We start from the raw sequence: 72,089 nt of genomic DNA, 5'->3' as shown, positions 1-72,089 counted from the left end.
GTATGACATAATTACATCAGCCACGTGGATGCCACGTGCCCGGAGCTACTGTCGCCAGCTCCAACCTCTTTAGCTCGAGGTAACCAAAGGCTTGCTAAGGTTACTAAGGAGTAGGGTCAGGAGTATGGACACCGCAGGCTAAGAAGACATCCAGCTCGAGGTACGAGCTGGAGTTGACAGCTGTGACCCTTTATAAAGTCAACCATGCAATGTAAACGTGCATATATCAGACATCACATGTCTGATATATCCTTGAATTCTCGGACACGCAGCATAAACGTGCGTGTTCAGGCACCCACGACTGGGTTGGGCTGTGCGACCCATTATCTCCCTTACCTATTGATTAGACCACACTTCATTTGTCAGGTTTTAGGAATTAATCATGAATGTCACAGAGGTGACATGATGGGTAAGAAGGGCATGGGATGACCCCGCTTGCCAACCCCCAGGTGCCCTCTCCTATAAATATGGAGACCCTGGGAGTTGCAAATGGTTGGATTCTATTGTGTAAAGAAATACCCTGTAGAGAATACCAGAAATATAGCAATAATATTGCTGGTGGAGTAGAAGGATTTTAACCTTTGAACCACCTAAAAAAGTATTCGTATCACCATTTTATTTTAAGATCATTCATCTGTTATGGTTCGTTACTTAGCACTAATCCCATCCTCCCATTCTATTAATTACCTGTTGGCGAAGAACCACGTCAACAGTTTGGTGCTTTCATTGAGAGCTTGTTAGATTGGTGCTATTGCAAATACCCAACCATGGTGGTCACTCGGTCAAGATGCGGTAACGAGGCGGACCAACGTGATGGGCAGGAGGCCCATCATGCCGCCATCTCCGATGATCAGAACCATGAGGTTCAACAGCGGCCGGGCAAGCAGCCAACAGGCCAAGATGACATTGGAAGTTCGGCTCCCTGGCCACCTAATCCGATCCTAGATTTTTACACGGCGGTAAAAATGGAGAATGCACAGCTGAGGAGTCAGCTGGCGAAAGCTAACCAGCAGATTCGAGAGGTGTTGGCCCGATTACCCCCTCTTACAACCGATGCTAACATTGGAAAGAGGCAAGGCGAGACTCATAAGTCCCACCGGGTTAATCGGTCCAGGCCTAGCCGGTCGGTCAGATCCCCGACATCAAACTCTACTCCCACATCGCACCACTGGGAGTCAATTTTGAGGAACCACCTAGGGCCGAGCAACAGTATAGCCGATCAGTCCGGACCTCAACTCCTAGCTCACTTCCACCCTCGAGTGCGCCCAGGAGGGCTCGAGGGAATTCTCGAAGGAGATCCGGGGAGGGCTCACAGCGACAGCCCGCCCCGGCCAACCGTCCGGCGCCTCGCTCAGACCGTCGAGCACAGGACCCGACGAAGGGTAGAGCGGAGCGGCCCCTACCTAACCTAATCCGCTCTGACGGGACCAGGATTGCATCCTCGATCAGGCATCCTCCTTCACCGATAAGATATCCGTCTCCTCCTCGGCCAGTCCGAGATATTCCAGCTTATGGGAGCAATAGGAGAAATCCACCTTCCGCAGGGCCTTCCCATCGTAGCAGGGCGCCCAGAGAAGTCCCGAATCCTCCTCCCCAGAGGCGGGCTCCGAGCTTCTCAAACGGGAGCTATTGGACCGGAAGCCGCCGAAGTGACCTTTCTATCGGAGACCTGCGCCAACGCTTGAGCTCAGCGCAAAGTCCTCAAGCCACCCCAAGGAACGACCTCCAAGATCGTCTAAACTCTCAAAGAGGAAACCCGGTGGGAAACGGCAGCCGTGCTCGCCCAAGGGAAGACCTGTCCGAGGTACGCGACAGCAGGAATGTCCCATATAACCTTTCTCAAGATAGGAGGGACAATAACCCGCCAAACGGGTACAATGGGTCCGGAGCTGTCGAACAGCCCTGGGACAACCAAGGAAATCAGGACAAAACCCTTGAGTGCCTGGCTCAGATGGAGGAGCTGATGAGCAAGCTCCTATCAGAAAAAGAAAAGGACGAATATGATTCTGGGGATGAACTCGAGCTCTTCGCCCCCAGCATAGCAGCAACAACATATCCGCCCGGTTTCTGTATGCCGCACTTGTCCAAATTCAACGGAGACGGAGATCCGTTAGACCACCTGGACATGTTCAATACCCTAATGATGGCCCACAACATTGGCCCCGGGCTAAGGTGTTTAATATTTCCCTCCACCTTGACTGGGCCGGCCAGGTAGTGGCTCAAACAAAGTAAGAAACAGTCAATCAGCTCTTGGAATTCTTTCTCTATGGACTTCAAGAGAGCATTCCGAGCTTCCCAGGCTGCCCGTGTCAAGGCCGACACCCTGGCCAACGTAAGGCAACAACCCGACGAGCCTCAGAAGGCTTACCTGAGCAGATTCGCGAACATCGCTGCTTGGGCCAGAGACGCAGATGACAGCTCTAAGCTCATGGCTTTGAGGACAGGAATCCTCGTCGGAGGGGGACTTTGGAATGAGATACAAAGGAAGGGAGTCAGATCCGTAAACGAATTCCTAAAGAGGGCCCAGGGGTGGATCAACCTGTAGGAGGTGCAAGCCTCAGCTGCAGGAACCAGCCAAGTCCCTGAGCAGCCCATTGGAGTGGGAACGGAGGTCGTGACAGCGACCCAGACCGTTACACAGAATAACCAGTTTGGTGGAGGCAAGAGAAAGGGGAGCAGCGAGGGCAACCAGCACGGCCCAAAGAAGAATAAGTCCGTAGAAAAATTTAAGCCAGTCTACGCGAATTATACGGAGCTCACCCACTCTAGGGAGAACATCTTCCTAGCAAACTCTGCTCGCCTCCCCTGGAAGAAGCCGAAGCCGTTAAAGCACCAGAAGGGAAAGCGAGACCCTTCCAAGTTTTGTCGGTTCCACAACGACATTGGCCACAATACCGATGACTGTAGACACCTGAAGGATGAGATCGAGATTCTCATCTGAGTCAGCCCCTTGGCTCAGTATGCGCGGAACAGGGCTCTCGCAAGCCGACCAGCTCTGGAAGTCCCGGTCAGTCAGCCCGGGTCTCGGATAGATCAGGACGTCCTTCCTCCAGTGATAGGAGGAGAGATCTCCACAATCTCTGGGGGTCCTCATTTGGCTTGCACGATCAGAGGTGCCGAAAAGAGGTACGTCAATGAACTTAAGGCTCATAATGGAGTGGAGTTCGTCCCCGAGCGGCATCTGCCAAAGCAGCAACGATTGGAAAGGCAACCAATCATTTTTACTGAAGAAGATGCCAGCCACGTTCAGTTCCCTCATAACAACCTTCTGGTCGTAGCAGTGCAGCTCGCTAATCGGAGGGTTAGGAGAGTGATGGTCGATAATGGGAGCTCGGTAAACCTTCTATTCTGGTCCACGCTGGAGAAGATGGGTTTGTCTGTCGCCGAGCTGAAGGCAACCTCCATGATGCTTTATGGATTCTCTGGAGAAGGATCGGCGACAATGGGAACGATCAAGCTGGTGATCACCTTGGGAGAGGGACCTTGGACAGTCTCAAAACTCCTCGAGTTCGTGGTCATCGACTATCCCGCCGCATATAATGCCATTTTAGGTCGACCTACACTTATAGCTTTTGAAGCCGTTACCTCCATCCGCCACCTTGGGCTGAAATTCCCCTCTTCCACGGGGATATGCGCGGTCCGTGGTGATCAACTTGCTGCCAGGGAATGCTACAACATTTCCATGAAGGGAAAATTAAAACCCGGGCAGTTAACAATGACCGTCCAAGATTGAAATGAGGAATCTCAAGAACCTTTGCCTAATCCTGAGATTGAAAAGCCTCAAAGCACTGAAGAGGAAAGTATCATCCTAAGTGATGATATAGACCCAAGAGTAGGCGAGGATAAGTCTGAGCTCCAAGCTATCGAAGAGCTCGAGGAGGTAAAAATTGATCCACAGAATCCCTCATGGATGGTTAAGCTCGGGAAAAACCTCTGTGGCAAGAGGAAGGCGGAGCTGATCAAGTTCCTGCAGGAGAACCTGGATGTGTTCGCATGGTCACATGAGGACATGGTGTGAATCAGTCCAATCGTCATCATGCACACCCTCCATTTAGATAAGAGTGTGCCTGCGAAGTCCCAGAAACAGAGGCGCCTGGGAACGACTCGAGCTGAAGCCCTAGAAGAAGAAGTAGCCCGGCTCAAAAAGTGCGACTTTATCCGCGAAGCTAGGTTCCCGGTCTGGGTCGCCAATCCTGTATTGGTCCTGAAGCCCAACGGGAAATGGCGGACCTGCATCGACTTCTCCGATCTGAACAAAGCTTGCCCTAAAGACTGTTTTCCCTTGCCAAGGATCGACCAGTTGGTAGACGCCACGGCGGGGCATGAGCTCATGTCCTTTATGGATGCGTACTCGGGCTATAATCAGATCGCCATGAATCCAGCGGACCAGGAGCACACTAGCTTCATGACCCCAACTAACGTCTATTGTTACAAGGTCATGCCGTTCAGATTGAAGAATGCCGATGCTACATACCAGAGATTTGTGAACAGGATGTTTGCCAACCAGATCGGGAAGAACATGGAAGTGTACGTTGACGACATGCTGGTCAAGTAAAAAACTGCCGATAACCATGTTTCCGACCTGAAGGAATGCTTCAAGATACTAAGAGAATATGGCATGAGGCTTAACCCGCAGAAGTGCACTTTCGGGGTCGCGTTTGGAAAAGTCCTGGGTTTCATTGTCAACACTAGAGGAATCGAGGCGAACCCCGATAAGATCAGGTCGTTGCTCGAGCTTCCTCACCTTGGTTGCGAAAGGATGTTCAAGGCCTGACAGGAAGGGTTGCAGCCTTTAATTGGTTTATTTCTAAATCCACCAACAAGTGTCTGCCATTCTACAACCTGCTCCGGGGAAATAAGAAGTTCGAATGGACAGAGGAGTGCGAATGTGCCTTCCTCGACCTGAAAGCACATCTGGCCGAGCCACCCGTATTGTCCAAATCAACAGCAGGAGAGCCTCTTTTCCTTTACCTAGCTGTCACAGAAGATGCAGCTAGTGCCGTATTGGTCCGAGAAGAAGACCGGGTTCAAAAACTAGTCTATTACATCAGCAAGAGGCTTCTCGGGGCTGAGTCCTGATACCCGTTGATGGAGAAGATGGCATTCTGTCTTATCACAGCCTCCTGAAAGCTCAGGCCGTATTTCCAGTCCCACTCAATACATGTCATAACCGATCAACCTTTAAGGCAGGTTTTGCAAAAACCTGAAGCATCGGGACATTTGTTGAAGTGGGCTATTGAGCTCAGCCAGTTCGAGATTTTGTATACTCCGCGAACTGCAATAAAAAGCCAGGCCTTGGCTGATTTTGTGGCAGAATGCACAGGATTCCGAGAAGATCCTGTGGAGGATTCGCCCCAGGCCACCTCAGTCCAGGCATCATGGAAGGTCTTCGTAGATGGCTCATCTAACGAGAACGGCTCCGGGGCTGGAATCATTTTGATATCCCCGGAAGTCCATAGATTCCACTCGGTGTTGAGATTCAGATTCAAGGCTTCCAACAATGAGGCTGAATACGAAGCTTTACTGGCCAGGCTAAGGGTGACCCAGGAGCTGAAGGCCAGCTCTGTTCAATGTTTCAGCGATTCCTAGCTTGTGGTAAACCAAGTACTAGGTGAATACCAAGCACGGGGAACCAAAATGGCTGCTTACCTGGCCAAGGTAAAATTCGAGTTGTCTTCATTTGAACGGGGCTCAGTCGAACAAATATCTCGGGAGCAGAACGCCAACGCAGACGCCCTCGCCGAGCTCGCTACCTCCGGCGAGATGAAGACTTTGGGGTTAGTACTGGTAGAATTCCTGAAGAAACCAAGCATAGAAGAAGTCGGGGCGGAGATTGAGATGATCGATGCCAGACCGACCTGGATGACCCCCATCCTCGAATATCTCACCGAAGGAAAGTTACCTGAAGAGCGTAATGACGCAAGGCAGGTACTTTACCAGGCTCCAAGGTAGACGGTGGTAGATGGTCTATTGTACCGGCGTGGGCACTCCCTGCCTCTCCTGCGATGTGTTCTGCCAGGCGAAGCCAAGACCATTTTGCAAGAGGTGCATGAGGGTTTTTGCGGAGATCACACTAGGGGGCAAAGTTTGGCCTTGAAAATCTAAGGCAAGGATATTACTGGCCCACTCTGTCAAAGGACTCGATCTCGTACGTCAAGAAATGTGACAAGTGCCAGTGATTTTCCACAGCTGCCTGAGCTCCACCAGTCGAGCTGAAGATGATATCGTCCCTGTGGCCATTCGCGGTCTGGGGAATCGACTTGGTTGGCGCCCTCCCTACTGGAAAGGGAGGGGTCCGTTACGCGGTGGTGGTTATTGACTACTTCACCAAGTGGGCTGAGGCAGAACCCTTGGCAACGATCACTTCCAAGAGAGTACTCGACTTCATGGTCAAAAGCATTATCTGCCAGTTCGGGCTGCCAAAGAAAATTGTAGCAGACAATGGGACACAGTTCGACAGCGCCCTCGTCACTGAATTCTGTGAAAGGTACAGCATTGTGAAAAGCTTCTCCTCTATGGCCTACCCCCAGGCAAATGGGCAGGTCGAGGCCGTTAATAAGACACTAAAGGCGAGCCTTAAGAAGAGACTAGACGAAGCCAAGGGATTCTGGCCAGAACAGCTCCCCCAGGTACTGTGGGCATACCGGACCTCGCATCGAACTCCTATGGGTCATACTCCTTTCTCCCTAGCTTTTGGGAGTGAGGCAGTCCTTCCTGTCGAGATAAAGGTATCTTCGAATAGAGTCCAGGCATATGACCAGGACCGCAATCACGAACTGCTTTGTGTGTCCCTCGACCTGATTGATGAAAGACGAGAAGATTCGCAGCTCCAGCTTGCGCATTATCAACAAAAAATCACTCGTTATTTCAACTCAAAGGTCAAAAAGCGTGCCTTTAGCATTGGCGATCTGGTCCTCAGGAGAGTCTTTTTAGCCAGTAAAGATCCTAAAGATGGAGTATTGGGACCGAACTGGGAAGGGCCGTACCAAGTAATCGAGGTCATAAAGGAAGGAACCTACAAGTTAGCTCGGCTTAATGGAGAAGCAGTCCCACGAACTTGGAATGCCATCCATTTGAAGAAATATTATCAATAATACCCTTGTAAGGCTTACTCAGAAAGGCCATTTTTTGTTTATTAAGCAATGAGAATTAAATCTTTTTTCATTATTGTGTATATTTGCGAATGTAATCTCAAGTAACCAAGAAAGACCCTTTCCTAATTACTTGGGGGGCATATGGTACCTGGATACAACCAGGTCGCCCTAAAGACTTAGAAGTTGATTCAAATCGATTGATCGATGTTTTTCTTAAAAAGCACGAGATATTGATAAAGGATTAACGCGAACTAAGTCGTATCCTGGATATGACCAAGCCATCCTAAAAATCTTAGAAGTTAATTCAAATTGATTGATCGATGTTTTTCTTAAAAAGCACAAGATATTAATCAAGAATTAACACAGACTAAGTTTTCAAAATAACGTCCTAGATGTAACCAGGTCCAAAAACTTAGAAGTTAATTCAAATTGATTGATCAGTGTTTTTCTTAAAAAGCACAAGATATTAATCAAGAATTAACACGAACTAAGTTTTTCAAAATAACGTCCTGGATATAACCAGGTCCTAAAACTTAGAAGTTAATTCAAATTGATTGATCGTTGTTTTTCTTAAAAAGCACAAGATATTAATAAAAAATTAACGCGAACTAAGTTTTTAATTTAATGTCCAGGATACAACCATGACTTATCTTAGAAGTTGGTTCAAAATTGATTAGCATGTTTTTCCTAGAAAAGCATAAAGTGTTAATCACAGCACCAACAAAAAACTAAGACTATTACCAAAATTCATAGAGGCAAAAAATTGATAAAGCCAATTGTCTCGAGGTTAGAAAAACCTCATACAAAGTTACAAAAAAAAATGTTCGAATGGTAAAAAGAAAAGAAGTCCTAGGCCCTGCCAGGCTGCTCCGATGAGGTCACCACCTCGCCCTCCTGCTCGGCAGCTGCGGAAATCTCCCCTGTCTCGGAGGGCGCCTCTTGCTGAAGGCGAGCTTTAAACTTCTCCAGGAAGCTGTCCCATGCGTCCGCCCCCAGAAAGGAGAAGTCACCATCTGGGTTGAAGACCCAACAGTGGTACAGCATAGCCTCCATGGAGGAGCTGGAAGCTGCCCTCTCCGTCGCCAGGGCGGCCTTGGCCTCCTCGGCCTCGGCTTTCGCGGCGTCCAGTGTAGCCCAAGCGGCCCTGGCCTCCTCGAGCTCAATCCTTGCAGCGGCTAGGGCGGCCTTGGTAGCCTTGGCCTCCTGCAGCTTAGGACGAGATGCATCCAGCTCAGCCTACACAGTCGCCAGGGCATCCTTGGCATCCTGCTCCTGCTTTTGGGCAGTCTTAAGGGCACCCAGGGCAGTCTGGTGCTCGCCCCTCATATCCTCGAGCCGAGCCCTAGAGCGGGATATGCTCCAGTGGAGAGCCAAGGCACCCTGAAAGACCAAAAGATAGTAAGGCAACTGCCTTAGAGAGAAAAAAAAACACAAACATGTGATGCATACGAGCAAGGAATACAAATGGCAAGGCCAACTTACCGTGAGAGCCATCCCCAGTGAAGACTCCATCACGTTCTCCGGGCTCCTCGTCTCGATCGCCCGCAGGTCCTTCTCGGTGGCATTGTAGTAATGGTCCACGGTGTAGCTTGCCGTCTCGTAGACTGTCCCTCGAAAGATGTCGGGGATCTTCTCCAGAGCCCGGGGGTTCACCGGGACGCGCACCTCGGGGGTTGTGGTTGACAAGGTCCCGGGGGGCACCTCCGTTTCCCGAACAGGGGCGGGAGCTCGCGGGGGAGGCGGAGGCATCTTCATTGCTGGAGGGGGTGGAGGCACTTTCTCCTGAGCTGCCGGAGCCTGGTTTTTCCCCTTCGCCGAGGACTTGGAGGTACTCCCAATGGCCTTCTTCGCCAGCTGGAGCTTTTTCACCATGGGCCCGGAGGCCCTAGAGGAAGGGTTCCCTCCAAGGAACATAGCTCGCAGATCGTTGCTCTCGGGCTGAGACATCTCCTCCGATAAAGCAAAGGCAAAGTATTAATATACAAGTAAAAATATTTATGCAAGACAACAAAAGTAAAAGGGAAAACATATCTCAAGTATATATCGAAAGGGATCCTACCCTCCGAGCTAGAGGAGGAATCTATGGTCACGACCACCGGCCCCGGAGCTGCAGCAGGGGAATCTAGGATAACGAATTCGCGGGCTGGAAGAGGCTCTGGGTCCGAATCTGGCTCGGGACTAGACTCTTCTACGTACTGCGTAAGACTCAGAGCTACTATACCCTCCTGAAGGGAGGGCCACGACCGAAGGTTGGTCCCGTACTCCTAAAAAAAGACCGACCTAAAGGCTAGGGTATTATCTACGACTACAGTACCCCTAGGGCGGCTCATGTCATGTCCTAGCACGAGCTGGTCAACGCATTGGAGCAAGGTTGCGTCGCGATCTGGGTCACTTCGATGGCGATGAACGGGCTGGTTGGGATTGAACCTAGCTAACTGAAGGTCTGTAGTGGCCCTATCTAAGTCCCTAAACATATAAGGATTACCTTGCCCAGAGGGACCAGCTGCTGCTCCGGACCGGACCCTCTCTAGGTCAGTTTCTTGGGCGACCTCCAGCGCCCGCTTCCGCCGCACGAGGGGCACCTCGTCCTCCTCATCCTCCTCGTCCTTTTCTTCTCTCGCGGCCTCCTCCTCGAGGATGGGCGCCATCTCGCGAGCTGGAGGGAGGCCCCGTGGTCTCCTTAAGGCCAAAGTCTGGCCTAGGGAGATTAGCTTGCACGCCAGCATCGTCTCGTCGGACACGAGCTGGCGATAGTCCTTTTCGCTGGGGGGCATCCCCGCCAATGTCTCGTATTGACCCCCGAGGGTCACAGACTTGGTCGTCCTCGTGAAAATGGCTGCATGATTGTTTCTAAGTCAAGAACTAATAAAGGAACCTAATCAATAATCAACTTACGAGCTAAGAGCAAAGGGTACTTACGAGGGCGGTTGAAATAGTGATATTCGCAATTGCGAAACCCCTTGGACATGAAGAACTGGTCTTTAAAGTCGTTAGGGTGGCTGGAAAGCTCGATGGCCGCAGCCGTGTTTATAAAACTGGTCAGATAGTAGAACCCGTCGCCTCGCCCCCTCTGCTCCGGGCTGGCCTTGAGGCAGAAAAAGTAAAGGATGTCCGCCGGCGTGGGGACCTCCCATTCCTGCTTCAGGAACAAGTATCTCAACCCCGCTAACAAACGATATGAGTTAGGGGGGAGCTGGAAAGGAGCCAACTTCACGTAATTAAGAAAATCTGCGAAGTACTGGTCTAGCAGGAGGAAGGCCCCAGCCTTGAAGTGCTCGTCACTCCAGGCCGCATATTCCTCATCGAGCGGCGCACAGCTGCGCTCGCCTTCTAGGGGAGGTCGGGCGTTTAGGGCGCCCCTCCTAATCTCAATATTGTGGGAAAGGAATATCTTATTCACTTTCCCGTGGTTGGTGATCTTCGAGACGATCCTCTCGGCCTTGAAGAAAGCGTCGGGCCCCACCTCGAGCTCCTGCTCCACGGCTGGATCGAAAACGGGGATTGGAGAGTCCGTGACCACCTCCTTTCCTTTGGCTTGCTGAGAAGACGAGCTGCCAACAGTCTTCTTAGGGGCGTTCTTCTTTGGTCCCATCTGGTCGCCTAACGAACAAAAGAATAAAATTTAGAAAAGGTGACCTAAGTATAGGAAAGAATCTGACGCGAAGTGTTTCCTTTGCACGGGCTGAGGTAATCTCAGCTCGTGGAGAGTGAGACCATGCGGTTCTATGAACACGTGCCTGTGCTCCCAACGGATCCCCGATTACTCGGAATCCGTGTGTCAGGAAGGTCAGAATAAAAAACTTTGCCTTGGAAGGAAAGTTTCAGTAGGCAAACAGTGCAAAACCGCCGGCGAAGCGTGCCCCCTAAGCTACCCGATTTCTGCACCCTAAAAGCTGTTATTTCAAACAGGCATACAAAATTTCTACCCAGAAAATTTCCCCAGAAAGTGTACCCTTTGAGTCGTACTCCTAAATGGTTTTTTCTACGGTCGATGCCCTGGAATAAAAACCTACGCCTATCATACCCACAAAAACCAGCAGGATACTGCATGCGACTACAGAAACAATTTACCTAAGCAAGAGTGAAAAGGAAATTTAAAGCATGCATAAGCGGAGAACTTACAGATTGTTTTACTGTGAGGAGGCTGAAAGGGTCGTCTGGGTTGGGGTCCTGTAGAAACTGCTGGTGCCAAATCCTCAAAGGAGCTTTCGCGCCTTTTCTTCTGGAACGCTGGGAACAGTAACCGGAAGAAAGGGAGGGTTTTTTGAGACTGAAATGAAAGGAGAAAATAACAAAATTTCCAAATGAACGGGTGGCCCATGCGTAAGGTGGCCACCCCTTTTATGTACGTAAGAGGCCAAGTGAGGAGGGCCGTTGGATTGCCTTGATGTAGGATACGAGGATCTCTACTCGAAAGGCGAAACGACGGCCGAGTATAGGCTAGGCCATTTAATGCGGTTCTCGGAAGACGTACCGTCACCAACAACGATGCTCCACGTACTCGACGCCTGCGTAATGAGCGGAATGTGAAGAGTCCACAAGGAAGCCTAAAAGCCCCCACTGTGGCCCTGGGTGACGTCGTGTGCCACGAGCAGGGGCTTGGGGGGCAAATGTATGCCCTAATTCTCCACGGGCTATTAGCGAGCTGAGGTATGACATAATTACATCAGCCACGTGGATGCCACGTGCCCGGAGCTACTGTCGCCAGCTCCAACCTCTTTAGCTCGAGGTAACCAAAGGCTTGCTAAGGTTACTAAGGAGTCGGGTCAGGAGTATGGACACCGCAGGCTAAGAAGACATCCAGCTCGAAGTACGAGATGGAGTTGACAGCTGTGACCCTTTATAAAGTCAACCACGCAATGTAAACGTGCATATATCAGACATCACGTGTCTGATATATCCTTGAATTCTCAGACACGCAGCATAAACGTGCGTGTTCAGGCACCCACGACTGGGTTGGGCTGTGCGGCCCATTATCCCCCTTACCTATTGTTTAGACCACACTTCATTTGTCAGGGTTTAGGAATTAATCATAAATGTGACAGAGGTGACATGATAGGTAAGAAGGTCACGGGATGACCCCCCTTGCCAACCCCCAGGTGCCCTCTCCTATAAATATGGAGACTCTGGAAGTTGCAAAGGGTTGGATTCTATTTCGTAAAGAAATACCCTGTAGAGAGTACCAGAAATATAGCAATAATATTGGCTGGTGGAGTAGAATGATTTTAACCTTTGAACCACCTAAAAAAGTATTCGTATCACCATTTTATTTTAAGATCATTCATCTGTTACGGTTCGTTACTTAGCACTAATCCCATCCTCCCATTCTATTAATTACCTGTTGGTGAAGAACCGCGTCAACAAAAAGATTGTTCAATACCTAGTGCAACCAAATTTTCAACAAATTTTGTGATAATTACACTATAGTAAAGTTTAAGTTGAAGAACACTTTACTTTATGAACCAATGCAATTGCTTCTATAAGAGAGAGTTATTATTTAATCAAGTGGGCGATATGTTATATTTTTAAATATAATGTTGATTGATTAAATAAGTGTTACAATAGAGAACTATTTAATCTAGTGGAAGATTGTTATATTATTTTATAATATAATGTTTAGATTAAATAAATGTAACAAAGAGTGTCACATGTTGTAACATATTTGAGACTTACAATTTCAGTAACAAATTTGTAACTCCCAAATATTGCCCATTATTGTGTAGATTTGTTTTTACAAAATTTTGATTTTAATTTCTCAAAGTCATAGATGAAATGACTATTGGAGACTTGATTTTAACCCCAATAATGTGTTTGGGGGTTACAAAATCAACTGGAGTTGTTGGGAACTGTTTGGAAAATTGCACAAAAAATATGTGCTGAAAATGGGTTGTGGCCGCGACCATTAGTGTTCATGGTCACGACCAGTAATGGCTCTAGCCGCGGCCAGTGAGGCTGACAGCCAAGGCCATTTTTCCATTTCCTTTTTGAATGGTTCGAACAGCTCATGTAACTCCTAAAACTCATTTTTTAATTACATAAACATCAAATTAAACATTGATAATTGCCATGGGGTTGGTGGAATTTGAAATTCAAAGGGTGTCTAAAAACTCTATAAATAAGAGCCTATTGGTCTTGTAAGACACAATATTTGTCTATCTATTAGAGCACTTGGCTAGAAAACATATAGAGACTTGATTATTCCAGAAAGCTATTTCCAAATTGTGAGAGTTCCCTTAGTGCTTGAGATATGAGAAATAAGCTTTTGGACAAAGGTTGTAAACCTTGTTCAAGTTGGTGATCCCCAATGCTTTTCACTTTGGTGGTGTGAGTGAAAGTGTTCTTTCTTTATTGTTCTTGTTATTTCTTTTCCTACAATTGCTATTTATCTTATTCTTCTTTTTCTATTTACTTGTATTTCTTGTTTAGAGTTGTAATCCTTTATTTCTTTTGTTTCAACACTATCACTTTATTTGTATATTTTATTTAGAGTTGTATTTCTCTATTCTCTTATTCTACTTCTTATCTTATTTTATTTGTAATTTTCTGTTATAGAGTTGTAGTCTTATTGAATCAATCTTTGCTTTATTTGTACTATTTTGTCTAGAGTTATAATAGTTCACATTTTTTCCATTGAGGCAACATATTATTTTTTATCAATTAAAGTCCGGAGTGAGGGTGTTACACAAAACGATTATGTTAAAAAATCATGGATACAAGAGGCCAAGCAGGGATAATAAGTTTTGTGTTAACAATTGGATGAATTGTACACAACAACATCAAGTATGAGTCTATTATCATAACATGTGTTTTTTTAAATATGTTTTCTGCTATGGGTCTATCATAATGTACTCTTTGTAATTGCAGAGATTTTTGAGCTAGATTCTAAATCAAGGAAAGCGATTCTATAGAAGGAGGCCAAATATTGGAGCAACTTCAAATCGATGAGGATGAAGAAGAAGAAGCTAACTGAAACTCCTTCGCCTAAAACATATATGAGGCAAGAAATTATTAATTTATAAATATAATATTATTCTTTAGAATGTAACTAATAAATTTGGGATTAAGTACTAAATATTAATTTTCATTTTGCAGTTAAACAATCCACTTCCATATAGTACTCAATAAACTAACGAGGTGCGAGAAGAACGGGCTAGAGCATTATTACCTTACTCATCGCAACTATTAGTGTAAGTATTTATTATAGTTGTTATACATGAAGTTAGCACGGACAGGATTTAAAGGAGGTTCTCGAATGTAGGTCGGAAATCAGGGAAAGTAATAATTAGCACAGTGTTGAGAGTCACACGAAGTTGCCTTGTTCTTAAGCAGCTTGTGATTAAGATATGGAGTCAGGTCGTTGGTACAAGCTCAGGGGCTATATTTGTTATTTTGTGACAACTTGAAAAGTGAGTATTGTCTATATATTTTATAAACGAGAGTTTCAAGAGAAAAAAAAGAAAGAAAGTATGTTACACTCTAAAATTATTCTAAAACATTTTATATATTTTATTTATTTTATAAATTATAATAATGTAGTAATTTAAAAAAATGTAAGCAGTTACATATTTTTTAAATTTAAATAAGTATTTATAAAATATTATTATTTACTTTATCTATTTACACGTTTAAAACTAACTAAAATTCCTCCAAAATACTTTATCTATTTTCTCTTTTAATCTAATTTTTATTCATTTTATAGATTATAATAATGTAATAATTTTGAAAAAAAATATAAGTAGATACATGTTTTTTAAATTTAAATAAGATATGTACAAGATATTATTATTCACTCTATTATTTTACAAGTTTAAAAGACTAAAATTGCTCAAAATCACTCTATTTATTTTCTTATTTAATCTAATTTTTTATTCATTTTATACATTATAATAATGTAGTAATTTTAAAAAAAGAACCATACACATTTTAAAAATTATGTAGTTACATGTTTTTTAAATTTAAATAAAATATTTACAAGATATTATTATTTACTCTATCTATTTTACACGTTTAAAAAAATGTAGTAATAATAAAAAATAAAAAAATATAACTACTAACTACTCCTATATATAAATTAATACATTTAAAAAACATAATTTATAAATTAATATAGTAATGCATTTTACCTAAATGTTGTTTTATTTTAGATATATGTGTTTTAAAAATTGTAGTTTAAAAGTAGCATCTATTGGTAGATAAAAAAAACATAATAGCTATTAATTAATACTTAAATATTTAACTTTTTTTTTTTAAAAGAAAAGGTAAAAAATTTCAAATTCCAAACCAAAATATCTTAATAATTAGAAATATCAACATATGTACACATCAATATGTATACACATAATATTAATTTGATTAAAAATTTATTTAAAGAGCTATTAAAACGTAAAAAATTTCAAATTCAAAACCAAAATATCTTAACAATTAAAAATATCAATATATATACACATAATATTAATTTGATGAAGAATTTATTTAACTTCATGTCTTGGCTCTCAATTACTCAAGTGAGTAATAATCAATAATTCAAGTTTCAAGTTATTCAACCTCTCTCTCAATATATGAATATATATGTATATATACTAATTGTATATCTAAAATTGTTAGTTTGTGTGTATCCTATTAGTATCATTTTCAAGTGTACCAGCATTTCCTTAAGATTTTGTATATCGTTCATAATTAATTTAGCTTCATGGCTTGACTCTCAAAAGAGTAGTAATCAATAATTCCACTTTCAAGGTAAAAAAATATCTCTATCTATATCTTATCCCTAAAAAATTCAGGGATGATGTGGCGAATGAGAAAGCGGCACGTGGCATCATAGATCATAGAAAAATGATGAAGTATTGAAAAAAGATTGATGAGCAAAAAAGATAGGTCCATGACCTATAGGGAAGTCGATCAGGCCTAAACCCCTTAGGGGTGGTCGGCCTGGCCCTAGCCCCCTAGGGGTGGTCGGCCTGACCCCAACCCTTAGGGGTGGTCGGCTTGACATGTTCAAAAGCCACATGGGTGGTCAGCCCACCTTATTCTTCATAGGGTGGTCGGCCTAAAATCCCTAATACACTTCGCTGGATAAAGTTCACACTCGTTCAAGCTGAAATCAATAGGCCTAGCACCCAAAAGGTCATCAGGCCTAACACCCAGAAGATCAACACGCCTAGCACCTAGAGGGTTCAATAGGCCTAGCACCCAAAAGGATCGTCAGGCCTAACACCTAAGTCTCATAGACCAACTGAGACTTAAGCATTTTCCCGAAGGTTTCAATCATGAATTGTCAACCATGATCCAGAAAACAACAAGAAGACCCACAAGCTCATAATCATGGGGAGGTGGACACGTATCTCCACTACCTAATAATCATGTACCAAACCACGATCTCCAGTATTATTGATCATGTAACAGCCCTTGGGTACTATAAATAAAGGACCCGGGGTTTCATAAAGAGGACTTTTGGATCTTTTTTGGGAACGATTTTGAGAGAGATATTTTCTGGGGAAAGATTCTGGGCAAATTAATAACGAGTGAATACTTCAGCTCATCCGTGTAGTTGTCTATCGAGTGATTCAACACTAAATACTAAGTGGATTAGGTTATTACTGTTCATCAGAGCAGGGCTAAACTTGTAACGACCCGGATTTTCAAGACTCGATAATGCAGAAATATAAATGTTTTTATTTGACAAAATGTCTCAAAAACCCGTATAAAAAAACATTTTAAAAAGTCGTATGGCCATACTTAACAATTAATTACAACATATTTTATAAAGAGTAGAGTGAGCCTAGTTTAGGAAAATTACACAACATTTCCAAAAATAAAATGGCTTCCCAAAAGGTCGGTCCACATGTACATTCGCAAGGTAGACTCCAGCGCTCACTGCTCTGCCTTGCCCTTGCTCTTACCTACAACAGGAAACAACTAGATAAGCGAAAACGCTTAGGAAGTTCAACTTTAAAACAAAAGCATGCAGAGAATTAGGATTTCGTATCCATCCGGACCCTACACAATCAATTTCAAGAATGCAAAAGCATCCTTGCAAACTTATGGTCATGCCTTATAACCAATGACAAATTATTTCATATAAACAGATAAATTCCTGCACTCAGAAAATCCCAGAACAAGCAGATATATTATATCACAACTATTTCTTATCAACGAATAAATACCTGCACTCAGAAAAAATCCTAGAGCAAGCAGATACAATATATCACAACTATTATTCGAGACCAACGCTCGACAATTTCCAACAATTTGGGCATATCATGCCCTCCAACAATTTTGCTAATCACTAGGGGAGAATCGAGTCTCAACACTAAGATCTAGCCAATAAATATCCCCATCAAGGGTAACTATCGTGTTACCTAGGGCAATCGCTACTTATCCAAGAGTAAATCCCTCACAAGGGTAACCATCAAGTTACCTAGGGCATCACTACATATCCAAGAGCGTAATCGAATCTACACGGTTTTACAGAGACTTCTATGTTAATCAGTGGTGCTGGTGAGCAGTTTCCCCTAAGGTGTTCAGCCTCACTAAAACTTGGCAACCCCTAGTATCTCTAGGCACTCTCACTGAATGGCCAATATTCACAGCTGCTAACCGAGAATAACTTATTAGAGCACTTGCTCGGATTCTAACCGTTCACTGATTAAGTAAGCATGAGGGCCCCTAGGTCCCATATATTTTGGTGCCCCTAGATTTAACCAGCAATCCTCAACTCTTGGCCACTCGTTGCAGTAATGAACTAGACATAATAAAATCAAGCAGTGTGACGGGGATTAGCCATCTAAGATATGACAGATATCTACCGTTCATATTTTCTAAATCAGCACTCATTAGACTAACGTCTCTAAGCAACTTTATACGACAGTGTATATATGTGCATGTGTCCCTATACTAACATACAATACAATAGTCATTTCATGTTGCAGCCACACAATATAAGTTGACTTACTTTGAGTCCTTAGCACTCAGCAGGATTTCACCCTCCAACATTCAGTTCAGTTACGCTTAGCCAATGCTGTAGTTATCCATACAGTATACTCGGATTAATTATGGCACTTCATAATTCATTATTAATATTTTGGGCAGTTTGGTCACTTTCAAAATCATTAGTAAGGATTAAAGATCCTTATTTAGTTTTAAACTCATTAAGAAAATTCATACAAAAATATTTGAGACTAAACCCTAAGTCTCGAGGAGACCTATCCTATGGTCTCGATACCTAGGCTCGGGTATCACAATAGTATTTTCCTACAATCCGCTAAGAATCTCACTCTTTAAAAGTATCGCTATTAACCCGTACTTTCAATAAGTCGGTTAAATATATAAATATTTTAGCTGGTATTATATCTCGGAAATACTAATTAAATTGTTTAATTATTTTTACAGAAAATAAACTCTTGATTTTCCTTTTATTTTTCTTAAGGTTTTAATCTCTAAAAATCGTTTTAAGAAAATAGCCTAATTTATCTTAATTAGGAAAACCGTTAAAAATTTCCCATCTTGATCAGTTAATTTTTCCAAAGTCAATTAATCAAGTTTACTTACTAGAAAAATAATTCACGTAATTATTTTATCAAAAGATAGGGTTTTAAATCCTCTTTTAATTTATTAACTTATTAATAAATTAATTCATTTATTTTTAGAAAGAATAAAAATTCTTTAATAAAAATTATTCTTATTAAACTCAAAGTGGCATTTTAGGTCAAATATGTTTTCAAGACTTACCAAGTTTTATCTTGAAATAAACAAAATTTTACTTTTTACCTTTAAGTTCCAAAATCTTATTTTTACACTAATGTGAAAACCCTATTTTTTTCTTCACATTTTTAACTACATACTTTGTTAGGTCATAACTTGAAATTTACTTACCCAATTGTTACCAAAATTTTCCAATTCCATTTTTGGTATGCCTTTTAGGTCTTTGTAAAATCTTAGGTCAAAATGAGCATTTTTTATTGGTGAAATTATTTTCCAACAATGAGGTAAAAATGACCTTATTTTCAAGTCCCTATTTTTTTCCAACTTTGACACTTAATAACTTTCAAACCGTTCAGTATTTTCTTACCAAATTTTACAGTGGAATACTAGGTTATGCCAATAATATTTCCACCAAATTTTAGGAAAAACTGGGTTCATTTTCCTTATACAATGGCTGTCCAAACTTGATCCCGAAATTAAGAATATGAAAAAACAGTTTTTTTACCTAAACTTTGAAATAGCATAACTCAATCATTTTTAAACCTTTTTGAGTGTTTAAAAAGCTCAATTTTATGTACTCAATATCAAAAAAATCACAGTTCAATTAAATTTTACAAAATCAATATATAGTGGATGATTGACCCCTTTGAAGTCACAACTCAAAACATGTATTTTGTTTTAGGGTTTCCTACAAAACCCTTGGAGATTTTGGTTCCTATTTTCAAAAATCAACACACAAGCATCATAAATATTATAAAGCAACTACCATAACCTTATTACATCACCAATAAGAAACTTTAAGCATTAACTATACAAAATAATGCTTAAAAATAAAAACTATACAATAACAACCATAGAAAGTAAACTTTTTACCTCTTGTTAGTCTTGCTTAAGGTTTGGATCTTCCTATTAGCTTTGGCTCCTTCAAAACCCTTTCAAAACCTTAACCAACTGCCCCCAACAACATAGATAAAATCTATGGTTAAAATGTAACGACCCGAATTTACTAATAAGGCTTAAGGGCCTTGATTAGTGTGTAGGGAGGGCATAACAGGATTATATGTGATTTAATGATTAAAATCATGTTATATGATTATTTGAATATTTGTGATGCATGACTATGTGTATTAGTATGCATGTAGGCCCTGATTAGGTTAGAAGGGCATAACTGTAACTCTGGCCCGTTGAGGGCATAACTGTAGATATTTGTGATAAATTATCGAGACCACATTATTATGTGGATGCATTTGTAATCTGTGACTCGAGATGATCCTAGTGAGCGGTTCAGCGAAAAAGCCACAGCAGGGATTTATACCTGGTTCGGGACGAGCTTGAGGGTATTTCTAGGTATATTGGGGTCTATTTTGATATTTGGGAATATAATTGGTGATTGGTTAGGTATCGAGAAGTAAGCGGTAAATATTAGAGACACTTGAGGAATTAGCGGGAATTGGGCGTAATGACCAAAATGCCCCTAGGCTGATTAAAGGCTTAGGAATAAAGGGAGGGAAAATTGGTCATTTGGCACATAAAGGATAAGTGATATTATCAAGCTTTATGCCTTAGTGAAATATGTAGAAGGTTTTAGAAGTCTGAAGGAAAGGAAGGAAAGAAAAGAAAGAAAAGAAGGAAAAGGAAAGAAAGGAAAAACAGGGCAATTTCTAAGAACGGTTTGGGGACTTCTTCATCATTTTCTTCTAGAGATTTGAGGCTAGAATCCAAAGGAGCTTAAAGCTGAGAATGTACACTTGGGGTCTTGATCAGGTTGGGGAAATTAGTTGAGGTTGCTCAACATTTGAGGTAAGATTTGAGGTTAATATTCAGTTCCTGGTGTCGGTGTTGAGCTGGTTATTTTTAAGCAAAGTTCTGTGGGAATTCTAGGGAGTTGAGGCTGAAGATTTGAGGAGGAGAAGGCTAAGCAAGAGTGGGAGACAACCTAGGCTAAGCTCATCCATCAAAGGTAAGAAACTCTAGTTTCAAACTTTGTGATTTCTGTGGTTTTGTTGAGATTTTGAGCTTTAGGTTCAGCCATGGTGAATTTTGTGATTTGGAGTGCATGTGATCGAGTTATGTGTGGTTGGGATGTTTAGGATGAGTGGAGGGGGTTGGTAGGCTTGTTTTTATGTTTGGTTGAAGTTTGGAAGAGTTTTGGTAAGGTTTGGCTTGGGGAAAATCGAGGAGGAAAATGCAGGGTTTGCTTTGCTATGACTAGCGCTACAGCGCTAGTCACTGGGCGTTGTAGTGCTAGGCTAAGTGGTCTGGGGCATTTTAGGTTCTGTTTGTAGTGCTGTAGCGCTCTCCTTAGAGCGTTGTAGTGCTACCCTGTTTCCAGAAAGGGGTTTTTGGGTTATTTTCAAGGGTTTTTGTCCGGGGGCTCGGGGTTTGATTCCACCACCCCGTTTGGTGGAATTAGAGCTTCCCAAGGGCTTGGGATTGGTCCCGAGGCTAGGTTTTGGATTTGAGGTTTTGTGATGATTTTGATCTATGGCTGTGACTAGGTGAACGCTAAGGCTCGGACAGGATTGTGCTTGAGGATCAAATTGAACAAAGCTAGCAAATCTAAAGGTAAGAAAACTGCACCTGGTTATGAGATTGTGATGGGACTAAGAGCTCCCTATAACTGAATGATGTCATAGATGGTATTATGCCATGGGACATGTGATAAACGACCTAAGGGTTCCGTAAATAATACTTGCGCACAGGGCGCGGCTCGACCATTGGTAGCTGAGGACAACTTAATATTCACTGAGCTCGGTTTAAGTGGGCCGAAGTCAGTGGGATAAAAAGAGGATGCGACCTAAGGGTGTTAACCCTAGTTATCATATGTGGATTGATTATTGATATGAAATGATATACTTGGTATGCTAATTACTTGATTAACGTGAATGCTTAGACTGTTGAGTGCATGTTTATACAGTATGAGTTATCTGATTGTCTGTTGAGTGATTATGCTCTGTAATTGTGTTTCTTGCTGGACCTTGGCTCACGGGTGCTTCGTGGTGCAGGTAAAGGCAAAGGCAAGTTGGACCCACCCTGAGATGGAGAGCTGCGGAGCTGAATGTGTTGGTTTTTATTGATCAAATCATAGATTATGTGCAGCGGAACAACAATCAAATTGTTAGTTTAATCCCATAAGATTTCTAGATCTACTTCTTTCACATGCATATATATATATATTGAATCAAAGACATGAATAGAAAAATTACCTCAGGTCCTTCCTTGCTGCTATCTTTTTGTATGGCTAAATCCTTGAGATCTCACACCAAGATCTTCCAAAATGTTCTCAGCACACAAAGAACGAGTGTGGGCTCGCTATACAAATAATAGGCAAAAAACTATTTATCAGACGTTCTCAACACATGAGATCTGATAAAGTTTGGACCTAGGTTTTGAGAAGAATAGTGACTTTTGTTTGTGTCACTGTTCTCTTTCTCTAAGAGAGATTTCTAGATATTTTTCTATCCCTAAAAAGTTACGTTCTGAAAAACTGATATCTTATATTTAATATATCCAATATATTAAAATAAAATCTTAGTTATTTTAAACAATTTGAAAATAATTAATCAGTTATCAGATTTTTGTTTAAATAATAATATTTTAATCAAATTACAACATCTCATTATTTATTTAATATTTAAATAACTAAAATTGTGGAACCTAGAAACTGATCACAGTCTCTTATGTGTGTAGCACAGTGACTGTGCATTGTGCTACACGTGTACCACATGCTAGTGATGACATGTGATTTTTCCCAATTTTTATTATTATTTAAATACCAAAAATCCCAAAAATAAATTAATTCAAAATTAATTATATATATATATTTTGGTAAGAAAGTCAGTGCATTTCAGAAAAAACCAAGAATACAACAACTCCTCAGAGCAATGTTACATTTTCAAACAAACTAAGAAACCAATCTAAGTCAACAGCTTTAACCCCTGCTAAACAAGAATAAAAAAATCCTATTATAAACAGTCTTTTTAGTCAAGTATATGGTGTGCTGAATAGTCAAAACTAAACCCTCCCAATAAGCTAAATTTCTAACTTTCCAAATATGATACACAAAGCTAGCTAGAATAGACTAGTAGACTAATTTCCTGAACCTGCTAAGCTTGCTTCTTTTGATCCACTTGAATATGCCTTCTACTAAACAATTCCGAGTCTTAATAGACAACCAAAACAGAATGGTTTGAATGCAATGGGAGCTAAACCAACAATCAAAGAACAGATGATTATGAGATTCTTCCTTCAAACCAAAAATGGAGCACAGAGAATCAATACCCAAACCAAACTTTTGAAGACGATCTTTGGTTTTCAATCTCCTTAACAGATAGATCCACATGAAAAATCTATGTTTAGGAATAATACCCCTGAGCCAAATTGCATCATAGCAAAATCTGGTTTGCTGCTTATGATTTAGAACATTATAAAGATCAGCAATAGAGAAATGAGCTTGCTCGAAACTGTTCTTGGACAAAAAGCTTTTTATGAGGTCTCTTACTCTCACCACCTGCCTCCAATACCAGCTACTATCAGCTGTAGCCGAGTAATCCCACCACTCAAGGCCCTTGAGATAAACAACATGGATCCATTTCACCCAAAGGCTCTCTCTATTCATGGAAATGTGCCAAACATGCTTCCCCATAGCTTCTAAGTTCCATAAAAAAATATCCTTCACACCCAGACCTCCATCTATCCTCCTCTTACAAACTGTATCCCAAGCTACAGATCCAGGACCAAGGAATTCAGCAGACCCATGCCACAGAAAATTTTGGCAGATTTGAACAATTTCCTCGAGAAGAGCCCTTGGGAGGATCATAACTTGAGCCCAGTAAGTTTGAATAGACAACAAAACAACATTCACAAGGGTCAGTCTACCTGCAAGAGATAAGTGCCGAGAACTCCAAATTCAAATTTTATGCACCATCTTCTCAGCCAAAACAGAGCAATCAGCCTTACTGAGATGTTTAGAGTAGATAGGAATACCAAGATAACGAAATGGGAGCTGGCTTTTACTGAACCCCGACGCAAGATGAATACGCATCACATCCTCTTCAGTCATACCATGACAATAAAAGGCCGATTTGGCCTCATTCGCTTGCAAACCAGAAGAGATGGAAAAACGCTTAAAACCTTGCAGCAGGCGCAAGATTGAAATGATATCACCTCTACAGAACAGAATGACATCGTCCGTGAAACACAAGTGAGTAAGCTTGAGATCTGTACATCTGTGGTGGAAATGAAAGTCATCCTTACAAGAAACTTTAGCTAAAATACGGGATAAATATTCCATACAAATGACAAAAAGAAGAGGAGAAAGAGGGTCTCCTTGTCTTAACCCGCGCTTAGCCTCAAAAAAACCATGGATGGAACCACCTAATAACAGAGAGTACTGAGGCGTGCGCACACACGTCATAATCAGGCTAACAAATTTAGCAGGGAAATTCAGGGCCAGCAACATTTCTTGTAAAAAATCCCAATCTACTGTATCATACGCCTTCCGCAAATCCACTTTAACACATACAGCAAGGATGCTTAGTCTTCCTGCCATAATGACGAACTAAGTCCTGGCAAATCATGATATTATGAGCAATTAGCCTCCCATGAACAAACCCTCCCTGGTTCTGAGTAATTAAGTCAGGCAGAATACACCTCAGACGTTCACCAATCAACTTAGCAGCTGCCTTATACAAAACGTTACAACAAGAGATAGGCCGAAAATCATTAACAGATGTAGGACATTGAGTTTTAGGAATAAGCGTGATAGTAGTGTTGTTGATCTCCTTGAGAAAATGACCCAAGTGAAGGAAAGAAATGACTGACCTACTAACTTCCTCCCCAACAATTTCCCAATTAGTCTTGTAGAAACCACTCCCATAACCATCCGGACCCGGAGCTTTATGATTCAGAATAGAAAATATAGCTCTTTTAACATCTTCATATGTAAAATCAAGAAGAAGTTGATGCTGCTGTTCTGAAGAAACTAAAGGGCCCATATTAACTACAAATTGAGAAACCTTCCTCCTGTTATGCAAACTAGAGCCCAACAACTTCTGATAAAAGGAAAGGAAAGCTTCTGAGACTCCATCTTTAGTATCCACCCATTGGCCATGCATATCTTGCACAGCAAAAACAGTATTGGTTGATCTCCTTTGCTTTAGGCTTTGATGAAACAAACTAGTATTATCATCTCCTTCCTTAAGCCAATTAATTTTTGCTTTTTGCTTCAAAAAGGCCAAATAACTATCCTGACACTTTTTAAAACTAGTCCGAGCAGCAACCTCTTCATTAATTAACCTTATGTTCAAAGGATCCAATTGAAGAGCTCCTTGAAGGTCAAGCATATGAAGTTTGGAACGTAAAACTTGCGCTGGGAGGTCTCCAAAATGCTCACGATTCATTTCCTTAAAAATAGATTTTAAGCACTTCAGTTTTTGAACAACTGAAAACATAGGGGTGCCATAAACCATCTGACTCCAGCTATTAATAACTCTTTCTCGATAACTAGGGGCAGTACTCCACATATCAAAATAACGAAAAGGTTTTTTTCCGCCCGCCACCTCCTGAAAAACAGATAACAGAATCGGACTATGATCAAAATCTCCTTCAGGCAAAAAAATAGCTTCAGCTGTTGGGTAAGAGGACACCCAGTCAGAATTTGCCAGCACTCTATCCAACTTAGCATAGATTCTCTCATCCTCGTTTTGCTTATTATTCCAAGTGAAAAAATTGCCAGAACATTTGATATCTCTAACCTCACAAAACTCCAAGCAAGATTTGAAATCATAACAACCTAATTTATGACCTCTCACAGAAATTCTTTCGTCACCATTTAAAGTAGCATTAAAATCTCCCATCATCACCCAAGCTCCAGATATATTTCCTTTATAAATCTTCAAGCAGTCCCATAACTGTCTTCTCTCAATAGAGCTATTGAAAGCACAAATGTGATATGAATTCCAGTACTCCTCTTCGGCTGAAGAAAACAATGAATACTTTGAGCTGTGCAATCCAAAACAGATAAGACAAAGGACTCATGTCTCCAAGCTAAAACAATTCTGCCCCCAGAATGAGCAGCAAGATTAGAAGTTATGCACCACCCCTGAAATAAAGACATATACATGTGCCCAAGACGAGGACCCTTCAGTTTAGTCTCCAGTAAACAAACCAGGCCAACTTGTTTATTAATAAAAAAAGACTTAACTTCCTGTTGTTTCTCCAACTTATTCAAACCCCTCACATTCCAACAAAGAATTCTATCCATGAACAACCGGAGGAACTCCCCCTCCCACTATATTAGTACTCATATCACACAGAATTTGACCAAACTTGAGAGCCTCAACATTATCTTTCAGCATATCAAACGAATTACCAAGCTTAACAGACAGATCTGGCAAAGAATAGACCTGGCTAATTTTAGACGCTGGCTGAAAACCTTCAGTTACTGTATTAGACTTCACCTGAGCAACAACAGAGTTCTCTATAGCATTTGACTTCTGACCATCTAAATCCCCATGCTCAGGAGATACATCCAGGGACTTAACCTGCCACACATGTGCACTTTTCTCCAGAAGTTTAGATTGCTTATGCTTACGGCACTCCGAATCTTCATGACCCAAACTTTTACATAAGGAACACACTGATGGTTTCCATTCATAATGAATTTCCAGTCTAACCTCTTCATCCTTTTCATTAACAAACTGAATGAATGATGGGAAAGCTTGAGAAACCTTAACTTCCACCAACACATGAGCAAATTGTAGACGGTCCCTGTTTTTTGTGGCCATATCTTCTCTGATAGGTTGGCCCAATTGACTGATGATCTTAAACAAGGAACGAGTGCCCCAATACTTCAAATCCAGATTATGAACTTGAAGCCAAACTGGCACAGAACGAATATCTTCTTTTAGAAAACAGACATTTGAGTCCCAAGCTTTTATCATCAAAGGCTTTTTATCAAAGAATTGATAACCCCTGGCGAGAACATTATCTCTACTTTCCATAGTTGTAAATCGAACAATATATAGGCCATGTTTCAGTAAGCCAACCTTATCAACTCCTAAGTTCTTCCAAACACGTCTGAAGAAACCCTCCATAACTTGAACAGGCGGATTAGCACCTAAAACCCAACAAACCACCGACGAGTTCCAGAAATTTACCTCATCTTCAATGTCTGCTTCATCTATACGGACAGTTCTTGTACCTTGATCAGCTTCCGGATCAACCTTCTGAACAGGGACCTCATCACCAAACTCCGACTGATTTGAAGGAGAAATAGAGGGAGCAGAAATACCTTTGTTCTTCACAGACTTGGATAACAATGCAGAAAAAGTCTGCCGAATCTCCGACTGCTGTTGTAACACCTTTTCAGTCTCCTGAGAATCGAGAATAAGTTCCTCTGGATCATCGGAAAACTCAGTCGCCTCGATGCCCAGTAATTCATCCATGGACTTCGTTTTTTTTCCAACATCAGAGGATGTCGGACCTTTCTTTCGAGTCGCCGCTCCTTTCGCTGGCATTGCCGTGCTTTTTTTGGTCACCGGATTGCGTTTTCTACCTCTCCCTGCCATGGCTGCAGCTCTGCTGCAAGAGCGAAGAAACCCCCTTCCACAATTAATTATATTTTTGTTAAATCAAATAAATAATTAATTAATTACACATAATTAAACAATAATTATGTTTGATACATAGAAAAATATTTTACTTATCACATAAGTCCTTTTTGCCCATTTTTGTATTTACCTTTGTCAGTGATTGTTTGAGCCATTTCGGAGACCATGGACCTATAACATTAAGCTCCAATAAATAAACTAAATAATTAAACTCTTTAATTATAATAGTTAATTTATTAATTCTGATATTACTAAACTATAAATTCAGAATTGCACTCTTTATGTTATAGATATGCTTTTACATAAATCTTTTCTTAAGTCGTCCATTGATATAACCATCTTACAATAGTTCAACCCTCTAATTAATTAGTTCATAAATTAGAATGGAAGAATTACCATTTTACCTTTCTAATTTACTTCTTATTCCTTAAGTACCATTAATTCACTAGTGAATAATTAATCTATAATCTAATTATAGATTTGAGCTCAAAATCATTAAGTTCCAGAATTAACCCTTAAGGGAACTAATATACGATTCGTTAGGAAAGATTAGATTCCGTATTGTTGATACATGTTCCCAGCCATCCATGAGATTAAATCTCCAAAACAAAAGTCATTAGCCTCATTCTTTGAAGAGACCTTAACGAATGAATCAAAAGATTTAATAAACATGAACAGGAGTTCATGAACACTCAGGGTTTAGGTTGATCTATAAATGATCATCAGTTATGATATGAATTACAAGTATTTATTGTTAAATGGTTTTTGGATAAAGACTTTAATTCATATCGGTCCATATCATATATAATCATATTATATAAAACACATTTACCGAGATGTCTTTCCACATCAATAATCTGAATCTAGATTATTTGTATCATTATGATACTCAGTAAACCGTACTTACAACTCCAATTAAAGAATTCCATAACTTTAATTTTTTGTTGTTGACTATTTTTATTCATTCATGTGATCTTAATTCTCTCGTACTAATACAAGATCACATCCTCAATAATGAATATGGAATTTTTCTGATATTTACAAAATTATTCAAACAATAATTTAACAATCTAAATATAACAATAATAATAAACCATTGTATTTATTTATTCACAGAAAAACAAATGTCTTTACATGCTTTTAGGACACACTCCTAACAATCTCCCACTTGTACTTAAAGCAAGTGTGGCATTTCTCTCAATCCCATATTACGTACATGACCCTCGAATTGCTTTGCTGGAAGCGTCTTCGTGAACGGGTCCGCCAGGTTGTGTTCTGATGCGATTTTCAGAATGGTCACATCTCCTCTATGTACTATTTCTCTGACTAAGTGGTATTTGCGCTCTATATGCTTTCCCCTCTTGTGGCTTCTTGGTTCTTTAGAATTGGCAACTGCTCTACTGTTGTCACAGTAAATAACAAGTGGTTTCTCCACTTCTAGAACTACTTCCAAATCTGTGTAGAACTTTTTCAGCCAAACTGCTTCCTTAGCTGCTTCACAAGCTGCTATGTATTCAGCTTCCATGGTTGAATCAGCTATACTGGATTGCTTAATGCTTCTCCAGACAACTGCTCGCCCACCAAGAGTGAATACTGACCCAGAAGTAGACTTTCTACTATCCTTGTCAGATTGAAAATCTGAGTCAGTGTGTCCAGTAGGTTCGAGGTCACTACCCGAATATACTAGCATATAGTCTCTCGTTCTCCTGAGATACTTGAGAATATGTTTCACTGCAATCCAGTGTTCCAAACTTGGATTTGATTGATAACGACTGACAATCCCTACTGCATAACATATGTCAGGTCTAGTACATAACATTGCATACATTAGGCTCCCTACAGCTGATGCATAGGGATACTTTCTCTTTGGACACTGATCTTTGCAAAGAGTAATTCCATGTCTGGTCGGAAATTGACCATTTTTGGAATTCTCCATAGAGAATCTTTCAAGCAATTTATCAATATAATTTGCTTGTGAAAGTGCTAGGAGCTTGTTCTTTCTATCTCTTAGAATTTTAATGCCTAGAACATAGCTCGCTTCTCCCAAATATTTCATTTGGAATTTGTCAGCCAACCATTTCTTTACATTTTATAATGTCTATACATCATTCCCAATGAGTAGGATATCATCAACATAAAGAACTAAGAAAACCACAATCTTTCCTTTGATGTATTTATAAACACATGCTTCGTCAACATTTTGTTCGAAATCATATGTTTTAATAGTTTCATCAAATGTTAAGTTCCAAGATCTTGATGCTTGTTTCAATCCATATATGGATTTCAAAAACTTGCATACCTTTTGATCTTGATCCTTCTTTATAAACCCTTTTGGTTGTTCAATATAAATGGTTTCACCAAGGTGGCCATTCAGAAAGGTTGTCTTGACGTCCATTTGCCATATCTCATAATCATAGATGGCAACTATGGATAAAAGTATGCGAATGGATTTAAGCATGGCCACAGGAGAAAATGTTTCTTCATAGTCCACACCCTCTTTCTGTGTGTAGCCTTTGGCCACAAGCCTTGCTTTATAGGTCTCTACCTTTCCCTCTACACCCCTTTTCTTCTTGTAGATCCATTTGCATCCAATGGCATTAACATTGTCAGGCAGATCTACAAGTTCCCAGACTGAATTGGAATACATTGATTCCATTTCTTGATTCATGGCATTTTGCCACTTATCAACATCAGGGTCTTCCATTGCTTCTTTAAAATTCAATGGATCGTCCTTTTCAGTATCTGATACAAGAACGTGTGCCTCATGTTCGTAGCGAATAGGTTGTCTCACAATCCTCCCACTACGACGTTGCACTGGTTTTTCCTTTTCAGGAATTGTGGTTTCTTCGGTTGTTTTATCATTAATTGATGAAGAAGATGGAGATGAAATTTTATTTGTCATTAGTTCCTCTAAAACTACTTTGCTCCGAGGTTTAAAATCATTCATATAGTCATGTTCTAAAAAGGTTGTATTTCTCGAAACAAATACCTTTTGATCACTTGGGCTATAGAAATATCCACCTCTTGTTTTTGGAGCATAGCCCACAAATATACACACTTCAGACCTAGAATCCAGTTTTCCAGATTTAGGTCTTAGCACATGAGCAGGACAACCCCAAATACGGAAATGTCGTAAACTAGGTTTACTTCCATTCCATAGTTCCAGAGGTGTCTTTGTCACAGCTTTGGACGGAACTACATTCAAAATGTAGTTAGCCGTTTGAAGTGCATATCCCCAAAATGATAAGGGAAGTGAAGAGTAGCTTAATATAGACCTGACCATGTCCAACAGGGTCCGGTTTCTTCTATCTGAAACTCCGTTTTGTTGTGGCACTCTAGGTGCTGTGAGTTGGGATAGAATTCCATGCTCCAGCAAGAAATCTTTGAATTCAGACTCCAAATATTCACCACCACGATAAGATCAGAGTGTTTTTAAAGATTTACCTAATTGCTTCTCAGCTAAAGCTTTGAAGTCTTTAAACCTATCAAAAGTTTCTGACTTCTTAAGCATTAGGTAAACATGACCGTATCTAGAATAGTCGTCAGTAAATGTGACAAAATATTCATAACCACCTCGAGCTTGAATGTTAATTGGACCACATACATCACTATGTATTAGCTTTAGTGGTTCTTTGGCTCTAGTTCCCTTCGAAGTGAAAGGTCGTTTAGTCAATTTTCCTTCTAAACAGGATTCACAAACCGGTAGGGTTCCAACTTTTAGTTCCCTTAGAGGTCCATCTTTAGTTAACCGGTTTATCCTATCTAGACTACTATGACCTAATCTTAAGTGCCATAGATACGTGTCATTTTCTTTAGAAACCTTTTGTCTTTTGTTACTTTGTGGAACAGCTACTTTAAACAATTCAGAATTATTGAGCGATTTTTCTATTGGATTAAGCATGTACAGTTTGTCCTTTTGTTTTGCATGACAAATATTGTTCCCATTCCTTGAAATAAAAATCATATTATTATTAAAAGAAATGCCAAATTTTTGTTCATGTAACAAAGATAAAGAAATAATGCTTCTAGTAATTTCAGGAATAAATAGCACATTATTCAAAACTAGAAAATTATTCTTAAAATTCAAACGGACTATTCCACATGCTTTAGCTGAAACAAGCACTCCACTTCCCACTCTCATAGTCATCTCTCCTTGCTCCAACTGCTTTGCGGACTCAAGCATCTGCAAACAAGAACAAACATGGTTAGTGGAACCAGAATCAACTATCCATGTAAATTTATCCTGCTCCACCATACAAGCTTCGAGTACAAGTAAATCTGATTTACCTTTCTTTTTCTCTTTTAGCTCGGCGAGATACTTTGGACAGTTTCTCTTCCAATGACCATCGACATTACAATGGAAACACTTTCCTTTGGGTGCCTTTTGTTTGGGGTCATTGTTCTTTTTGTTCTCGGGTGCCTTTGGATGACGTCTTTGCCTTTTTCGGATTGTCCTTTTTAGGTTTACTATCATTGTTATTGCCTCTTCTTTTCTTCTTAAAAGAAGATGGTTTTGCTTCAGCCTGACTTGAGATGGTCTTATTCAAAGACTCAAAAGTTTGTAATTCATTCAGCAATTGTGTCATGTTAAAATCCAATTTGTTCATGACATAATTTGTTGTGAATGTAGAAAAAACAGGAGTTAAAGACTCAAGTATAATGCTTACTTGTGTCTTTTCATCCATGACTACTCCATGCGTCTCAGCTTCATGAAGTACACTGATCATGTTCAAAACATGCTCACGCACAGATTGACCTTTCTTCATCTTAGCATTCATGTAGGTTCTAGTAGCCTCATGACGGCTTTGATCAGATGGGCGCCCAAACATTTCCTTAAGAGATTCTAATATCTCAAAAGCAGTTTCCATGGATTCATGCTTTGTTCGTAAGACATCACTCATGCTTACAAGCATATAGCACTTAGCTTTGTTATTGGATTTAATCCATGCATCAAATTTGTCCCGAATATGTTTTGGGGCATTGATGCCAGGTTCTTCAGGACATTCCTCATTTAGGGCAAACTTGTGGTTTTCGCTAACCAACAACAGATTCATATTTGATTTCCATTTTATGAAGTTATCACCAGTTAATTTTTCTTGTGCAATCAAAGCAGTGATGAGATTTCCAGAGATAGATATATTCAGAATAAAATAAAAAATACAAATATTATTATTATATTTAGAAAAATAAATATCAAAGTTTTTGGAAATTAAACGTGATGCATGAACACAATTAAAACACATAAAATAAAGATTAATTTCCACAATAAAATTTTCTAACAATTAAAGTGTCGCCTTAGCGTCGGTCAAATTAATTTTAGAGAATTTATAAGACATTTATTGTTTAAAACTTAAAATAACTCTTTATTTTCTCTTTTAAACATTAAAGTACCGCTTAGTTTGGTCAAGTTATGATTATCCACTACACAAGATTAATCATAACTTTATGAGTGTAACCCATTATTTCGGAGTTCATGACTTAACTTAGGACATGCCGCCTTAGGGTCGGTCAAGCCTAAAATATATCATTAGTTCCTATCTATGTAAGAAAAACAACCTTGCTATTGATATGTCTAGACACCTTCCTTAGGGGGAAGAAAACAAAGCCGTCGCGAGGCCCTATTCATATCTCAAGGTGTTATATTAATAATGGAGACCATGGGTTATGTTTGAGATATCAACCCTCTCCCACTCACTATTTTGAAATAAGTGTTTTTAACCTAATTAATTCCAAATTAATTATAACATCTTTAAACCTTATGAATATAATTAAAATTGGAAAGAAAGCGAGTTTCTAGGTCCATATCCAATTTTAAATTACCAATCATGTTCATCTAAAATTTACTAAAAACACTTTTAAAATAAAGTTGGTTTAAAGAAATTAAGTCATAAAGACTTAAAAATTTGGTGTGATATTTTACCAAGTTTTCAAAAAAGAAACTAAGTAATTTACATGCAATTGATTTCGCAAAACAATTCATATAAACACATAGGACAATCCTAATAATCATGTTTCTACTAATGAGATGTATGATTATGACTGTGTGGGTTTTTATGTATGGCATACAATGCATGAACATGTTATCAATCACATCAATCACATGAAAATAATTATTTAAATAAATAAACAATAAATATTGAACCGGGTGCTTTTGGGTATTTCTAATTTTACAATCACTTTATAAAATTAAAAAATAAAATAAAATAAAACCGCCTTGATCTCCATCGGGCTTCTTAACTTTACTGTCGGTAGGATATGTATCGTTATTGGTCCAGAATAATAATAAGAAAACAATTTTCTAATTATTTTGATTAATTAAAATAAACTTTTAAATAATCATTATTTTTATTTTTCTTTTTAATTAAAACAACTTTTTATTAAAATTAGAAACTGAAATTATTAAATAAAATCTGTTATATTTAAAATTAAATTTTGAAATTAGATTTAAAAAAAGATGTTTGTTAGGATAACAAAATGATCACATTATTTAAATATCAAATTTCTAATAAATAGGATATTTAACATTTAAAATTTTAAAAAAATAACAGAATAATTTCAGAAAAAAAAAAAAATTCTGGACCAGCAGGACGGGGACACGTGGCGTCAAACGGAGCTGTCGGGGTTGAGTTGTACGGAACTATACATATCCGTACAGACCCGTCCGTACGACGTCCCGGCAGCGGCTCGGAGGTCGGCCTCAGAGGAGCGGTGGCTGAATTCTGAATCCCGGGCTCTGTTCTGACTTTTGTGTGATTGGAATTACAATTTTATGGTGTCAAAAACCAAATAAAATTACATAAATCCTATGCCTTTTCATGGCTTACACAATGATCTAATCATAAACAAATCCTAACCCAAAAACACCATACAATTAACGATTCAACATTCCCATGCATTCAATCACATTAAGCCATCCATTCATTCATCAAAATAAATAAATGCATAAAAGTAAACCCACACAGATTCAATATATATATATATATGTGAAGATGGCTCTGGTACCATTTGTTGGTTTTTATTGATCAAATAAGAGATTATGCACAGCGGAACAACAGCAAATTGTTAGTTTAATCCCATAAGATTTCTAGATCTACTTCTTCACATGCATATATATATATATTGAATCAAAGACATGAATAGAAAAATTACCTCAGGTCCTTCCTTGCTGCTATCTTTTTGTATGGCTAAATCCTTGAGATCTCACACCAAGATCTTCCAAAATGTTCTCAGCACACAAAGAACGAGTGTGGGCTCGCTATACAAACAATAGGCAAAAAACTATTTATCAGACGTTCTAAACACATGAGATCTGATAAAGTTTGGACCTAGGTTTTGAGAAGAATAGTGACTTTTGTTTGTGTCATTGTTCTCTTTCTCTAAGAGAGATTTCTAGATATTTTTCTATCCCTGAAAGGTTACGTTCTGAAAAACTGATATCCTATATTTAATATATCCAATATATTAAAATAAAATATTAGTTATTTTAAACAATTTGAAAATAACTAATCAGTTATCAGATTTTTGTTTAAATAATAATATTTTAATCAAATTACAATATCTCATTATTTATTTAATATTTAAATAACTAAAATTGTGGAACCTAGAGACTGATCACAGTCTCTTATGCGTGTAGCACAGTGACTGTGCACTGTGCTACATGTGTACCACATGCCAGTGATGGCATGTGATTTTTCCCAATTTTTATTATTATTTAAATACCAAAAATCCCAAAAATAAAATAATTATATTTTTGTTAAATCAAATAATTAATTAATTAATTACACATAATTAAACAATAATTATGTTTGATACATAGAAAAATATTTTACTTATCACATAAGTCCTTTTTGCCCATTTTTGTATTTACCTTTGTCAGTGATTGTTTGAGCCATTTCGGAGACCATGGACCTATAACATTAAGCTCCAATAAATAAACTAAATAATTAAACTCTTTAATTATAATAGTTTATTTATTAATTCTGATATTACTCCACTATAAATTCAGAATTGCACTCTTTATGTTATAGATATGCTTTTACATAAATCTTTTCTTAAGTCGTCCATTGATATAACCATCTTACAATAGTTCAACCCTCTAATTAATTAATTCATAAATTAGAATGGAAGAATTACCATTTTACCTTTCTAATTTACTTCTTATTCCTTAAGTACCATGAATTCACTAGTGAATAATTAATCTATAATCTAATTATAGATTTGAGCTCAAAATCATTAAGTTCCAGAATTAACCCTTAAGGGAACTAATATACGATTCGTTAGGAAAGATTAGATTCCGTATTGTTGATACATGTTCCCAGCCATCCATGAGATTAAATCTCCAAAACAAAAGTCATTAGTCTCATTCTTTGAAGAGACCTTAACGAATGAATCAAAAGATTTAATAAACATGAACAGGAGTTCATGAACACTCAGGGTTTAGGTTGATCTATAAATGATCATCAGTTATGATATGAATTACAAGTCTTTATTATTAAATGGTTTTTGGATAAAGACTTTAATTCATATCGGTGCATGTCATATATAATCATATTATATAAAACACATTTACCGAGATGTCTTTCCACATCAATAATCTGAATCTAGATTATTTGTATCATTATGATACTCAGTAAACCGTACTTACAACTCCAATTAAAGAATTCCATAACTTTAATTTTTTGTTGTTGACTATTTTTATTCATTCATGTGATCTTAATTCTCTCGTACTAATACAAGATCACATCCTCAATAATGAATATGGAATTTTTCTGATATTTACAAAATTATTCAAACAATAATTTAACAATCTAAATATAACAATAATAATAAACACTTGTATTTATTTATTCACAGAAAAACAAATGTCTTTACATGCTTTTAGGACACACTCCAAACAGAATGTACATAGTCAGCTGTTCGGCCGCCACGGCTGAGGAGTGGAACAGGACGAGAACTACTTAACTGACTGTTTTGCCTTAGAGTTGCTAATCATTGAATTTATATCTTGATATTTTGTAAACAGTCTTTAACTTATTACTCTTGGGATCCCATGTAAAAAGAAAATGTTTACTTATAAGAAATGAAGCTTTTGAGACCAAAATCTTTTAACCCTAGTCCAACTATAGTTTCAGTAACGATTTTTGAATTAAATGACTTGATTAGTAAGTATTGCACCTTTATAAATACACAATGTAACGGTCTTGGCTATCTAGGGAGTTACATAAAACTTCACAAAAGTCTAGTTTATGGAAACTTTACCTTAGGAAAAACCCTTCCTAGACCAAGGGCTTAAATGCTTCCAAGTCTCCTTAGTGTTCTTGAGGTTGAAGATGGAGAGAAAACTTGAGAGAGTTTTCAAAAAGATGATAGTGAAAGAGAGTGGTTGGTTTTTTTTTTCTTTTTTTCTTTTGGGGGGGGGGGGGGGGGGGGGGGGGGCTAGAAGTGTTTATACAACTCTAAAATTATATCCTAAAACACTCAAGTGTTTTACTACCCACTTGACATTATCCCTAATATTTAAAATGAGATTAAACTCAATTAAAATTTTTTCATCCCCATTTAATTCTTCACATGTCGGCCACCACATATATTATATATGTGATCATTTTTTTTTATAAAGGTTAATAAATATTTCCCAAGAAGAAAAATACAATTTGACTTCCTATAACCTTTTCACTCTTATTAAGTTTTAAACACAAAACTTAACATTAAATAGTTAAATTAAATGTCTCTCACATTTAATTTAATTAATCACACAATGTCCATTCATGGAATAAAATTTCCCATTTCGGTAAAATTAAGCATTTAACACAAAATGCCCTAATATTTCCATTTTCCCTTAGATTTATTATTTTTGACCAAACTTTAATTTTTATGAATGTATTTTATGCCCAAAATATATTTGCCATAGTTTTTCATTTTATTTTTTGAGATTTTTACCAGATCAGGGTTTTTGTGTCGGTCCAAGACTGAAAGTCTTATATTGACTTTTAATCACAAAATTCATAATTTGGCTAGCAACAACTCATGGAAATAAATTCCAAACAAATATAATATTATTTAAAATAATATTATTAACTCGGGGAACAAAAATCCCGACCCGAGTCGTTTAAAGGTACCCAAAACGCAGGACGTTACAATACCTACAATTTATAGAGGTTTCATACTCGAAACTTAAAACAAATGAGGATACAACCCCCTCACCTTTTCTTCTATTTCCCAGGTTGCCTCTTCAATGCCATGGTTACACCACTGCACCTTTACCAACAACATCGTCTTGTTCCTCGACACTTTTTCCTTTTACTCAAGAATCATCATCGGCTTCTCCTCATAGACGAGTTGAGGATCAATACTCAGCTGCTCATAGCTGAGTACATGCGAGGGATCGCGCAAGTATTTTCTCAACAAGGAAACATGAAACACGTCATGCACCATAGACAAGGCGGGTGGAAGAGCTAAACGATAAGCTACTTCCTCGATCCTTTCTATGATTTCGAAAGGTCCAACGTACCTTGGACTAAGCTTTCCTTTCTTCCTAAACTGCATAGCCCCTCGTAGCGGAGCTACCTCAAGAAACACATTATCGCCAACCTCAAACACCAGGGGTCTCCTGCGTCGGTCGACATATTTGCGTTGTCGATCAACTGAAGTTTGCAAGCGTTGCCTTATCTGTCGGATGTCCTCAGTAATCTAATCAACCTCATCCGATCCGAGAAACTTTCTTTCACCAGTCTCATGCCAATGAATTGGTGATCGGCATTTCCATCCGTACAAAGCCTCATACGGAGCCATCTTGATGGAATCATGATAGCTATTATTGTAAATAAACTCTATCAGTGAAAGCTTCTCATTCCATGACCCTTGAAAGTCGAGCACGCAGGCTCTTAGCATATCTTCCAGGGTCTGAATTGTTCGTTCACTTTGACCGTCTATTTGCGGGTGGAAAGAAGTGCTGAACTTTAGTTTAGTACCCAACCTTGTTTGGATTCTATTCCAGAATGTCTAGGTAAAATGTCCATCACAATCTGAAACGATGGAGTTGGGTACACCATGCAGTATCATTATTTATGCAATGTAAATATCTGCTAACTTATGTGCCCCATAAGTTACCTTGATCGACAAGAAATGAGTAGACTTAGTCAGCCTATCTACGATAACCCAAATGGCATCGTGCCCATTGGGAGTGGTTGCTAGACCTATGACAAAGTCCATAGTGACCATATCCCACTTCCATTCTGGAATTTCTAAGGGCTGTAACAATCCGGCTAGCTGTTGGTGCTCGACCTTTGTATGCTGAAAAGTCAAGCAGTGTGCCACATATTCTATCATCTCCTTTTCATCCCCGGGCACCAAAAGTACTTCTTCAAGTCTTGGTACATTTTTGTGGTACCTGGATGCATGGCATAAGGAGCATTATGCCCCTCGAAAAAGATCCGCTTCTTGATCTCATCATTGTCCGGAACACATATTCTGCCCTTGAACCCCAATACTCCATCTTCAGAGATATGGAATCCTGGTCGCCCCTCGTTCCTCACTTCGTACATCAATCCTTGAACCCAAGGATCGACTAACTGCCCGCCTTTTATAGCTTCCATAATGGTAGGCTCGATAGAGAGGTTAGCCAATTGACCAACTACTATCTCTTAATCCAAGGTAGCAAGGTCAGCTCGTAACTGTGGTGAAACCTCTTTCACTGTCATCACGTAAGCATTTGGTTGTCGACTCAATGCATCTGCCACCTTGTTTGCTTTTTCCGAGTGGTACAGAATGTCGTAGTCGTAGTCGTTGAACAACTCCAACCATCGACGCTGTCTCATATTCAATTCCTTCTGAGTGAAGAAATACTTCAGGCTTTTGTGATCAGTGTAGATGTCACAGTGTATCCCGTATAGGTAGTGCCTCCATATTTTCATTACAAAAATCATTGTTGCTAGCTCCAGGTCATGAGTGGGATAGTTCTTCTCATAATTTTTTTAGCTGTCGAGAAGCATAAGAAATTACTTTTTTGTGCTGCATCAGCACTGCTCCTAACCCTCGGCCTGAGGCATCGCTATAAATAGTATATCCCTCTGCGCCATTAGGGATTGTCAGCACTGGGGCAGACGTCAATCTTGTTTTCAGCTCCTGAAAACTCTTCTCACACTTGTCAGTCCATTCATATTTCAAGTTTTTGCGGGTGAAGGCAGTCATTGGTCAGCCTATTTTGGAGAATCCTTCCACAAATTGCTGGTAATATCCTGCTAATCCAAGAAAAATTCTAACCTCATGAGCATTTTTCGGAGGTTTCCACTGCTTAACAACTTCTATTTTGGCGGGATCTACTGAAATTCCATCTCTCGACACTATGTGCCCCATAAAACTTACTTTCTCTAGCTAGAATTCGCACTTCGCAAACTTAGCGTAAAGCTTTTTTTCTCACAGACGCTGGAGGACCAATTTCAGATACGTTGCATGCTCTTCCTGGGTTTTTGAGTATATTAGAATATCGTCAATGAACACGACGATGACCTTATCCAAATACTCATGAAATACGCGATTCATGAGATCCATGAATGTTGCAAGCGCATTGGTTAGTCCAAAGGACATCACTAAGAACTTGTAGTGACCGTAGCGCATTCTGAAGGCTGTCTTTCGTATATCCGTCTCCTTAACCTTGAGTTGATGATAGCCTGATCGCATATCTATTTTGGAAAATATTGATGCTCCTTGTAGTTGATCAAAAAGATCGTCAATCCTCGGTAATGGATATCGGTTCTTGATCGTCACTTTGTTCAGCAACCGATAGTCAATGCACATTCTCATCAAGCTGTCCTCCTTCTTCACGAATAAGATCAGGGATCCCCATGGAGAATGGCTTGGCCTTATGAACTTCTTGTCTTGTAACTCTTGCAGTTGCAACTGCAACTCCTTGAGTTCAACTGGGGCCATTCTATAAGGAGTCTTTGAGAAACTGGAATTAACTCAATCTCAAGCACAATTTCTCAGTCTGGTGGAATCCCCCGGAGATCTTAAGGAAATACGTCAGGAAACTTACACACAAGCGGTACATCAGAAGGTTGTTGACTCATATCTTTATCCTTATCCACTATGTTTGCCAGAAAACCGATGCATCCATCACTCAACATTTTTCTCGCCTTCATCATAGAAATCAGGGGACACTTCTTTTCTCTTGACGTACCCTTGAACTCAAATGGTTCTTCTCCTGCTAGGGTGAAGACCATTTTTCTGTGCTTGCAATTGATAACGGCTCCATATCTGGTTAACCAATCCATCCCAAATATGACGTCATATTCATGTAGGTCCGAGACTAACATATCCACCGTCAGCTCACGACCATCAACCCAAACTGGTACGACTCTAACCCATGTCCGCACCAGCATATCCTCTCCCGAAGGCAAGGATACCCCACAAATAACAGGCATAGGCTCAGGACTTCTATTTAGTTTTTCCACAAAGGATGCATATACAAAACAATGTGATGCACCAATATCCATTAATACATATGTCGAGGTTTGGGCGATAGAGATCTGACCTGACACTATATCAGATGGTCTAGCTCCTTTGTTGCTTTGGGTAAGTGTAATGCCCTAAAATCCAGGGACCGTTGCGGTGTGCCTTGTAAACAGTGCTAAACTCGCTAATCGAGTCATTTGGCCAAAATCATGTAACTAAGTATGATTAGCGGTTTAGGGATTAAAAATTTTGGTTAAGATATTACGTTTCATTAGAATGTTTAATATATACATTGGGATCCCAAAAATATAATTTAAAGGTCCATTACAGAAGATATTTATATCCAGCCGGTCTAAGCGGCAAAACATGGTTTAACCCTAGCTCCTTTCCTTCAAACCTCGGCCGTGGCGGTCGAGCAGCTGCATATGTACACATCGACACCTAAGCTCTCCAACTCAAGGATGGTCCAACTTTCTTTTTCCTTTACCTGCACCACATAGCACTCGTGAGCCGAAGCCCAGCAAGAAAACTCAATATGCTCATGAACAGTAATAACATGTCATCAAGTCATAAGGCACACGCCTAGCAGATATAGCCCAAATCAGGCAGGCAACAAATCCACGTAATGATGGGTATCCAGGATAAGAAATCCTACCCTCCTGAGTGGATGACTATCAAGTCAATCTCAATCAGATAAGTGATTTAATACTGGTGGTTCTGGTAACCATACCGGGCTGATAGCCTTGAATAAAAGAGTGACAGTGGTACAAGTCACTAAGGTGGGATCCGCTCCCTTCATAAATAAGTGATCCTTTCACTAGCTTGAACAGGATAGGTGCATGATGATTAGTCACCAACATAACCTTCCTCATGACCCTAGAGTCATAACTATGGAACACTGTTCCCTAGCCATGTGACAAGCAGTCACCTAGACCTTAGGCCCTAGCTCTGAGTAACTAGTCCTAGACTAGCCAAGCGCTTATAATTTTCATCGACCTTCAGGTCGGTCCAGCATTAATACCCCATATGAGTCATTCAACGCTGGTATCGATTAGATCTAATCTTCATTCGGCCCTGTGTCCTCGACACTTATGCTGTCCTGACTCTCAGGTCAGTGAAACACGACCAGTGCTCAACCCGTTGTGAACTTGACTAATAAGTCACAGCTTCACAGGCGGATCTGACACCATTGCCGATTCTGACTAATAATTCAGTGCCACACATGAGCAAGCAATGCTATCAAACATATATCATATGTCAAATATTCAAATATAAGGTATTCCGCATGCTTACTTAACCACTACCAGCATAATTAGGACCATGCATAAACACAGAGGCTCAAGCTCTGACCAATCTCATAATCGATATTCACGGCATGCCCTAATCACATATTTCTCGTGCATCATATGCATTACATTTAAACATTCAACATGCATCAAGAATAACCATGCATGTCACATATTCACAGGGTGCAATTTTCTTACCTTAGATTCGAGCTAGAATGAATAAAAGAACGATCCTTGAGAACGATCAACTTTTAGTCCTTTAGCGGTCACCTAGTCATAACCAAATACGGGACACCATCAATAAAAATGATCAACATAGGTTTCCAAACCAATATCTAGCCTCTGGGAGATCAATCCAAACTAATCCAAGTAGAAGGAACACTCCCGAGGCCTATAACTAAGTTCCCGGGGTCAAAACGTGCAAACGGGGTGAAAATTGGGCAAGGGCTGTGGCCCTAGCACCTTGGGCCGCGGCCCCCAGAATTTTCTGAGCCAAGGGCCATGGTGCCCAGCAGGTTCCTCTTCCCCACCTGCTTCTCCATGCCAAGGCCGCGGCACCCCAAGAACAGGGCCGCGGCCCCCAACCCTGGGCCATTCCCAAACTCATTTTTAACACTCCAAAGCCTCCAAAATCATACCTAAACATTCCCCAATCATCAAATCAAAGTTCCCAACCTTCCCAATGCTCCAAAACCCTCAAAACCCAAGGTTCAATCGAACCAAAATCTCAACGATTCACAAAATCTAATTCTAAGCTTAAAACTTTAAAAACTTCAAACTTAAACTTAGATTACCTTCAATTGGGTTGTTTTCCGTCGAATATTTCGGTTAAGAAGCTTCTAATCTTTCCTAGTATTGCTATGCCTCGATCCTCGCTTGATTCCGACTCCTAGAACTCGAGATTTCTTCAAAAAGGCTCCGAACGGTAAAATGAGCTAACGAGGGAGAGAGGAAATGTTTTCTAACGTACGTTCTATCTGACAAGCTACTTCATGCTTAAGTAACCTCAAATAAAACCTAGTGCTCGGGGTCCCGAAAACACCCCCAGGACATTATAGTCAAAACTTCCAGAATTTCCTCATGACCTCAAATACTCCCAATTTATTATCAAATAAACATTCTTATTACCCAATAATCGACCCCGTTATGACAAAGCCGCTAACTCATAATATAAGACCGTCTAATGCCGAATAACTCGAATATATCTCCATAATAATGGAGTCTCATTCACAAATTACAATATGTACCCAAATATACAATTATGCCCTTAGTGGGCCAAATTACCAAAATGCCCTTATAATTATAAATATCCCCATATGCATGCATTTAACATCATATTATAATATAATTCACATAAACATGCATATAATCATTTAATATCACAATACTTCCATTATGGCCCTCCCAGCCTCCTAATCAAGGTCCTAACCCTTATTAGGAAATTCTGGGCATTACAGTAAGCACATAAACTCGAGGCGGGGCTCTAATTTGTTTCTGCTGGTCATTTCTGTTGCCCTTAGTTGGCATTCGACACTCTTTAGCAAAGTTCCCTAGCTTTCCACAGTTATAACATACCCCACACTCGTCCCGATGGCTTCAGTTACACTTGTTGCACAGTGGCCATTGTTCAAACTCACGTCTCAGCTGTTTGTTGGGACTAGCCATTGCCTGATTGGGAGTTCCCCCTTTTCTTTTATTATTTCCCCCAAAAATTGGTCTTGTGCCTCTTGGATTGTTTGTTCGCCCCGAGTTCTAGCCGAACCTCGGATTGAACTTTCCCCTTGGACCATTTTGATTGGCCTGAAACTGTCCGGGGTTGTTGGGAGTGTACCTCCTGTCTTCATTCTTCTGTGGTTTTGGCTTGTCTGACACGGCCCAAGATTCTTGGCGAAGAGCCCATTCCAGAGCTTCGGCATACGTTCGGGCCAGTTCTACCAGTGTTTACACACCTAGCAATGTCTCTGCATAGGCCCTTCATAAAACTCCAGGTCTTATTCTCTTTAGTGTTCACCTGGTTCTTCGCGAACCTAGACAGCTGGTCAAATTTTTGAACGTAGTCCTGCACGCTCGATGTTCCCTGCTTCAAATTAGTGAACTCATTCACTTTGTGCTCGATCACTACTTTACTAAAGTACTTGCCATTGAACATGGTCAAGAACTCTAGCCATTCCATCTCGGCAACGTGATGCCCTGCGTCCCACCAGATGCGGACATCTTTTCTCAGCACATAGGTTGCACAAACTACCTTCTCTCTCTCAGTAGTTCCAATGAAGTTGAAGATCCTTTCCAAAATACTGATCCATTCCTTTGCCATTAATGGGTCACTGCTCCCCTCGAATATAGGTGGATTCTAGTTGTTTAACCTTTCTGATATAGGTTTTGCTCGGGCAGCTCTTGGTGCTTCTACCGGTAGTATCGGTTGCTCAATGACAACCTGTGGGCCAGGATTCTGTTCTTCATTATTTTCAGGTATTATTTCGTTGTTTTAGAGCATTATTGGGTGGCATGGGGAGTCATCCCAAAAGTGTGTTAAACCTTTCAGCTTGGAGGGCATCAGCGTCCTCTTGTCTCTTTTGCCTTCTTTCAATTTGGGCTCCGTGCATCTCCACTAGCCTTTGCAGATTATTTATCTACTCGGCTATCTCGTGAACTCTAGCAACTTGGGTTGGAGCAAGGGTGTTAAACCTTTCATCTTGGAGGGCATCAACGTCCTCCTGTCTCTTTTGCCCTCTTTCAATTTGGGCTCCCTGCGTCTCCACTAGCCTTTGCAGAATATTTATCTACTCGGCTATCTCGCGAACTCTAGCAACTTGGGTTGGAGCTCTAGTGACAGACGTGTTCTGAGCTCCAGCAGTAGGTGCGGCCTGGCCCCGGCCATCCGCACCCCTTCCTTTTTTAGATATTGTCCATGCCATTTTTGTTTGATTTAAAATAAAAAAGCTCCTAAGTGCATAGGGACGAGAAGTTAATACCCTCGCAGATTACCTTTTCATTTTTGATAGCCACCACAAAGTCAAAGATCCTCTATCTGAGTTTCCAGATTTGGTTCCGGCAGTACAACTTGTCCTTGGCCTCGATCCCTTCCTCTACCTTGGCCACGACCTGCATCTTGATCAACAGCTACTCGGTCTGCTTGATTAACAGCTCGACCTCCCCTGGCTCGAGTGTTAGGCACCATCACAAGTCTTTATACCACAATGCATAGTAGGGAAGAATATTAACCTAGCAATAAATGAGGATACCGATTTTTCTCATAAACAAGAAAGAAGAACCATAATGATTCGACTCAAAACAGGTAGTCATAATATTCAAGGATATAACCTAGCAATACAAAATGATCATGACAGATCATGCCATAGGATTTTTGTTAGAAGGATGATAAGTACACAAAAAGAGAACCCTGACTACATGTTGGGTTTCTAATTCTGCCTCCTACAACTACACCAAAGTCCTACAATCTAGTAGGTTTGCAAAGTCTTTACAAAAAGTATCAACAAGACTCTCATAGAATAACCTAATCTAGGCTATCCATCAGGATATCAAGTCTTATGTCGGTATCCTCGTTTGGCTTCTCGGGATCCTCTTTTGCATTGAGGTATGCTATCAACCACGGAGATAGGCCAATCCATGGCCCAAATGCTAGATCGAGCTGCATATGGAAGCATCCTACGTGTCGCTAACCAGTCGCCAACATTTGTGATGAAACCATATTTGTGTCGAGCCTCTCCGACAAGTACTAGCATATCACACTCTCCGTCGCTCGAGTGTGTTGGCCCTATAAAGGGCTTCTGTCATGTAATAAGTCCATTTCCAATTGACACGCCGATGTTGTTTATCGTACTTGAAGCGTCATAGATTCTCATCGTTAAACATTCTATAGTAATCGATCCTAAGCATAGGGAACATGGGTAGGTGTTCTATCACAAGGTCACCTATCTCAGGTATATTGACCATAACCTACAATTTATAGAATTAAGCTAAATAAAAGAAATCAAGGGAAACATATATGAAAAGACAGTACTTAAAGTGAGTGTCGGTCTATCTTTGCGAAATGTACATGTGGGTTGTCTACAGAACTGGCGCAACTCGAGCTCTGATAATAGCTGTAATGACCCAAATTTTCAAGATTCGATATTGCAGAAATATAAATGTTTTCATTTGACAAAATGTCTCAAAAAACTGTATAAAAAAACTTTTTAAAAATTCGTATGGCCATACTTAACATTTAATTACAACATATTTTATAAGGAGTGGAGTGAGCCTAGTTTAGGAAAATTACACAACATTTCCAAAAATAAAATGGCTTCCCAAAAGGTCGGTCCACATGTACATTCGCAAGGTAGACTCCAGCGCTCACTGCTCTGCCTTGCCCTTGCTCTTACCTACAACAGGAAACAACTAGGTAAGCGAAAATGCTTAGGAAGTTCAACTTTAAAACAAAAGCATGCAGAGAATTTGGGTTCCGAATCCATCCGGACCCTGCACAATCAATTTCAAGAATGCAAAAGCGTCTTGGAAAACTTATGGTCATGCCTTATAACCAATGACAAATAATTTCATATAAACAGATAAATTACTGCACTCAGAAAATCCCAGAACAAGCAGATATATTATATCACAACTATTTCTTATCAATAAACACACACCTACACTCAGAAAAAATCCCAGAGCAAGCAGATATAATATATCACAACTATTATTCGAGACCAACGGTCGACAATTTCCAACAATTCAGGCGTATCACGCCCTCCAAAAATTTTTCTAATCACTAGGGGAGAACTGAGTCTCAACACTAAGATCTTCCCAATAAATATCCCCATCAAGGGTAACTATCGTGTTACCTAGGGCAATCGCTACTTATCCAAGAATAAATCCCTCACAAGGGTAAGCATCAAGTTACCTAGGGCATCACTACATATCCAAGAGTGTAATTGAATCTACACGGTTTTACAGAGACTTCTATGTTAATCAGTGGTGCTGGTGAGCAGTTGCCCCTAGGGTGTTCAGCCTCACTCAAACTTGGCAACCCCTAGTATCTCTAGGCACTCTCAATGAATGGCCAATAATCACGGCTGCTAACCAGGAATAACTTATCAGAGCACTTGCTCGGGTTCTAATCGTTCATTGATTAAGTAAGCATGAGGGCCCTAGGTCCAATTCATTTTGGCACCCCTAGGTTTAACACACAATCCTCACCTCTTGGCCACTCATCGCGGTAATGAACCAGACATAATAAAATCAAGCAGTGTGACGGGGATCAGCCGTCTAGGATATGACGGATATCTACCGTTCATATTTTCTAAATTAGCACTCACTAGACTAATGTCTCTAAGCAACTTTATACGACAGTGTATATATGTGCACGTGTCCCTATACTAACATACAATACAATAGTCATTTCATGTTGTAGTTACAATAGTCCCTATACAATACAATAGTCCCTATACTAACATACAATACAATAGTCGTTTCACCCTCCAATGTTCAGTCCAGTTACGCTTAGCCAATACTGTAGTTATCCATACAGTATACTCGGATTAATTATGGCACTTCATAATTCATTATTAATATTTTGGGCAGTTTGGTCACTTTCAAAATCATTAGTAAGGATTCAAGATCCTTATTTGGTTTTAAACTCAATAAGAAAATTCATACAAAAATATTTGAGACTAAACCCTAAGTCTCAAGGAGACCTATCCTACGGTCTCGATACTTAGGCTCGGGTATTACAATAGTATTTTCCCACAATCCGCTAAAAATCTTATTCTTTAAAAGTATCGCTGTTGACCCAAGATTTGGCCAACTGACACGGAGTCAGAATATGCTTGATATGAATGAATATGATGAGAAGAACACAATGACAAAAATAAATAACAACACGATATTTTTATAGTGGTTCGGCCCCAGGATCTGGTAATAACCTACGTCCACTTAGACTGTTATTGATATAGAATCAAAGGAGTGATCAAAGAACAAGGGTTCAATGAGTTTCACTAACCTCTGAAGAACAATACAATATCACCAGGAGAATTACTATAGTCTCAAATAATTCAAAAGCTAAAAGTCCCTTCCTTGAGCTATCTTTTGCTATTTATAGGCTCAAGGGGGATTACAAAAGATTGTTACAGATATTCTTTCCTGAATCATCGGATACTCAGGAGATTGTGTGAGATAAATTCGGGATTTACAAAGATCTTCGGCTGCAGAGGCCATGCAAGCAAATGAGTTAGAGGCGATGGTCCAACAGAGGGACGCTGTGGTGACGAGGTTGTCGGAGGATGACGCTGCAAAGGAAGCTGCGATAAAGTCGAGGCAAGACTATCAAGATGCTAGCTGCACCCACCTTCGCGAAATCAGAAGATTGGAAAGAGGTGCTCAAACCCAAGGACGAGGCCATTGCCACTCTTCAAGGTAAAGTGAAGAAGATGGAGGTTGACAACTCCAAAAATCTGGAAAGGTACAAGAAGACGACGTTCCGATGTTTCTACAACTTCTGGAAACACAATCAGGGAGCCGACTTCAGCTATCTTTTAGAGGATATCAGGGCTGCCGAGCTGGCTCGCTGCGCTGCCCAATTGGTTGAAGAGGAGGCAAGAGCGAGGATCCCTACTTCCCCAAGCCTGGCTGGTGTTGAAGAAGAAGGCGCTGCTGAGGATGCTGTCACCCAGAATGCTGCTAAGGACCCTCCGGCCCCAAATGCCTTTTGAACTTTTTCATTTATTTTTTCTTTCCTTTTGATTACACGAACCACGGGTCGTGATGTAAAGACAATATTTTCGTTTTAAACCTTGCTGCATGGGCAGTAAATCTTTTCTTTTATTTGAACAGTTACATCCAAGCAATGATGCTTGTGGTGTAAAAGACTGCATGATGCTATAATATTTTCATTTATTATAACATTTGTCCATATGAACAAACTTAGCATAGTACTTTGGCATGATTTGACAAAATATAAATTTTGAAAAATATTCTAAGTACCTTAGCATGCTTTCACTCATTTTGTTCATGTGTTTACATACGTCATGGTATGCTTTGCTATTGATGTGCCTTATATACCCCCCAAGTGATCGAGGAGCTTTAGGTCCTTGGTCACTTGCCCTGACCATGACCTGTTCGAACATTCCTGTTCGTGTGAAAAAATAATACTTGCAATACAGCAAAACAACACACGTAATGAACAAATACTTGTAAATATAAATTCACAAAGGTTGGCAAGAATGACTGGCTGCGCACAGTCCCTTATAATCTCGTATTAAAAATGGACTAAACATGTCTTTACGAGTGATTCTAAAATAGAATCTTACATATACGAGCGATTAGCCATATAGCATGGCTAACCCTCTTTGCTAAACTTGTAAAAAGAAAAAACTTAATACAAGCCAGTCCTTTATAAAGGACTGTTTACTGATAATACTTGCGCAGGTGTTCTCCATTCCAGTAACGTGGAACAAGATCTTCGTTTAAGCGTGCAAGTTTGTAGGTGCCTGGATGAAGGACTTCTTCAATCTGGTAAGGTCCTTCCCAATTAGGTCCGAGTACCCCAGCAGTAGGGTCGCGGGTATTTAAGAAAACTCGTCGTAGCACCAAGTCTCCAACGTTGAATTTTCTTTCTTTAACTTTGGAGTTAAAGTACCGGGCAACTTTTTGTTGGTATGCAGCAACTCGGAGTTGGGCCTTCTCCCGTACCTCATCAATCGAGTCTAGGGATTCCATCATTAGTTGGCTGTTCTGGTCCTGGTCGTATGTTAGACGTCGATGTGAGGGGGGATCTAATTCAACAGGCAACATTGCCTCATATCCATAAGCTAAGGAAAATGGGGTATGTCCTGTCGCTGTTCGGTGAGATGTTCTATACGACCAGAGGACTTCAGGTAGTTGCTCTGGCCACACTCCCTTAGCTTCTTCAAGCCTTTTCTTCAAGGTGTCTTTAAGAGTTTTATTCACGGCTTCGACCTGCCCATTCGCCTGGGGGTGTGCAACTGAAGAAAAGCTTTTAATGACTCCATGTCTTTCGCAGAAATCAGTGAATAAGTCGCTGTCAAATTAGGTCCCGTTGTCTGAAACTATCTTTCTGGGCAGACCATATCGATAGACGATGTTCTTGATAATGAAGTCAAGGACTTTCTTGTTCGTGATGGTAGCGAGCGGTTCAGCTTCGACCCATTTGGTGAAGTAATCGACCGCCACGACTGCGTACTTTACTCCGCCTTTCCCTGTAGGTAGGGATCCAATCAAATCTATCCCCCATACTGCAAAAGGCCACGGGCTTTGCATCTGCTTCAATTCGTTTGGAGCTGCTCGTGGAATTTTGGAGAACCTTTGACATTTATCACATCTTTGTACAAACTCCATCGAATCCTCATTCATAGTTGGCCAGAAGTAGCCTTGCCTTAGAATCTTTTTTGCCAAACTCTGCCCCCCAGCGTGATCCCCACAGAAGCCTTCATGCACCTCTTTCATGAGTTCCTTAGCCTTTTCTGGTGTAACGCACCTGAGTAGTGGCAAGGAATATCCTCTTCGGTACATAACACCGTCGACCAGTATGTACCTAGCAACTCGCCTTTGTAGAGTTCTGGCTTTGTTTCTATCTGTTGGTAGCGTACCATTTGTCAGATACTCTAAGTAAGGCGCCATCCATGTATCTTCCATTCGAATCTCCATACTGGATCCAGCTGCTTGTATGCTCGGCTTACTCAGTCTTTCTACTGGCACGATGTTCAAGGTGTCAGCATCCTTTGCGCTCGCGAGTTTGGCTAAGGCATCTGCGTTTGAATTCTGATCTCGCGGGATTTGCTGGAGGGTGTACTTCGTGAACTGGGCTAGCAGGTCTTTTGTTTTATTTAAGTAGGCCACCATCTTCAAGCCTCGCGCTTGATATTCTCCTAGGACCTGATTCACCACCAGTTATGAATCACTGTAGATATCAAGCGTCTTTATGCTCATATCCTTTGCCATTCTCAGTCCAGCGAGGAGTGCTTCGTATTCCGCTTCATTATTTGACGCGGTGAAGTCGAACCTGATGGCGCAGTGAAATCGATGCCCTTCCAGCGTTATCAATATCACTCCCGCTCCAGCGTGGGATTCGTTGGATGAACCATCCGTGAATAGCTTCCACGAAGGAGCGTTGTCTTGAGGCTCGGGCGCTTCAGGCTATTCACACTGCTTGCTGTCTGGGAGTTCGGTGAACTCTGCAATAAGGTCGGCCAAGACTTGTCCCTTGACTGCTGCTCGCGGTGAATAAGTTATATCGAACTGTCCCAGTTCGACTTCCCATTTTAATAATCGTCCAGCCGCTTCTGGTTTTTGGAGGACTTGCCGAAGGGGCTGGTCAGTTAGAACTGTAATAGGATGGGCTTGAAAGTAGGGCCGTAATTTCCTAGAGGCCAGGATCAAGCAATATGCTAACCTCTCAATTGGTGGATATCTTAATTCTGCCCCGATCAGTCTTTTGCTGACATAGTAGACTGCTTTTTGTACGCCTTCCTCCTCTCGCACTAATACCGCGCTGGCAGCAACTTCAGTAATCGCCAGATAAATAAACAAAGTTTCTCCTTCAATTGGTTTTGATAAGATGGGAGGCTGTGCCATATGGGATTTCAAGGCCTGGAATGCTTGCTCGCAGTCTCCTGTCCATTCAAACTTCTTATTTCCCCTAAGTAGATTGAAAAAGGGGACACACTTGTCCGTGGATTTTGAAATGAATCTACTTAGGGCTGTGATTCTCCCGGTTAAACTTTGTACATCTTTGATCCTTTCTGGTGACTTCATGTCGATCAGGGCTTTTATCTTGTCGGGGTTGGCCTCGATTCCTCTTGAATTTACAATAAACCCCAAAAACTTCCCTGATCCAACTCCAAAGGAACATTTGAGGGGATTTAACTTCATTTGGTACTTGTTTAACACAATAAAGCACTCTTGTAAATCCCTCACATGCCCTTCTGCTTTCTTAGACTTTACCAACATGTCATCCACATATACTTCCTTGTTTACACCGATTTGCTCCTTAAACATGTGGTTGACTAGCCGTTGGTAAGTCGCACCTGCGTTTTTCAGTCCGAAGGGCATTACTTTGTAACAATACAAGCCCGTATCGGTCCGAAAGCTGGTGTGATCCTCATCAGGGGGATGCATGCTAATCTGGTTGTAGCCTGAATATGCATCCATGAACGAGAGGATCTCGTACCTTGCAGTTGCATCGACCAGCTGGTCGATCCTAGGGAGTGGGAAGCAGTCTTTTGGGCACGCTTTATTGAGGTCTGTAAAATCCACGCAGATCCGCCATTTGCCGTTAGGCTTGGGAACCAGCACTGGAATGGAGACCCACGATGGATAAAATGCCACCCTGATGAACCCATTCTCCTTTAGTCTTTCGACTTCTTCTTTTAAGGCTCTTGATCTATCTTTATCGAGCAGCCTTCTCTTTTGTTGCACAGGTGGAAAGGTCTTGTCTATATTTAGGACATGGCTGATTACTGCAGGATCTATCCCAGGCATGTCTTTATGGGACCAGGCGAAAACCTCCTGGTTCTTTCGCAAAAATTCCACTAGTGCGTTCTTCGTGGTAAGCTCTAAGTTTCTCCCAACTTTTACGACTCTGGTCGGGTCTTTTTCGTCGAGTTGGACCTCCTCCAGGTCCTCGACGGGTCCAACATTTTCTTCAAAATCCCCAAAGTGAGGATCTAAATCTCTATCCTCACTTTGGGCAACACCCTATTTGGTGACTTCATCACCGGATTGGGCTTGTGTATCAACTGCCATCTGCAACCTATCTGAGGTAGCGCTCTTCGACGTTCCACTCTTCGCCTTTGTGATCGAGGCATTGTAGCACTCCCTGGCTTCCCTCTGGTTTCCCAACACGCGTCCTACCCCTGCGTCTGTTGGGAACTTCATGGCCAAGTGCCACATAGAAGTGACGGCCCGTAAATCAACCATTATGGGCCTTCCAATAACGGCATTGTACGCCGAGGGACAATCGACCACTACAAAAGTGGCGAGTAATGTCCTTGTCGCAGGCGCTGTACCCGTCGTTACTGGGAGTTTGGTCAATCCGGCGGGAGCGAGTCCTTCTCCAGAGAAGCCGTATATCGTTTGGTTGCAGGGCTCCAAGTCCTTAACGGACAATTTCATGCGTTCTAGTGTAGATTTATACATGATATTCACTGAACTTCCTGTATCGACCAGTACTCTCTTCACCATCATGTTGCCCATCTGGATGTCCACGACCAGCGGATCGGAATGTGGGAACCTGACGTGTTGGGCGTCGCCATCAGAGAAGGTTATGTCACTCTCCACTGACCGAGCCTTTTTTGGTGCACGGTCCTCCACAGTCATCATCTCGATGTCCTGGTCGTGGCACAGAGTCCGAGCATATCGTTCCCTGGCCTTTCCGCTATTTCCCGCGAGGTGTGGGCCTCCACAGATGGTTAAGAGTGTTCCAGCCACGGGGGCAGGCTGTAAGGGTGGCGAGCGTTGGCGCGTGGACGCTTGCTCATTGCCACCCGGAGCTTCTCGTTGGGAATTTCCCGAGGCCCGTACGTATCTTCTCAAGTGTCCTTGCCTAATAAGGAACTCGATTTCGTCTTTCAACTGGTTGCATTCATTGGTGTCATGTCCGTAATCGTTATGATAACGACAGAACTTGGTTGTGTCTCTCTTCGAAATATCCTTCCGAATGGGGCCAGGTTTTTTGTAATGCAAACTAGAACTTGTGGCCTGATAAACCTCTCCCCGAGACTCAACGAGGGCAGTGTAGTTAGTGAACCGAGGTTCATAACGATTACCCTTGGCTCGTTTGTTGTCGGAGGTGGAAGGCTCGTTATACGGCCGTTTTCCACCATTCTTGCCATTGCCGTTGCCGTTCCCGTTGCCTTTACCGTTGCCATTAGGTTTGGAACCATTGGCGGCTTTGGAAGCCTTCTTGCCCTTGCTTGAGGGCTTTCCATCATCAGCAATGGCTTCTTCGAGCTTGATGTAGCGATCAGCTCGGTCTAAAAATTCTTGGGTAGTTCTCACTCCTTCTTTTCGGAGACTTTTCCAGAGGGGAGAACAACGTTTAACCCCTGCGGTAATGGCCATCATTTTGCCTTCGTCCCCCACTATTTTTGCTCCAGCTGCCGCTCGCATAAAGCGCTGGACGTAGTCCTTCACTGACTCCCCATCCTGCTGGCGGATTTCAACCAGCTGGTTTGCCTCGGTTGGATGCACACGACCTGCATAGAACTATCCGTAAAACTCTCTTACGAACATTTCCCAGGAAACTATGCTCGCGGGAGGGAACTTAAAAAACCATTCCTGAGCAGCTTCAGAAAGTGTTGCAGGGAAGATCCTGCACCGAGCGTCTTCGGACACTTTCTGAATGTCCATTTGAATTTCAAACTTGTTGACATGAGACACCGGGTCTCCATACCCGTCAAAGTTTGGGAGTGTAGGAATCTTGAACTTGCTTGGAGTTTCTGCATTAGCTATCCTCTGTACGAAAGGAGTGCCTTTCCTCCTATCGTAGTCGATGTAGGATGTCCTTCCCCCGACCATCTGTTGTACTGCCTGGTTGAGGGCGTCTATCTGGGCCTGTATAGCGGCAGGAATCGCTGTGGCCTCTGTTGCCGGGGGGACGTTCTCGCCATGCCGCTCGCGAAGATCGTTGAGTACGTCACGCAAATCCTCGTCTCTTCTCCGCTGCTCGTTACCCCCGAGCCGGTTGAAGACATTATTTTGTTTGGGCTGCCCCCCGGCATCCCATCTATTGGGTTGGTCATCTTGAGGTACCTGGCTCTTGCCTTGACCTCTTTCTTCATTCCTTCGGCCATCGTTCCCTTTGCCTGAGTCAGCCTCATTATATCTATGGCCATCTCTGAACCTCGACTGGCTATGGTGGGATCGACTGTTCCCTCGATTTCCATTCCTGGCTGAAACGTCCCGAGTGTTAGAGGGCGGCCTGCGCTGGTCGTGGTGTCCCCGTGCATCATCGTGCCGTGGGGGACCTCGGACCGCAGAGCCTAACTCTGAGTCCCTCCTGTTACCGGGGGGATACTGACCTCTGTTCGGTAGGTTTGGCTCATCACCCCTACGGCGTCTAGGACTATGAGGCTGATGCTCGGCCCTATTCTTCCTTTGTTGCAGGGGATCGCCGCGACCAGCCTGGGATGGTGGCTGCGCCTCAAGGTCCAGCGGGGCGTCGTCATGGGGCGCTTGAGGCTGCTCGGGCCTTTGCGGACTTGAAGGCTGGATCGGTGGGCTTGGATTAGGACCCCTCTGGGGTGGCCCATTGCCAGGTTGGTCAGGTTGCGAAGGAGGTGCGGGCCAATTCCTTGCCAGCTGCAAGGCCGCCTCAAGGGATGCCATGGCTTCGTTCTGGCGGCGTTCTATCTCCGCCTGCCTTTCGCTTAGCTTTGCCCGCTGCCGTTCAATCTCCTGCTACTGCCGTGCCACAACTCCGGCAGCAGTCTCCTAACTGGCTCTCAGATTAGCCAGCTCTTCTTGCAACGCGCCCAGGGTACTCTTCAGCATTGCATCATCCATCTCTTCCTCCTCAAAGTCCAGATGTGGCTCATCCTCCGCCACGCTTGCAGGAGGAGGAGGAGGTGGCGGGTTTGACGGTGCAGCGGCGGTCGCCTGTCCAGTTTTCTTTGTAGCTTTCGCCATCGGTTTTCTCAGCAATGATAAGTCAAGCTCTCAATAAAAGCACCAGAATGTTGACCCAAGATTTGGCCAACTGACACGGAGTCAGAATATGCTTGATATGAATGAATATGATGAGAAGAACGCAATGACAAAAATAAATAACAACACGATATTTTTATAGTGGTTCGACCCCAGGATCTAGTAATAACCTACGTCCACTTAGACTGTTATTGATATAGAATCAAAGGAGTGATCAAAGAACAAGGGTTCAATGAGTTTCACTAACCTCTGAAGAACAATACAATATCACCAGGAGAATTACTATAGTCTCAAATAATTCAAAAGCTAAAAGTCCCTTCCTTGAGCTATCTTTTGCTATTTATAGGCTCAAGGGGGATTACAAAAGATTGTTACAGATATTCTTTCCTGAATCATCGGATACTCAGGAGATTGTGTGAGATAAATTCGGGATTTACAAAGATCTTCTCATAAATGTTGCTTTGTATGCGGAACTATCGACCAGACTGGTCGCAGGTAAGACTGGGCCGCTTACTGCTTCTAATGGGTCTTCTGGTCGATACTCTAGCAGAACTTTTCCAGGTGTCAGCCACGTGTCCAGGGATCACTTGCCACGTCATCAATGCTAATTTGTTGGATAACAATTGCTATTAACTCGTACTTTCAACAAGTCAGTTAAATTTATAAAGATTTTAGCCGGTATTATATCTCAAAAATACAAATTAAATTCCTTAATTATTTTAAAGAAAATAAACTCTTAATTTTCCTTTTATTTTTCTTAAGGTTTTAATCTCTAAAAACCGTTCTAAGAAAATAGCCTAATTTATCTCAATTAAGAAAACCGTTAAAAATTTCCCATCTTGACTAGTTAATTTTTCCAAAGTCAATTAATCAAGTTTACTTACTAGAAAAATAATTCACTTAATTATTTTCTCAAAATATAGGGTTTTAAACCCTCTTTTAACTTATTAACTTATTAATAAATTAATTCATTTATTTTTAGAAAGAATAAAAATTCTTTAATAAAAATAATTATTATTAAACTCAAAGTGGTATTTTAGGTCAAAATATGTTTTCAAGACTTACCAAGTTCTATCTTGAAATAAGCAAAATTTTACTTTTTACCTTTAAGTTCCAAAATCTTATTTTTACACTAAGTGTGAAATCCCTATTTTTTCACATTTTTAACTACATACTTTGTTAGGTCATAACTTGAAATTTACTTACCCAATTGTTACCAAAATTTCCCAATTTCATTTTTGGTATGCCTTTTAGGTCTTTGTAAAGTCTTAGGTCAAAAGGAGCATTTTTTATTGGTGAAATTATTTTCCAGCAATGAGGTAAAAATGACCTTATTTTTTTCCAAACTTTGACACTTAATAACATTTAAATCGTTTAGTATTTTCTTACCAAATTTTACAGTGGAATACTAGGTTATGCAAATAATATGTCCACCAAATTTTAGGAAAAAATGGGTTCATTTTCCCTATACAGTGGCTGTCCAAACTTGGTACCGAATTAAGAATACGGAAAAACAGTTTTTTACCTAAACTTTGAAATAGCATAACTCACTCATTTTTAAACCTTTTTGAGTGTTTAAAAAGCTCAATTTTATGTACTCAATCTCAAAAAAATCACAGTACAATTAAGTTTTACAAAATCAATATACAATGGATGCTTGACCCATTTGAAGTCACAGGTCAAAACATGTATTTTGTTTTAGGGTTTCTAACAAAATCCTTGGAGATTTTGGTTCCTATTTTCAAAAATCAACACACAAGCGTCATAAAAATTATAAAGAAACTACCACAACCTTATTACATCACAAATAAGAAACTTTAAGCATTAACTATACAAAATAATGCTTAATACTAAAAACTATACAATAACAACCATAGAAAGTAAACTTTTTATCTCTTGTTATTCTTGCTTAAGGTTTGGATTTTCCTATTAGCTTTGGCTCCTTCAAAACCCTTTCAAAACCTTAACCAACTCCCCCCAACAACATAGATAATTAGGTAATAAAAAATCTATGGTTAAAACTTTACAAAAGTCTAGTTTATGGAAACTTTACCTTAGGAAAAACCCTTCCTAGACCAAGGCTTAAATGCTTCCAAGCCTCCTTAGTGTTCTTGAGGTTTAAAATGGGATTAAACTCAATTAAATTTTTGTCATCCCCATTTAATTCTTCTCATGGCCGGTGACCACATATATTATATATGTAATCTTTTCTTTTATAAAGGTTAATAAATATTTCCCTAGAAGAAAAATCCAATTTGACTTCCTATAACCTTTTCACTCTTATTAAGTTTTAAATACAAAACTTAATATTAAATAATTAAATTAAATGTCTCTCACATTTAATTTAATTAATCACACAATAAAATTTAACCTAAGGTCCATTCATGGAATAAAATTCCCCATTTCGGTAAAATTAAGTATTTAACACAAAATGCCCTAAAATTTCCATTTTCCCTTAGGTTTATTATTTTTGACCAAACATTAATTTTTATGAATGTATTTTATGCTCAAAATATATTTTCCATAGTTTTTCATTTTATTTTTCCAAGATTTTTACCCGATCAGGGTTTTTGTGTTGGTCCAAGACCGAAAGTCTTATCTTGACTTTTAATCACAAAATTCATAATTTGGCTAGCAATAACTCATGGAAATAAATTCCAAACAAATATAATATTATTTAAAATAATATTCTTAACTCGGGGAAAAAAAATCCCGACCCGAGTCGTTTAAAGGTACCCGAAACGCAAGATGTTACAGAACCACTATAAAATTTATGTGTGTTTGTTTAAGATATTTGTACTATGTCGTCTATTATATTTATTTTGTTCAAAAGGTGTCGTATATTATATTTATTTTGTTCAAAAGGTGTCGTATATTGTACATACGACCGTTAGCCAATTTCACAGGTCAACATTTAGGTGCATTCATTGATAGTACGAAATCAAGAAACATACTTTCATCAATTTTAGGGTGCCTCCAAAATCCAGTCAGAAAAAGAAGATGGCTCCTAGGGATTCCAGTACTCAGGATCCCATCGATCCCATCAACAAACCGCAGGTGGAGGTTGGAGATCAACCTGATGCGGAAGATCCACAAGATGCACACCAGGCAAAGATGGCGCAATTTCTAGCGAGGCAGGAGGCCTTTCCTGCAAAATTTTCCCTCCAGAGCGTGACTATGGAATGAAAACAATGGGAGATAAATGAGCAGGACCAGAGGATGACCCAGAGGGAACAGGAAGCTGACCGGAGGCACGAGGAGGCTGCTGTGGCCCTGGAGGTGGCTACCTAGTTAGCCCGAGCTAATGCTAAAGCTGCTGCTCAGGCGGTGAGGGAGGCTCAGGCCAAAGCAGTAGGGATGTGAGACAATAGTAACAAGGAGTCCCAGGGGAGAAGTCGAACCCCAAGGACGCTCTTAGAGCCACTTTCCCAGAGACAAGATGAAGGGGCGCAGTCTAAGACTGCCTCCTCCGTGACTAAGAAGAATAACACTTCATCTCAGAGTAAGAGTGTTACCAACCCGAAGGCCTCCTCCTAGGGGGACAGACGAAACAACACATGAGAGGAAGGTCAGACATCTAAGAGGTGTGACAAGAACAGAAACGACTGCTCAAAGTCTCAAAGTCATGTAGGAGGAGAGGCTCAGAGGTAGGATCGCACCGGCAAGGGCAAGGCGGACCTTCCACCCCTACACCCATAGTCTCGCAAGGGAAAATAACCGATGAATAACACCAATACCATGTTTGATATGCTCGGAAAAGATGCACAACCTCAGGATCTGAGGGAAGTCCTTAACCAGAGATTTACCCCACTTGGAGCAGCGATCCCACCAGCAGTGTAGGCTCAAATAGATGCACTCACTGTGGCTGTTCAGCGTCTGACAAAGAAACCTTTTGATATCGAGCTGGCTCATAGAAGTGGGAGTCTCTTCAGTACCATTATCCAAGTTGCTCAACCACCACCGAAATACAAGACCCCAAAACTTCTAGCATACACTGGGAAGGAGGACCTAGTACGACACATTGGAAAGTTTGAGGATCAGATGGAGTTACTCGATGTGGAGAATGATTATAGGTGCATGGTATTCCCTACCATTCTCTCTGACTCAGCTCAAGAATGGTATTGAAAATTCAAACCTAGATCCATCACTTCTTGGGAGCAGTTCAGGAAGGAATTTTGCAAGGGCTTCAGTGCCGGACGGATTCAACAAGTTTGCCAATTAGCGAGCGAACATCAAGGACGGGAAGGATGAACCCCTGAAGGACTACATCCAAAGATTCATGAGGGAGGCAAATAGAGCATCCATGGTAGGAGATGAAGGGAAGTTCGTTGCCATCTCGGCAAGAATAATTTATCGTAGTCCCTTATGGGATAGCATACATAGGAACTGCAAAGCCATTTCATGCACATGGACCGTGACGCTTGAAGAACAGCGTCGCGACTCGAACCCGAAACTCAGATTTTCCAGTATTTTCCTAAGACAAACTTATCAAAATCCATCCTAAACAAGAACTCAAGCCACAATTGAGTCCCAAAACCTCAGTAATACTCTTATGAAAACACAAATTTAGCAAGAGCTAAGCCAAAACTCTACTCCAATGTATAACTCAATCACAAACCTAAAAACTCAAGAAAAGCTTAACTTATCAAAAATTCAACAAAACAAAGTAAGTAAATCTTACCTTAACTAGACAAATTTGAACCCCTAGATGCACTCCTTTACTTCCTAGCTTTATGAACACTTCCAAGCCCTCAACTCCAAGATTTCTTTTTCAAAAGTTCAAAGAAACTCCTAAGTGCCTCAAGGGAGGGGGAGAGAACTGAAAATAGAGAGAGAGGGGTGACTGAGTGTTCATTTTGTTCTACTTAGTTCTAAAAGTTTCCTAAATTCTCTAAGTGGCTAAGTTACTCCAAGGTTGAGTCTATCCCTTGGTCAAAAATACGAAAATGTCCCTTGATCAAAACTTACTCCCTAATGCTCCCAAGGGAGAAATTGTCTTCATACCACATTTTCTGCTAATCTTTGAGTAGCCCTATAAATTCCCAAATAATCTCGGCATACCCAAATAATCATCAAATAAATTTCCACTACCCAATAAACCATGTCAATGTACTAAACTACCAAAATACCCCTAGGCTCACCCTGAGCCAGGTATTTAATGTTGTTGTGACTATTCCGCCAATTTGCTCACTAGAATCGCCTCGGACCACACATCTCAAATGTATCCCCATAAACACTGGGGTCTCTCTCATAATGCATACATAACACAAATATACCCTTAACGGGTCAAAAATTACATATATGCCCTGTTTTACAAAAACGGGCCCTCATGCATATTTAATACATGTAAACATGCATAAATATTCACATTACCATATAAACCATTTATACCGCATAATCTCACATATATCCAATTAATTCCACATATAAATTTGATTATTCTCTCCAAGCATAGTAATCTAGTCACTCAGCCTTAATAAAAAGTTCGGGACGTTACAACTATCCCCATTTCGTCCTCAAAATTTATTCAAACGTCTCAGGATGCTAATCTCACAAATTTGACTACGACTTCAGAGTCTAGTCCTTTATCTTGCTATCTCTTTGTAACACCGTCACTAGACTAACAATCTTATTCTGTAAGACTTTATCTCTTCTATCCGGGATTTCCACTGGCTTTTCCTTACACAATAAGTTCTACTGAAATTCCAGGGTCACTTCACCCAATTAGGGGTAGCACTCGACATCTATTTCCTTGACATTAGCAACAGTAACACATTATGAGCCTCTACCCATGCTGGGGTAAGGCTAATATGTAAGCCCCTGGCCTAATCCTTACTACGATCTCATAAGTCTAATCAACCTAGAGTCAAAACACTTGTTTCTTTCCCAAACTATCTTATCCTTTTTAGTCCACAATACTAGGAGATGAACAAAATCTCCAATCCTGGAACTCCATGTTCCCATATTTAAATTTGCAAACTCTTATGTTTTTCAATAAAGCAGACACTCATGCTTTAACAATCCTTAATAACTTCATTGATCCTCCAAACTGATTCTAAACCAGAATACTTCCTGTCTCTCATCTCATTTCCCCAAAATAAATAATTCTCACTTCCTATCTCACAATGTCTTATTCAGAGTCACTCTAGCCATAAAACAATATTCATCATCCTGACAATCCAATCCAAGGACCGTACTTGCCTCAATGCCCCGAAAATTTACATATTTGAAGTGAAATACTTAGAGTCTAATTTGTTCCTTCAGGTTGTCAGTCTATCTGAAGGTAACCAATAATTCCAAATCCCAATCTTATACTCATCTCCCTCTATGACCCTTTTTCAGAACTTGGGAAATAAAGGGTCTCAATCCGACACTATCGACTTTGGTGTCCCACATAGACATACGGTCTCCTTTCGCATATACTTATCCCTATGATAACTCCCTCACACAAACCAGAGTGTGCTATCTTAATATGGTTAGTCACAACTTCTCGCACCCACTCATCTTACCTGCAATCTGAGGTGTTCCACCCTTACGGTCCATAACTATAACCCTCCATACTAACTCCACAATACCCTAGAGTCATAATAACCTTTATGGCTTCTAATTATCATCTCTCATTTGCTAAAAGATTAGGCAGAATGCCTCCCTGGTATACAAATTTTAGGTCTTAACATCCATTCAAACTTCCTGGATGCAACAATTATAAGGGGTAGTATAAGACTCATCTAGAATCTCCACCTTAACACCAACATCCATCAGATCACTCACTTGATCCTCATATCTTAACCTATCCATACTAAAATGGTAGGGTTCTTAACCATTCCTACAAGATCTTCTTTCTGTATCTTATTGTTCATAGAGGTATATCTGCAAATTATCAATCACAGGTTCTATACCAATCTCGGTCGTTACCTCATCTGACTTTACTATAATCCATTGCGAATTATACAACTGGCACAAACCTTTCTAACTCAAGATGTTAGCCTCCACGTTAGTTTTCTCTGAGTAATAAAGGATTTCAATGTGAGTCCTTCACCAGTTCCCACGAATGCCTGATCTCACGGCTACCCCTAAGGATGACAAAAATCTTTAATTTTTGTGCTAATGCATGCACTTCTTTTCCATAAGTGTTGTCATCTTACCCTAATCGTCGCTATCCAACATTACTGTGAACTCAAAGTCCAATGTAGAGCATCTATGTTCTTATTCCTTTATCCACCGTGAAGCACGAACAATCACATTTTCAGTCTACACATGGGCGCACCCTAGCCTTGACGCACCTCACTATAACTCCCGTTTTAAGCAAGGACAGTGTCCACCATACCGTTCTCTTGTGTTAGCCCAGCACATGTATATTATAATACCATGGCATGCTAATTGTAATGCCCCAAATTTCCTAATAGGGTTTAGGACCTTGATTAGGAGGCCGGGAGGGCCATAATTGGTTTATTATAGTATTTAATGATTATATGCATGTTTACGTGAATTATATTATTATATGATGGTGGATGCATGCATATGGGAGAATTTATTATTGTGGGGGTATTGTGGTAATTTGGCCACTGTGGGCGTAATTGTATATTTTGGGTGCATGATTGTGTTTAATTAATATAGCCACATTATAAGGTGTATTGGTTCGAGCTAATCGACATGAGACGATCATGAGATGTAAGTGTTCGGTCTAGTCATAACGGGTTTAGTTCGAGGCTCGGGGTGAGTCTCGGGGTGAAATTAATGATTAGAGCATTACCGGGAATTAAAGGGTAATGGGTTATTGATTATTGGTGTTTGAGGTTATTGAGAATAGCGGGAATTGGAGGGTGTTAACTGTTATTAATGAAATAGGTGTGAAAGGACAGTTTTGCCCTTGGTGGCTGTTAAGGTTTTATTTTAGACCTAAGGGTATTTAGGTCTTTTTACCCTAAGAGATATATATATCAGCCATTAAGGCTATAGAAGAGTAACAAAAACAGAGTTTCTCTTCCTTCTCTCCCGATAGATTTTCCTCCTCTTTTCTCTTTGGATTTTCAAGCTTAGTTTGAGGAATTAAGCCAAGGAATCAAGCTTAGCAAAGCTAGGGTTGTGCTCCACCATTGAAGAGGGTGTGTTGCCAAGATTAAGGTGAGTTTTTAGCCACTAGAACTCTTGATTTTTGCTCTGTTTTCTAACTTAAGTTTCAGCTGGTTTTTGGGTTGGAAACTTGGGAATTGGTTGGAGTTTTGGCTAGGGTTCTTGGGGTTGTGGTCCCTAGGACATGTGGAGATGGTATTTGGGTTCATTTGGGAGTTAATTTGATGTTTGGAAGCTTTTGGATTGGGTTAGAAATGGTAGAATCGAAAGAAGGAAAATCTGGGAATTGGCTGGCTGAAGGTAGCGCTACAGCGCCCAGTGTAGGGCGCTACAGCGCTACCTGTAGAGAGGTTGGGCGGCTTGAAGTTTTGTCTTGAGCGCTGGGGCTCTAGAAGGGCAGCGCTGTAGCGCTACCCTGTTCCTTCATAACCCTGTTTTGGGTGTTTTTAAGGGCTTTTGGCTTGGGGTTTCAATCCTTAAGGCCCGGGATCGAATCTACTCACTGTGAGGGCATGTTTCGAGGTCCTGGGAGTGGGGTTTAGGTTAAGACCCTATCTTTGATAATTTTCATTAATTGGAGATCGTTTTGGTTATGACTAGGTGACCGTCAAAGGATTAAGGATCGATCGTTCTCAAGGGTCGTTCTTTAAATCGTTCTAGCTCGAATCTGAGGTAAGAAAACTGCACCCTGTGTATATGTGACATGCATGGCTATTATGATGCATGTTGGTTGATTATTGAGTATGACATGCGTGGTTATTATTGATGCATGTCGATTGATTATTATGTATGACATGCATGGCTATTCTTGATGCATGTTGGTTGACTATTAAACGTGTCATGCATGGCTGTTATTGGTGCATGTTGAATTGCTGGATATATTGCATATGATGCATGAGAAACATGTGATTAGGACATGCTTTGTATACTGGGTATGATATTGTTCAGAGCTTGAGCCTCTGTGGTTGTGCATGGTCCTAATTGTACTAGTATCCGTTTAGTAAGCATGCTAAATACCTTGTTTATGGATATTGAACATGTGATATATGATTGGTGGCATGTCTTACTTGTGAATGACAGTGACTAGTCAGGGACCGACTCTAAAGTCGAGAATCTCGCATTGAATGGCTCTAGGGCATTAATGCTAGACCGACCCTAGGGTCGAAGAACTTATAAGCACTTGCCTGGTCTACGACCAGATGACTATAGCCAAGGTATATGACCCCGATGACCGTTTGTCACATGTCTAAGGGACGTTGTGCATAGTTTCGACTCTAGAGTCGTGAGGAGGGTTATGTTGGTGACTAATCACCATGCACCTGTCCTAATCAAACTTATGAAAGGATCACTTATCAGTTAAGCCCTGGTGACCCTATCGTTACATGGCTAGAGAGAGCGATGCTCATTATTGTGACTTTTTGCTATTGTCACCTATTTGCTTGGACTGATAGTCCTGAATGGTTATTATGATCGTTGTTGATATTATATCATGCTCTATTATGTTTTCTTGCTGGGCTTTGGCTCACGGGTGCTACGTGGTGCAGGTAAAGGCAAGAGGAAGCTGGACCATCTTTGAGTTGAAGAGCTTAGGTGATGATGTGTACATATGCAGCTGCTCGTCCACCACGGCCGAGGTTTAAAGTGGAACTAGGGTTGAACCCTGTTTTGCCGCTTAGAATGGCTTGTTGTAAATATTTTCTGTAATAGACTCTGAAACTTTATTTTCGGGATCCCAATGTGTATATTAAATGTTCTAGTGAAACGTTACATCCTAACCAAAGTTTTTAATCCCTAAACTGCTAATCATACTTAGTTCACGATTTTGGCCAAATGACTCGATTAGCGAGTTTAGCACTGTTTACAAGGCACACCGTAACGGTCCCTGGAGTTTGGGGCGTTACACTAATCAACCTTTATTTCAACTTCTGAAATTCCAGTACACGACTACCCATTCAGACAGACTTTAGGTTCGTACGTTACTTCAGTCATGGGTATGGTAGTCCTCGAAGATGCTTCAAGAAGAAGCAGATGTGTTTCACTAGTCTCACCGCGCTTCTAACCCCTAAGGCGTCCCTTTAGCAAATTCCTTATTGTTTCTATGTTAATTAAATCATACGCAATCCCATCACTTCCCATAATGTGACCTTGAATATACTATGGAGAAATTGAAACTTATCCCTTTTGGAACCTTACCTATAACTCCCCGCTTCCTCAGCCTCGGTAGTATTAGCAAAAATATTACCAGTGTTCTGTTCTTAACCGGAAGTAATCCAAAATACTATAGATTGACCCAAATACAGCTTGTCCACACCATTCCTATATTCTCTACTTGCTGAATTTACGTGGGCCGCTGAAGCATTGGTCAGTTCAAGAGCCTTCACTGATAATCCATCACATCATACTTGGTGTGAGTGGAAATTCTTGAAATGTCTCTTTCCTTGATCCTCAGCTGGTAATAACCAGATCGAGGGTCAATTCCTGAGAGCATTGTCCTACATAATAACCAGAAAAATGAATCCTTCATTGTTTGCAATGGATACCTATTCTTAACAATTTATTTGGCTATCCATATGCTATACACATTCTCGCAGACTTGGCCTTCTTCTCAATAGATGGTGCTAACATGTCCCATGGTGAAATGCTCCATATGGTTAATCCTCAAGTCAAATAACTTCTTCGATTGAACCTTTAATTTTTTCTACTCAACTAGTGAAATTCTTCATGATGTCTCTGATACCGGTTCTATCCCTGCCTTAATCCCGTAGCACACTCAATTCCTTAACGCGACAGCGATCCCAGCGAATCCTTGTAAACCCATCTGAAACCTAACTAGCCAATCTAGTTTTAATATGGTCTAACTGATATAACCTTAGTTGTCCTACCACAATAGCTAGGCATCCCGTAAACACAATCGGGTCCTATCCTTTTAAACTCATAAGTCACCATCCTTTCTTATCATCCATGATTGTCCCTTATTTGGCAGACTAATCCATACTCAGGATCATATTAAAATCCTCATATAACCAGCTCAATCAATTATTACTACTAACTTTCTACTAGTAATACCCTAACCTATCTCCTAGAAATTATCGATTTGCCCCAACATACACTAAAATCTCAAGCCCAAATAGCATGTGCCATATATCTATGTCTCCTTTAAGAGATATGTAGTACCATACTCATTCAACACAATATAAAAGATCAGGTATTAGAAAGCTGACCTGCTGCCTTTGAGGAATCAGCCTCAGGCTCTGACTGCATCGAGACAGATACTCGAGCTATCTGTAATCCTTGGTTCTTCCGTCTTCAATTTCGAGAAATTATTTTTGAAGTGCCCAACTATTCCACATAGAAACACATGCCTTCGCTCGGCATTCCCCCAGATGGTGTCTCCTGCACCTAGCGCATACTGGATAACTTCTCCACACCTCATTGCCGCCTTGGCAGCTGTACTTAGTCCTATGACCCCACCTGTCAAGACCAGGAGTAGTAGAACTGTCAAAGGTTTTTCTTTTCTGGTTACTATAGCCTCCGCCCCTACCTGATCCCGCAAATGGGGGTAACATTGCCTGAGCTTCCTACCCTATGGTACTCTCACTCCCTACTGCCTGAGTGCAGGTAGAAATCTCATGTACTGGAGCGATCCTAACTCTCTGGGCTTCCCCAGAGTTTAGTCTCTGAATGAATCGTTCCTTCCGAGCCACATCTGTTGGTACCAAATCAAAAGAGAATTTGCCGAACCCATCAAATTCATTAACATACTCTATCACTGTCTTACTACCTTGAACCAAGTTGATAAACTCATTGGTCTTTGCAATTCAAACTACGTCACAGTAGTACCTTTTGTTGAACAATTGTCTAAATTCTTTCCAACCCATCATGACAGTATTTTGGGTCTAGGACACCACTTCCTACCACGTTTCGGCATCCTCTCGCAGCATGTACGTGGCACAAGCCATTCTATCATTGCCTACCACTTCCATATAGTCAAGGATGGAGCTAATCATGTCCATCCACTGTTCAGCTCTGAACATATCCATGCTTGCCTCAAAGGCTGGAGGATAATGCTTCTAGAATCTTTCATACAGTAGTCCCCATTTGTTCCCATCCTTAGGTTGAGCCAAAACTGGTGCCACTATTGGAAAAAGAGAAGAAGTAGCATTCCCTGTTGGAACCATTGTCTCAGCCACGTAATCTCTTCCTCTTGCCTTTGTAAACTTGCTTGCATGCCAGTAAACATCTGCTGCTAATTCTAGGGGGCAAATGGAGGGTTCTTGTAACGCCCTGGCTGCCCCAGAACAGTTACGGTGAACGGTGGACCGGAAATTTGACTCGCTACCCGAGTCCTTTGGTCAAAAAAGTGCTCTAAGTGTAATTAACAGGTTAAGGCATAAAACCAATAAAAAGGAAATGGAGATTTTCATTACAAACTGCTCTGCAGAGCTAATCAAAACATTTACAAGTTGTTCTCAGTACAAAACGGTCACTACGGTTTTAAAGTTACAATCTCGCCGACCTAAGCGGCAAAAATAGGGTAAACCCCCTAGTTCCTCTGAGAACTTCTTGGCCGTGGTGGTCAAGCGGCCGCATATGTACACATCACCACCTAAGCTCTCCACTCAAGGCTAGGTGAGCTTTTCTTTCCCTTTACCTGCACCACATAGCACCCATGAGCCAAAGCCCAGCAAGAAAACATAACACTTTGCATAAACATTATCAAATGATTATCATTATAATCACACTGAGCATTAAGCTTCAAACAAATGAATGAACATCATATGAGGTCCTGATAAACCATACTGAGTGACTGACAAGCAAGTCACTAATTCAAATGGAAGAGTGGCTGTTAGGTAAGGCATTAGCCTTCAACAGGTTCTGGTAAACCATACTGAGTGACTGTCAAGCATGTCACTGTTTCAAGTGGGAGAGTGGCTGCTAGGTAAGCCACTAGCCTCCAAGCGCTTATTTCATTCATCGACCCTCGGGGTCGGCCTGGCATTAATGCTCTTTGAGTCATTCAATGCTGATAGTCGATTAGATCTAATCTTGTTGGCTCGCGTTAACACGCTAAGGCCGTCCTGACTAATGAGCCAGCTCAATGTGACCAGTGCCCAGTATCACTGCCGAACCTGACTAATAAGTCACAGCTTCACAGTTGATACTAGCACCTTTGCCAAATCTGACTAATGAGTCAGTACCATGCACAAGTGAGCAACATATGCTAAACATTCCATATTCAATCCAAGTCCATATTTACATAACCAGCATGCCTCATGAATATCCATGCATGTCACACTTGGGGTGCAGTTTTCTTACCTCTGGTTCGAGCAAGAATGAATAAAAGAACGACCCTGAGAACGATCAACCTTTTGGTCCTTTAGCGGTTACCTGGTCATAACCAATTATAGGATTCCATCAATAAAATGAATAATAAAAGGTTCCCAAACCAAAACCTAACCTCTGGGACATCAAACACTACTCAACCGGGTGGTAGGTTCAACCCCGAGGCCTTAGGCTTGAATCCCTATGCTAGAAACACTATCTTGGCCAAAAATGCCTTAAGGGCCGCGGCCCTCCTTGGCCATGCCGCGGCCCGCCCCTCAAACAGAGGCGCCCAAACCCAGCATTCCCCAAGGGTCGCGGCTCACCCTGGCCATGTCGTGGCGCAAGCTCCAGTTCAGCCAAAACCCCTGTTTTCTTCCCTTGCATTTCCTCTTAGAACCAACCCTTCAAACCCAGTTTAAACACCACCCAAACCTCCAATACAATCCCTAAACTTGTTCTATATCACACCCTTAGCAAAACCCAAGACAAACCCCAATCAAAACTTCAATTAATTCCAACAATCCACCATAAAAACACAAGCTGAAAACTAACACTAAAACAGAGATAAACCAGAAAATTGATGGATAAAAGTCACCTCAAATTCGAAACCCAACCCTCTTCAATGGCTGAACTAAGTCTACAACCTTAGCCCCTTGATCTTCGAGCTTAATTCCACCCTTTGAGCTCAAAACTCCAAAGAAGAAAATGAGAGAGATGGATGTACGGGAAGGAAGGAGAAGCTCTACTCTGTTTTAGATCTGTTTCTACAGCCATCTAAACCTTACATATATCCTAGCCAAATGACCTAAATACCCCTAGGTCATTTAAGGCCTCTAAAACCAACTCAAGGGTAATTTTGACACTTTCCACCTACACCGTTAATCATAATTAACGCTTCCCAATTCCCTCTAATCTCAATATTCTCAAACACCAATATTTCACATCCCGTTAGCCTTTAATGCTCGGTAACACTCTAAACATTAAAACACCCCGAGACTCACCCCGAGCCCCGAGCTTAAGCCTGTTATGACCAAACCAATAATTTACATTCCTTGATCGTCTCATGCCTAATGGCTCGAACAAACCCACATCATAATGTGGTCTCAAAATATATCACCAACATGCATACAAATAATCAATTTACCCTCATCGAGCCAAATTACCATCACACCCCTGTAATTAGAAATATGGACTCACATGCATGCATTTCACATCATATCATAATATAATCAACACATACATGCATTTATCAATTAATAACATAATTAAGCAAGTATGGCCCTCCCGGCCTACTATTCACGCTGTTAAACACAATGGAGAATTCGGGGCATTACAGTTCTGTCCCCGACTTTCATCCGCAGCCCCAATATTAACAATGCCTGATCGAATTGACTGCCTTGGATACATAACTTTCGAATATGTCTGCAATCAATGACTTAACCTATCAAGCATGATAATCATATCCAGAACTATTCCCCGATCAAGGCCAAACAACACAATAGCCACAGGCAATATGCATACCAAGACACAAGTTTATAACGTTCATGCATCAATTATCAAGTCTTACTCCCACAAATACATTTATATACAGCATGCCCTCTATTCTAGCACGCAGATAAGGAACATAGGTTAAATTTAAACAATTAAACACATAGTAACGTTATTAGATACCAAACAGTGAGTCGAGCTTATCTTTAGTGACGAGTGTACATGCCCAGCCAGTCTTCAGGAACCCTTAAATCTAGACCGCTCTAATACCAAGTTGTAATGCCCTAGTTAGCCAAGACCATTACCATGTGTGTTTAAAATAGTGCTTAACTCGCTAAGCGAGTCATTTGGACTTAAATGTATAATTAAAGACTAAATCAAGGTTAGGTATTAAATTTTTTGATAAACGAGGTAATTATTTTTCATTAAAATATTAATTTTATACACGGGATCCCAAAAACTTGTTATAGACTGATAAAAGACAAATGGAATACAAATTAGCTGTCCTAAGCGGGAAAACAGGGTTCAACGCTAATTCCTCCTAAGCTTTCTCGGCCGTGGCGGTCGAGTAGGTTGCATATCTACTCACCGCCCCTGAAGCTCTCCAACTCATGGCTGGTCTTGCTTTCCTTTTCCCTTACCTGCACCACATAACACCCGTGAGCCAAGGCTCCAAAAGAAAACTTAAATCAATAGGTACAAATAAGCAACGGTATATAAATAGTAAACTTAAATCAACAAATTCAATTAGCAACAGGATATAAGCAATAAGATTTGCAGTAATAATCTGCTCAATCAAACACATAATCCAATCTCAACAATCAATACAGTTAATTAAGTGCAATCAACACTTCTATTTATTTGTATAACGTTCAGGCCCAGCGCCCTTAGGCTGAGTCCTCTGGTCTTATAGCCGACCCCAGCATGCTTACGTCGAGCTGCATTTTCCATGCTTGGTTTCGGCCCCAGCGCCCTTAGGTAGACCTTCAGAATAGATATGATCACATATATATTGTACAACACGCAATCAGATGCATCATATACAAGCATGCCCTACCAAATATTCTCAAATACAAGTATAGTCATATTCTCATATATATTCATACTCATACTCATATTTAATAACAGGGGTCTTAGCCCCAATAAAAACCCGCGTGTAATTTTCTTACCTAGAGTCCCGAGCTGAGCCTAAACCCGAGCCTTAGCAGTATAACCTAGTCACAATGCAATAATGAATAACCATAAAAACCTAAACCAATTAAAAGCTTTGTAATAATATACTAGCCTCTAGGACATTGAATTCCACTAAACCAGGTAGTACAATCCCTCCCGAACCCTTAGGTTTGAGTTCTTGAGCTAAAAAAACTTTTTTTTGGCTATTTTTCACAATTAGAGTCGCG

Source organism: Humulus lupulus, chromosome 2 (genome assembly GCF_963169125.1).
Source record: "Humulus lupulus chromosome 2, drHumLupu1.1, whole genome shotgun sequence".
Taxonomy (NCBI): Eukaryota; Viridiplantae; Streptophyta; class Magnoliopsida; order Rosales; family Cannabaceae; genus Humulus; species Humulus lupulus.
The sequence above is the reverse complement of the archived record's forward strand: the minus strand, read 5'-3'. Positions refer to the sequence as shown.